The sequence below is a fragment of the Canis lupus genome, chromosome 3, assembly GCF_048164855.1.
Source record: "Canis lupus baileyi chromosome 3, mCanLup2.hap1, whole genome shotgun sequence".
Lineage (NCBI taxonomy): Eukaryota > Metazoa > Chordata > Mammalia > Carnivora > Canidae > Canis > Canis lupus.
Genome location: NC_132840.1, coordinates 78,671,364 through 78,743,452, shown reverse-complemented (window position 1 = coordinate 78,743,452; position 72,089 = coordinate 78,671,364). Strand labels below are relative to the sequence as shown.

Here is a 72,089-nt window from a genome sequence, read left to right as displayed (position 1 = left end):
ATCATGCTGTGGGTCCATCTAGGAATGTTTGATGAACCACCATTAACCTGTTCAATCTAGACTTCTCTCAAATAGTATCTCTCCCATGATGCAGCCTGGAGAAGATGATTTCTCCTCTGTCTACATGCATGCACTTTTACTGACAGGCTTCCTTCAGCATCATGCTTTAGGGGTAGTGAGAAATACAGACCTGGGTTCAATTCTCACACTTACTGCATGATATTGGCCTTATTAAAATTTCCAGGCCTTAGTTTCTTTCCCTTCAGTTCTGAATAATAACACCTCCCTCATGTGGACTTTGGCAGGATTATATAATATTCTAAGCACCCATCATGATCCTGGCTTTTAGAGCTAACAGTTTTTTTTTTTAAAGATTTTTTTTATTTACTGATGAGAGACACACAGAGAGAGGCAGAGACACAGACAGAGGGAGAAGCAGACTCCCTGCAGGGAGCTTGATGTGGGACTCGATCCCGGGATCCTGGGATCACAACCTGAGTCAAATGCAGATGCTCAACCACTGAGCCACCCAGGTGCCACTAGCACAGTAATTTTTAATTCTTTTTTCCCCTTTCATCTCCTTCTCACCTAAGTTGTAAAGATTCCTTGATGCAATTATAAATCTTAAGCGCTTAATACAATGCTTTCACATACGGATGTTCAGTAAATGTTCAGTAACGAAATATGTCAATAAATACATTTATAAACCAGAGTCAATGACCAAACACTTATTAACTATGATATCCAACGAATTAATTTGTGTGCTTTTAGAGATACAAAGTAACTTAAAAATAGCCTCAGAGAAACAAGAATCATGTAAAATGATTATACATGTCATATTATGACACACACCAACTAAATTGTTCTGACAACAGTCACGATTCTTTAATTAAAACTGGTTCTACAAGGAAATCATTAACAGTTTTCAACCCAGAATTGCGTGTTTTATTATTACCAAAGTTTACAATAAGAATCAATTAATATTTTCCTAACAAGAGCTATGACTATACAGAGAAAAAAAAATCTCAAAGTAAGATCAAGACTGAGTAAATTTTCAGGGACTAGGAGAAGGTTTGTTTCTTTCAAAGCAAGATAAGTAGAAACTGGGATACCTATCAAAATCTGGATGAGATGTTTTGTGAGAGACTTTCTGCTGTGTGGATCCTAAAAATGACACTTTCTGGCTACTCTATAATTTGTTAGAGACAGTGTTCTTGTCTCCATCTTTGATACTCCCATGTAATGAGACGAGTTTTGAGGTAGGATAAAATAGGCCTCTTGTCCTTATGTGAAGACTTTTTAATTATTCTTAGAGAAGGGTCTATAATTTTAATGAATTCAGATAAGCACAGAGATGAGAGCAATGCTGGAGTGGAGGCAGGAGCTAATGGGCACAGATCACGCTGGTCCAGAGTGGTCAAAGGAAGAACAGGGAAGAATGTTATATGTTGGTTCTATGAAGATTTATAAGATGAAAACACATGGAAAAAATGAATCCAAGACTCTTCAGTTCCTCTTTAGGAAAAGGCAAGTGAAGATTTCCTGCAATTAGTCACCTTAACTTTAAGATAGACATGGTAAAGAAGAATGGCCTACAGATCCAAAATGTAAATTTACAGTGCCTTGCATGGCTTTTCTATCTCTTATGCCTAAAAATGGTTTCTTCAACAGGATCTTATATATTATATGTTAATAAATTTATATTAAGCAAAACTTTTTTTTCATTGGCATTCTTCTGTTGACTCTTCCCTAAAATACAAAGTCACAGAGTAAAGTCTGAGTTTATCCTACTACAAATAGCTAAGGGTTGGCAACTGTATTTTATTATCCTGCCTTTCTCTTTTTAGTTACATATCCTCTTGGGAAATGTTATATTCTGAGTTAGTGTTTGTTCCTTTGGGCTTCACACCACCCCCTTTACTTGGCCTTGAAAAATGTTTCTAATGTTTGACAAGAGTTTGTGTTCAGTGACTGGCTTGCCTTGCAAGCAGAGACAGGTCATGCACTTTAGGGGTTCTGTGGCCCATCTTTTCTTTTCTCATGTACAGAGATTTTTCTGTCCACAGTGATGCAGTGCCCCCAAATTGCCATCATTGGCTACCCACTGCAATATATGATCCCCAGGAGGCATGAGATATATATGCTACTTGTCACAGGGACCTGGGTAGAAGGCTGGTTATGTGTGAATCTCCTCACTCATCACCTTACTGTTACCCTAATCCAGTGCCAAAGAGATGGGCTGTCATTGCTGGAACATTCTTGAAGCTAATCTGTGACCCATGCAAACAACCCGAGAGGGTACATTTTCCTAATGTTGGTCTCCACCCCCACCCTCCTATTTCCATTATTCTCATATTTGCAATGGAACTGTAATACCAAAAATTCTCTCAGCCGAGGAGACACGCATGATGCTTTCTCAACCCATCAACCTGCAATTCTTTGTGGCCATGGACAAAAGCCCAGAACTAGAGCCTTCCTTTATTCTGTGATTTGGCTACTCAATTTGTGTGACTGCCTCATCGAACTCAGGTTCCAAATAAAATAGTTAAAAGACAAACTTTATTCACAAAAATAAATGAGAAGACTCAAGACTTCTAGAGGAATCTTTAGTTTTTCTTAGCCACATTTAAGGAACTATGCTTTAACCAATACTGTCTTTAACTTCATTCCTAAATCCTATTTTATACTGTGGGTATTTACTGGCATATAGTTCAGTATAAGAATGCCAGATATTCAATGGCTATCCCCCTTTTGCTGTTCCCTCCTCAAAACCAAACAATTTTCTATTCTTTTCTCATTTCTGTGGAGAAAGCACAAGAAGGGAGACTATGTTACTGCAAAACATTCACTAAATTGCATCTCTCCCTTATCTAAGAATGTTGGTTTTCAAATGTTTTTTAGAGGAACATTACTAAAAATTAAATCTTTTCCAATTCCTATATATGAAACAAAAATAGATAAGGTAATTCTTTTTTTTTTATAAAGCCCCCCTTATCTAGAGAAAAGATCACCTCAGTGGGCACAATAGGATAGTATAGCATTATGTTCGTGTGGGTGGGAATTATATTATCTTCTATCCAGTTCTTTTCTATTAAATAGAGAAAAATTCAAGGACTCTTGATTACTTAAAGAAAATGGTATTTTTTCATGCATGCTGACTCTATTACTGAAATAATTTAGCCATTGATGCCTGAGGATTTAATCATATACTTTCAAAGCAGCGCAGTATGAAGCAATTGAAAATTGTATGACTCACCATTAAGGCTGTTGCTTATTTTCATTACAAATAATGAAACAGACTGAAGGGGAGAATGTAGGAAAAAATTGCTAGGTTCTACCTAATAATGCAAAATACTAACTTCATTGTGAAAGAGACAATCTTGCAAACTGTCACAGTTTAAAATATATATTTCTTCCTTCTCTTCGAAATAGACTGCATTAAGCCTGAAAATTAATGTTTTGACAGGGGAGGTTTATCAGGCTCGGATTCAACAGTTAGTTTATAGACATGAAGATAAGCAAAGAGGAATATCTGAAAGATGGGAGACAGGGCTTCGGGAAGGTGGGGGCGATGGAGATTGGGTAGGAATTCGGCTTTTAGACATTTGATGACCAGATGACAGAGTTAGAATTTTCAGAAGGATGGGGATCTGAGGAGAGTGAAACAAGATTGTGAACTGGGAACTTCCACCCAAAAGAAGGGGACTCCTCCACAAAGGGTTTACCTTCTTCAGTGAATTAATCCTGTCCTATGAAAATACTAATATTGAAGTGTGGATTTCTATCTTGTAAATCCTTTAAGTGTCTGGCATAGCCTCACAACTTTGTGGGGGCATGTCATAGAGAATAAGGAAAAGAAATAGGAAGAAGTGTGGCCTGCCCCACTGGAAGGAGAGGGCTTCCCAGCCAGACTATCAAACACCCCTTCCAGGCCCAGAGATGAAAATGGATCACACGACTTATGCAAAGAATTATCATCAACTGATCATAATTTGAGGCATATTTCTAAGGTTGTCTGCTTCTTTGCAGTGTTTCTCAGAGCAACCGGAAACTGGTTATTGAGATTCTCTATTGCAAAATAGAATTGATGTGATCCAGCAGCAGGAAAACTGAGAGCAAGGGTCCATACGATTAACAAGGGAGGCCAACTTCCTTGTGCTAGGGAATGCCATGCCGATACATGTTGCCTCACCTTTTACATACATACATCTCCTGTGCAGTGATGGGGCCTGGAAGCTGTGCCTGGCTATTTTTTGAGTTCTCACTAGGAATGCCGTGCTTCCTCTCCTGCATCAGTGTCTAAAGCCACATGAGCTTGGTCCTGTGAGTTTATCAAACTGTAAAGTCCTTAAAGCTTTACAGGTAGCAATTCATTCACATTGTCTCCTTCAGGAATACCCACGTTGAGAGAGAAACAGTCTCTCTAGGGACTCTGTCTAAGAGTTGCAGGCGTTGAAATGATCAGAGGCCATCACAGAGCTTAGAAGCAGCAGAAGTCCTTGGGGGACAACTTCCAGGAGGAAAACAGAGATAAGATAGGAGGACAAGCCTTCCCCTGCTAGTACGTCCTGAGGAAGACAACCCAACAAGAGAGAGGGAAGCCTGATACATGGATTGGGCTGTGGCCTAAGGATCTCACAGCTACAATATAGTGAAAGAACTTCGAGATTACACTTCCTATGCCCTTACCTATCCCTTTTTTCTCTTCTTTCCACCCAGTCAAAAGACTCAGTAGAATTTCTCAGTGGAAATAAAGTTACCTTCACTAAAAGAAGAGTGAAGATGCTGTCAAAGACAGTTATTGTGTCAACAGTAGCAGATCACCAAAGAACTCTTAATAATTGTAGCAAAATCTAAATAGGAACAAAATAAGCAGAGAGGTGGTCAGAAATGAATATTTACCTAATCATAAGTGACATTAAGGGCAGGAAAGTCGTCAGAGATAAATGATAATCTGATGGAAACTGAAATAATCTTGTCAAATAGTGAATGTTGATTAGACCTGCAGGCCCATTTCCTCTTATCTCTTTAAGACACACACCATTATCTCACAGTGGCATGTTGGAGCAGTTTGTGATGTTTGCCAGTGTATGCTCTTGGGGGTGCACACTGGCCTCCGGCTCATTAGTACTGTCCTGGGCCACTTCTTGATACTGATACTGCTTGCTATGCATCTATTGCTATACATCTACTTTAAATTATTTAAAAGCCCTATAAAATCAACCTGCTGTCCACTTTTATTCCTAACTCTCACTTTTCACTTTTTCCAATCTGGGTTTTATTCTCTTTTGGCAGAAGAGAATGTGAAAAGACACAAATTTCCCAGTGTATTTATGCTCCAGTGAGTCAAACCCTCTTCCACTTAATTCTACCACTACTTCCTCTTCATTCCAAAGGTTTTATCATGGATCATTACAGGGTGGTCAGAAAAGCAGAAGTATAAAAAGCTTATGAAGTTATAAAGTAAAAAATTAAATCTTGGATATCTGGTTCTAGAAGAAAGAGTAAATATATACCGAAACTTTGATCTCTTACTCTAAACACGGAGCATTTATAGAAAACTATAACAAATATATAACTGCAGATGAAAACAGGTAGAAAGAATTCTCTATGAACAAGAAATTGAAAATACTCAGCCAGGACACCCATAGCACCCATCTGAGGCTGGGGACCTGAGCCGCCCTATCCAAATTAGGCTCAGACCAGAGCTGGACAACCCAAGCCAGCTCCAGGCCAGAGCCACACCCATAAAATAATCAGCACACAGTGGAGGACTCACAACTGAGAACTGTTTCAAGAGTTTTCATCAACTATTCAAGGAAACCAGTACTCTGAAAAGACATACAAAAAAAATAAAAAAATAATCAGAAAAAGTCATTGGAAATTTTAAAATGGGGCATCTAAAAGAATTTAAAATATAATAGAGGCAATTAAAGCAATAATCTTATTATAAAACAAAACAATAAATTTTGAGATAAGGACCAGAAAAGTTATGAAAAGAAACTAATAGAAATCTTATAAATAATATTATTTTTTAAAGTTTTTTTTAAAGATTTTATTTATTTATTTACGAGAGACACAGAGAGAGAGAGAGAGAGACAGAGAGGCAGAGACACAGGAAGAGGGAGAAGCAGGCTTCATGCAGGGAGTCCGATGTGGGACTTGATCCCGGGACTCCAGGATCATGCCCTGGCCTGAAGGCGGCGCTAAACCGCAGAGCCACCCGGGCTGCCCTAAATAATATTATTGAATTAAAAAAAAACAATATATGACTGAAGAGCAGCTGAAAGAGAATAAATTGCTGAACCAGAAATTTAACTATGGAAATCATCCAGAATGTAGCACACACACACAAAAAAAAATTTAAATGTAAAATCAATAATTTTTAGCATTTTTCTCTTAGAAGTTAGTTCATGGCTTTTCTGAAATTCTAGAATTAGCTGTGCTAATTATTAGTTCCCCATCCTCGGATTCCTATTTTACATCCTCCCTTGGAAGTCTTCTTTTGGTTTTATCATTTTTCCTTTGGGAGTATGTTGAGAACTTATTGGGCTTCCTTCCCTCTCATCTAGCTTTATATAGTGGGGTCAGTGGATTCCAGTTATGTTAGGTGAGAACAATTACTAGAAGATTTATTGAAGAGGACTATTATTTTTTCCTCTTAAAAACTATGTAATTTTTAAATAATAAGATGCTAATGATGTCATAAGTAAAGAAACACCCAAATAAAAATATTTTTTTATCCCACTACCCATTAACAACCACTGATAAAAAGGGGTGCCTCCGTGGCTCAGTGGTTGAGCATCAGACTCCTGGTTTTGGCTCAGGTTGTGATCTCATGGGTTGTGAGATGCAGGGCGGGGGGGGGGGGGGGAGGTGCTGGGATTCCATGCTCAGCAAGGAGTCGGCTTGAAGATTTTCTCCCTCTGCGCTTCCCCCAACACACACACACACTCACAAGTTCTCTCTCACTCTCAAATAAAGCTTAACACACACACACACAACAAAAACAAAAAAAGAGGGCATCTGGGTGTCTCAGTGGTTGAGCATCTGCCTTTGGCTCAGGTCGTGATCCCGGGGTCCTGGAATTGAGTCCAGCATCAAGCTCCCTGTGGGGAGCCTACTTCTCCCTCTGCCTGTGTCTCTACCTCTCCCTCTCTGTGTCTCTCATGAATGAATAAATAAAATCTTAAAAAAAAAAGAACCACTGATAATAATTTGGTGGACATCTTCCCCCAAGCACATATATGTATGCCCACATATATAAAAATTTACACAAATGAAATAATATTGTAGTTACTATTCTATACTCTAATATTCCTATTCCCTAAACATTTTCCACATCAATGAATATAGATAGATAGCCATCTCAAGTAAAGTAGCTACTAAAAAAAATCCATGTTATGACCTCAGAATGTACTTAACCCACTAATGGAAATACTGTTTCTTAACTGTTCACTATCATAAACCATCATGTTTAATCCTCTTGACTGAGACAACTAACTTTATAAGGGCTATTTCCTCCACACATGTATAACCTTAGTTTCTTCCCTGGTTTAGGAAGACAATGAAAACATAGCTTTAATCTCATATCTTCTCCCAGAATATTTTTTGCATTATCTTAAAAGGGAAATCTTTAATTTTATCACCTCAAAACAAGTGGGGGGGGGAGTTATAAAATTTGGGAGTGAGCATTCTAAAATGGTAAAAAAAAAAAAAAGGAAACTCAAAGTTAAAAACCAAGCAGTTCAAACAGAGGCTATTTAGAGGGACAGCCTGAAAGGAAGAAAATTGTAGCTAGCCTTTCCCACAGGGGTATGAGCTGAGGGTGTGGGGAGGAAAGCAGACTTTCACCGCTCCTTCATTGCTTACACGGTTATTCATGGTCTTCCAAGAGCAAAATGAAAGAGACACAGGTTCCTTAGCCACCCAGTATGACTTGTGTTAACCACAAAGAGCCAAAGGGTTTCAAAGACTTTGCTTAAATAAGAAACACCCTGGGCTAATAGGTTTATATTATACCTTTATGAATACATGGAGAAGAGGTGTTGGAGGAGGTCATCAAGAGGATGTGACCACAGGTTGACCTTGAGCTGAACCTGGCAATCTGAGGCTCCTCCCCCACTCCTGTCCTTGGAATGTGCATCCCACTTGCCTTCCCCACTCCCAGAAGCTGCCCCCAGGTACACAGCCTTGAGAAAGCAATGTGTATGGGGCCCAGTTTCAGATTTTTTAAAAAAAGATTTTATTTATTTATTCATGAGAGACACAGAGAAACAGAGAGAGAGAGAGAGAGAGGCAGAGACAGAAGCAGGCTCCATGCAGGGAGCCCGACATGGGACCCGATCCCGGGGCTCCAGAATCATGCCCTTAGCCAAAGACAGATGCTCAATCACTGAGCCACTCAGGCATCTCTGGATTTGTGATTTTAAATAAGATCCGGCCAGAGGAAAACAATCCTGCCTGATAATGAATTTTTCAAGTAGTGATACTTGAGGAAACCTACAAGCATATTTAGGTACTAAAATCAATGCAACAAATTATCAACCAAAGTCACCAAATAGGAAACCAGAGGTTTTAGGCAGCCAAAGTTTCATTTCAGAGGACATAGAACAATTTCCCCAGTCCAAGTGGGTGTCTTAAACGTTCACATTGTTAAAGCAACACTTACAGGGGCAATTTTATAAAAATCAAAGACAGAAATACAGCACTATACGTTTTCTCAAGACCTGGAGTTTTGTGAATGTTTTCATTGATCATTTTATCAAAAGGGACTTGACAACACCCAACAGTATAGATTGCTACCGTTACTGTCAAGGAATGGTGATAATATCCTGTAGCTAAGAAACTCCATCCTTTCCTTTTGTTGAAACTAAAATTTGGTAACATGTTATCATCACTCAATTTCTAGGCTAAAATCATCCCTGGGGATTCTTGATAAAGGGGATGAAACCTCTTTTTATGATAAAGAAAATATCCAATACTCTTCCTCCTTTAGTAGCCAAGAGGGGGAGAATAATGAAGCTATGGGCTAACACAGGTACAGGTATTAGCATCAGAGTAGTGCTTTTGCAGTTTGCAAAGGCAAGGGCTCCTGTAACCTTTCCCAGCCATATTCCCATCAAGACTTTCTCTCTTCTCACCTAAATTCCTTCTGTGGCACACAGAACAATGCATATAGCGGCACCTGCAGGTAAAAATGACAGTAATTTGAAGCTGTTTCTCCAAAAAGATATTTATTCACGGTGGTATCATCAGAAAACCATAAGCTTCCCAGTCCGCTCTCACGTGGTCGTAATCATCATTTCAACCTTTCTTTATCCTCTCGATTCAGTTCCAGGATCTTTTTAGCTGCCTCTCAAGATGCAGAAATGAATCTAGCTTGTCGATGTCCCAATGGTGCCATCTGCAGACCATGGTGGGGCATTTCACCTTAATTCAGAGGGCAATCTCAATGGCAGGTTTTCAAAATCAAGAGTCTTAATTCCGTTTTTCTGCATGATGCATACTTTACCCTGAACATAACTTAAATCAGTTTATGAGGTGTAAAAGTAGGATCTCAGGAATTAGCACCATATAGGAATCGACTATAGGGAGAATTAAATGGTACCAGAATTATTTTATGCACTGAAATATTTGATAACATTTCTTCTACAAGATTTTCATTAGGAATTCATTTCTCCTTTCTTCTTATTCAAAACCACAAAGATATGTCATCCTGGCACAATGGGGAAATATTTCACCCTTCTTACCTCTTCTCTATATTCTTCTCTATATTCTTACCTCTTCTCTCTTCTCTTCTCTATATACACATAACTATGTCCAATAGGTTATTCTTTGTATTAATTGTCAGGACAGATTTGTGATTTTATTTTTTTTTAAGATTTTATTTATTCATTCATGAGAAACACACAGAGAGAGGCAGAGACACAGGCAGAGGGAGAAGCAGGCTTTCTGTGCGTAACCCAATGTGGGACTCAATCCCAGGACCCCAGGATCATGCCCTGAGCCAAAGACAGATGCTCAATCACTGAGCCACCCAGGCATCTCTGTATTTGTGATTTTAAATAAGATCCAGGGCAGCCCGGGGCAAAGGCGGGGGCGGGGGGGGGGCGGGGGGAAGGGTTGCTCAGCGGTTTAGAGGGCCTTCAGCCCAGGATGTGATCCTGGAGACCCAGATGGAGTCCCTGCATGGAGCCTGCTTTTCCCTCTGCCTGTGTCTCTGCCTCTCTCTCTGTTTCTCATGAATAAACAAATAAAATATTTAAATAAACAAACAAACAAACAAATAAATAAATAAGATCCAGATAGCAGTCTCTGAGTTAGCCTTTACTGATTTCCCATAAAGTATGAAAAATCAAAAATTAAAAAAAAATGCCCAGGAAGACTGAAATATACTAATGACATACAGACTATTTCATTTAGAAGAATATCTCCTAAATATAAAATTTGGAGCTAAATTGTGAATCACAACCCATTGCAGACCAGTGCAATCTTCTAAAGATACTACTCATGTCATCCTAAGAATGGGGATCAGAATGTTATAAGGCCCACAATTATTAAGTGTTAGATTAAAGTTAAAGTAAAAATATCACATATTTTCTGCAACAAGGGCATCATTATGTTCATTATACATTGATTATTAATCCCAAAAGTTTGCATCTTGCAATCTAATTTTGAAATGAAAATTTTTGCCTGGATTAAGAAATTCCTTAGCATAACACATGTATTGGGGAATTTCAGAAGGTGTGAGAGGCTTCTCTTTGCCCAAGCGAACTTTGCCCACATGAAATTGAGCTTGCCTCACTCTAAAACTTGACCTCGAAACCCATTCTCAATATACTGTGGCCCAGCTACTCACTGAAGCTATAGATTGTAACTATGACATAGAGCTGAATGTGTGATTGGGAACAATGAGTGCAGCCCTGGAAACACAACCCTGGAATTGGGAGAATGTAGACAGATAGTTTGGGTTATTCACAATATTGTATGTAAGATCTAAGACCTTGGTCTGTTAACTAAAAGAAATGAGTCAACATGTGTTGTGCAATTATGCTTCTTAAGCAAATTAATTTATTAAGAATAACATTAATACTGATTACTGGACCTGAAAATATGAAAGAAAACAAAAAAATTGGAGCATTATTTAAAGATACAATTAATTCAATTTATTTTAAAAATATATTTAACTCCTTCTATGTTCCTATGTACTGTGATAGGTGCCTGAGATTTAGTCTCTGTCCATGTGCAGTTTACATGCTAGTGGGTATGTGAATGCGGGCTGGAGAGGGTTACATTAACAAATTTCAAATTGCCATTTTAATTCACCAGTAATAATGTATTAGACACAGCGATAGTGCAGAGCAAGGTGAAATCAATGCAGTTAAACTAGATTAGGGTGGGCTTCCCAGAATAGAAGATAATTGAGCTGTGCTGGTAAGAATGGGAATGATAGAAAGTTACACCTTTCTGAAAGCCTACCATGGTCCTGATATTGCATAAGATGTTTTGTACACATTATTTCATTTAATTCTTACAAAAGAATCTTACAGATGTGTGTTTTTACACCATTTTTACAATAATATCCCTGACACAGTGAAGAGGCTAGAACCTGAAGAAGCCACAATCTCTGGTCTCCAAATCTCATACAATTGTTCCAACATATCTATAATGTGGGAGGTTAGGACGGAAAGTGATGGATGTTTATGGAACAATATAGAGACACAAATCATAGCTCGCTTGGGGTTTCAGTAAGGTAAATTGGCTGGGGTGTGGGTGTGTGTGAGCGGTCTCACACACAGTATTGTGTGTGGGAACTGACAGAAAAAAAGGAAGCTGGTCCACTGAGAGGTTCGAACATTTAACCTTACGTCATATTTTTTGTATGTGTGATAAATTTATGAATAGTTAGGGAAGAGCATGCTGGAAAAAGATTAGGCTAAGGGAACTGAGGATGATGGGAATGGGCACCAAGAAACCCATCTGAACACAATAGAAAGAAGACGCATCAGAGTTGTGTGTTAAAAAATTAGTAAAGAAGGAAAAAAATGAGTAAAGAAGGAGGTTAAATGAAGAGAGAACCGTGGGGGAAATTATGGAGAGATTTCAATGAGGTAGAAATTAAAATCTAGTGAGAACGAGGTGACAAACTTGGAAGACAGGAGACTATATTCAGAATGGAGCGTTCAAGTTTGGAAGTTCAGAAGTGGGACAGGTAAGGGAGATGGCAGGTTCCAAGGAATGACTCCAGGTTGGGATTCTAGAATGGAGGGGAAGGCATCTACATGAGAAGTTTGAGGCTGGGGCAATTAATGGTTCATCACTGAAGACCCAGGATTGAGGTAGACTTGTGTTAGAGAAAGTTCGCTTGCTCCCAAAGATTTCAGCAAGTGGTTAGGCATGATTGTGAGAATAACTGATGATAGAGGATGAGACCTATTTGGATTCCTACTGGAGAAAAAGTTTTGCAGAACAGGAGTAACGAACTAAAGTAGTTCAAACCTGACATTGTGAGGAGCCTTTGGATAATAAATTTTTCTATTAAGTTACTTGCACGATTTAAAAATTGGAAAGCTTTACATAAACACCTGCATTTCTAGATGATTTGAAAAATCAGAGGTGCTATCAACACTTAACTTAATTAACAATATGGCAACTAACCCAGTTGGGGTTTTTCTACATATGGAATTTTCAGATAAAACAAATACATATTCTCCGGAAAGAAAGAATCTTCTTTCAGCTGAGATAAGAAGGTTAAGCCACATGTGAAAGTAGGTTTTTACAGAAAGCAATAGGAAGGGCTAAGGAGAGGTCGGAAGTGCATGGAGAAGCACTGTGGAGGAAGTGTAGCACAGATTGAATATGTGAGGATGGCAAAAGGTGCAGAGCTTCTGCGTGGAGCTGAGGGAGGGCTTGCATGTATAGTGATTGGAAATAACTAGGATGAGAGTCATGGGAGGATTAAAGGGACCCAAGGCTTTATGCAGATGCAAAGAGGTGGTATTGGAGGCTTGGTACAACTAGGAGAAAATAGCCTGATCTGTGAAGGACTGAGGTTAATAGAAGCTAAAACCTTGGGGAGCCCTGGGTGGCTTAGTCGGTTAAGCGCGTCTATCTTCAGCTCAGGTCATGATCCCGGGGTCCTGGGATTGAGCCCTGCATTGGACTCCCTGCTCAGTGGGGAGCCTGCTTCTCCCTCTCCCTCTGCCCCTGCCCCCATCTGTGTTCATGCTCACTCACTCTCACACTCTGTCTCTCAATTAAATAAATAAATCATTAAAAGGAAAAAAGCTAGAACCTCTATAGTTTAAAAGTTCAGGTGATTCCCAAAGGTAGAATTTTATTCACAAAAACTATGAGTTTTCAAACACTATTGGCTTAAGAAAACACATTTGTTTTATATTCATTATCTGTTTTTGTTTATGATTATTTTTAAAACGGAGGAAATAGGCATTTTTCTACAATAGCTAAAGAGTGAGAAATGGTTGAGATTTCCTATTCGTTTCACAACAGAAACTTACGAATCGAGAGGGTCGCTAACTTAACTCACATATGTGGCTTCTCCAATGTCATTTCCATCAAAATGGATCAACCCTTTATAATGAGTTTAATTTCATTTTTAGAAAAGCAACCTTAAATATAATGCAAAAATGTAAAAGAAACAGATTAATGAGGTTTTTTTCCCCATTTCCTTTTAGTTTACACACACACATACACACACAGACGATCTAATAACGTGCTTGGGAAGACTACCCTCTAAATATTAATAGAAAATTTTCTATATTCTGAAAAAAATTCTATATTCTGGCATAAACAATTGACAAAACCAAAACCAAAATGCAGTAAGTCCAAAATTATTAAGACAAGAAGTCTAAGTTACAAGTGTAAGTCAACCAATATGGAATAAGTCCAGGAAGCGGACACATTTTATAACACGTTTCCATTTGGGGAGGTTATGAATTGATCTGGTGTCATTCTAGACATATCTCATACAGTATCTCCTAATTGCCCATAAGGATGTTCAAAACTTGTAATCATGCCAGAAACCAATGATATAAAATCTTTTGAAAAAGATATCTCAGAATCTGGGGAAGTTTTCTAATAATAGGTACACAGGTATTCTTTGAAACAAAGGAAAGAGAGAAAAAGAGAGATTGGAAATCATGACCTAACCATGAATTGACCTCTAATAAAAAAAAATTAAATGCAGGTTAAGAAGAAGAAAGAATGGGGAAGAGTAAGTCTTTGTGTCTGGTACCCAATTCCACCACCCTGACTCTGACTATGCCATCTTCCCATACACACTCTTCCCCATCAATGTTCCTGTCTACAGCTCTTTGCAGATAGCAATTTCTAATCTGCAACATTGCTGGAGAGCTGCAGTTAGAAGGAGAAAAGAGACAGTTTCTTGGACGAGTAGGACAAATAAGGAGAAAAATCTGTAACTAATATACTGTAGGTGATAAAAGTGAGAAACACAGGCTCCCTAGTAAGAGGAAAACAGGAGTTAAAGAGACACCAAGTTTAGATGAAGAGGAGCTTACTTAATATAAAAAGTAACAAAAACTCCCAGTTAGAAATTCAGTGGTAAAATTTAAAGGCTTTTCCCTCTCCTCAATTACCGTATGAACATTAATAATTTCTATACCCCAGGTTGCATATTACCATAATTTTGTATGCTAAAGCCATTAAATATTATAGTATCAGGAAATACTAAAACAAAAAGTTGTGAAGTTCAAAAAAAATCTAATGCTTAAATTGATAAAATGTGATTAAATTTAAAAATGTGATAATAACAATCCTGTTTTTGATGTTGGGATATGGACAGTGACAAAACTTGATCATATGTGAGAATATTAAAATATCATTAATCAATTCCAAATTACAAAACATATTTTCTAAATAATGTATAAAATAATAATTTAAGAAGCAAAGTTAAAAAAAAACTATAGCTCTTTATAATTAACCATGTGGGTGAAAATATATATATATATATATACATATATACTTATAATTTTATACAAAGGAAAAGACCCAAGCTAAAAAAAAAAAAAGACAGATATTAATGATATTGGAATGAATGAGTAGCAAAGATACAATCCAACATCTTTCACCTCAAAACCAAATGTCAGGATAACTAACAAATGGATTTAAAAGCTTTTCATTCCAAAAGTAACTGAGTAAAAGACAAACTTTTGACAAATCTATGTAGACAGTGAGAAAGTGCATACAAAAATTACAGTGAAAATGGGAATGTAACAACGGATACAAAGAAAAAAGTTATTGTAGTTATTCTGATAAACTTGAAAGCCCAAATTAATCCCTTGAGTGTGCTTGTTAAAAATACGGATTTCTGGTCCTCTTTTCAGACTATGAATCAGAATCTCTGGAGGATGACACACAGGAACTGCATTTTTTTTTTTTTTTTTAATTTTTATTTATTTATGATAGTCACACAGAGATAGAGAGAGAGAGGCAGAGACATAGGCAGAGGGAGAAGCAGGCTCCATGCACCGGGAGCCCGATGTGGGATTCGATCCCGGGTCTCCAGGATCGCGCCCTGGGCCAAAGGCAGGCGCCAAACCGCTGCGCCACCCAGGGATCCCCCAGGAACTGCATTTTTAAATAACAATCTCTAATCCCACAGACTCAAGGTGATTTACAGTAGCTAAAATAGCAAAGCCACTGACTTGATAAAATGAAATTTTCATTAGCAAAGTATTCATCACAAGAACAACTCAAGAGAAAAATAAGAAATCTGAATAAATTAATGGTTCTGAAGAAAAAAATCATTTTCCAAATATTACTTATAAAAATCACATTACAGCCAAATGACATTATAGACTATTTGAATAAATAGATAATCCTCCTGTGTTCTCTTTTCTAGAGCATACAAAATTTAATCAGTACATTTATCTGATTTATTTTATAAAGGTAACAGATGAGACTAAAAATTAATTTTAAAAACATGCCACTAAATCCATAATTAAGATACATGTGAACCTCTGAATAAAGTTCACACAAATGAAATCCAAGCAAACACTAAAAAGCCCAAAATCAGTGACTATTTAGTTTATTCTAAGCGTTCACAGATAGATTAATATTGGGAATGCATTAAAATATTAAATAATAAGACAATAGATTAGCTATCAAAAAGATAAACAGAAATTAAATTCCCAAATTTTAATTAGGTAAATTCCAAGTATATTAACAAGTTTATTGCTCATTTTTAAAAAAGATATTATTTATTTATATGAGAGAGAGAGCAAGGTAGGGTGAGGGGAGAGAGAGAGAGAGGGAGAAGCAGATTCTCCACCGAGCAGAGAGCCCAACATGGGGCTCAATCCCAGGACTCAGATCATGACCTGAACTGAAGACAGACACTTAACTGATTAAGTCAGCCACCCAGGAGCCCCTCAAGTTTATTTTTAAAAGAAACAGCTATAACTCATTATTAAACATTTATTTAAAAGGATTATAATAATTTCTAAGTTTACACAAAATAAGGAAAAAATAAACAGAAAAATATTGAAAAATTTTATTACATATAAAATAAAGACTTCTGTACATAAAATATGGCAAATGAAAACAAAAGATAAATAATAAGTGAAAATATAACACATATGAAAAGTTAATATTCTCCATTTATAAAGAACACAAAATAATAAGAAAATTCCCCAAACCTATATTAAAAAGTTTATCCAAATAAATATATAAAACTCTACTGCCTCATTTGAAATAACAATGAACACTCCAACAATGAATTATTAACAAGTTTTGTGAGTTTTATGAAGGGAAAATATATATTTGGGGGGTGGTTATAGACATCTCTATAAAGTATTTTGACAGGGTGCATTAAACAAATAATTAAAACAACTTATATTCTTAGACTCAGTAATACCACAACTAAAAACACATATGAAATGTATATGGAAAACTTTAAGCACAAAACTATTCATGTAGGATATTGGCTAATGGGAAAAAGGTCATATTATAAGTTTGGTGTTACATGAATTATTATGATGATTATATTGTTAAAATGAAATATTTTGCAGCCTTTAAAAATGTGCCTATTAACATTTTATTGTGAGGAGGGGTTTTTGGCAGGACAGCGTGAAGAACTGTGAAGCTCTTTTCGGCAAAACTGATAAAAAATTGTAATAAAAAACTATTTAAAGTCTTGGAAAATGGCCCTAAGGATATATGTGGAAAATAATAATAATAATAACTCAAGAAAATGTGCTATAAGTTGGTAATAACAATAACAGAGAATATCTGTGGAATTTGTACAGTCCAGTGAAATAGAGACTGTACTCTAGACTGGTGCAGCCAAGAACCAGTTTTTCTCCTCAGCTCCCAGTCAGATTATCTTCCTGGGAAGAGAAGGATGTCAGCATTTCTCATCTTGTTGCCAACTACCTGTTGCTGAGGCCAGATGTGAAGAATCTCTTATTCTGCTCAGCTCCCATTTATGAAGTGGAGGCTCTACCTTGACTGTGAGAGTTCTGAGAATATAGAAGCCCTGACTGACTTTGCCGATCTCATAAGGTGATGGTTCCATACCCAGAGCCACAAGCTGAGATGATGTGAAGCTATTGTTTATCCCTCAATTTTGCTGTGTGCACAGCTCTTCAAGTGGAGGTATAAAAGAGAAGCACACCACTGTCTCCACTCCCAGCTTCGGAGCTCTGGCTCAGACATTATGTCTGGGGAAATAATTAAGAGACAACCAAAAGAAGCCTGCCTGGGATCAGAACAAATCTTAAACCCTGACCTCATGGAACTAGATCTTACAAGAACCTGAAGTATGATTGGATTTGTCTGTAAGCAATTGAGGTCCCAGGAAATTGTTGAAACCTAATAAAACAATCAGTCAGCAATTAGTGGAGCTCTACAGCCAGGTGTGGTCAAGGAAAGAGACCACCAAGGTGAGCGTTGCCAATGCCAGTCTAGCATGAGGATGACAGCTTCAGGCTGTTCCTCACCCTCAGGAGCAACATCAGAGGTTTCATACTGCAGGCAGAGGAATAGATGTCACCAAAATTAACCAGACTGTTACTAAACAAACAAATAACAATAACATGCTCTGGAGGGAGGCAGGAACTAATACCCAGCATAGATAATAAAATATGTTATCTAAAATGTACAATTTTCAACAAAAACAAAGAAACAGGAAAACATGCCCCATACATCAGAAAAAATCAAAACTAAGCTAAATGAACTGCCTGTGAAAATAATCTAATGTTAGGTTTTAATAAGCAAATACTTCAAATGTGTGAAGAACGTATTGAATCACAGAGGTAATAGAAATTATGAGAAAGAACCACAAAGTAATTTTGAAGTAGAAAAATACAGTAAGTGAAGTGAAAAATTTAGTAGAGAAGCTCAACAGTAGATTTAAACTGGCAGAAGAAAGAATGAGCAAACTTGAAGATAAGGCAATAGAGAGAATGCAAGCCAAAGAAGAGAGAGGGGGGGAAAAAAAAAAAAGAAAGAAAGAAAAATGAAAAGCACCTCAGAGAAATCTGGGAAACTATCAAGTGCACCAACATATGCTTCATAGGAGTTCCAGGAGAAGCAGAGAGAGAAAGGAGCCTTAAAAATAGTCAAAGAAATAATGGATTTTACAAATGCCCAAATTTATAGAAAAGCAATAACCTATACATCCAGAAAGCTCAATAAACAGGATAAGCACAGGCGATCCACAGACTTATAATGATAAAAATAACAAAAGCCAAACAGAGGGAGAAAATATGGAAAGCATTGAGAGAAAAATGACTCATCACTTACAGGAGACCCCAATAAGAAAAATGGTTCAATTTTCATGAGTACTAATGGAGGTCAGAAGGCAGTGGGATAACTAAGTGCTCAAAGGAAAAAGAAGTTAACCAAGATTTTATGTGCCACAAAGCTATCTTTTAAAAATAAAAATGAGGCAGCCCCCCTGGCACAGTGGTTTAGCGCCGCCTACAGCCCAAGGTGTGATCCTGGAGACCTGGGATCGAGTCCCACATCAGGCTCCCTGCATGGAGCCTGCCTGTACCTCTCTCTCTCTCTCTCTCTCTCTCTCTCTGTGTGTGTGTGTCTCTCATGAATAAATAAATAAAAGAAATCTTTAAAAAAAATAAAATAAAAATGAAAAACTTACATTCTCATAAAAACAAAAGTTGAGAGGATTGTTTCCACCAGTTGCCCCTCACCAGAAATACTACATGAAGTTCTTCAGGCTGAAACCACGTAACCCAAGATGGTAATCCAAATCCACATGAAAAAAAGCACTGGTAAAGGAGATTATAAGGCAGTATACACGCTTTTTTTTTTCTTCTGATTTCCATAAACTTATTTTTTAAATGATTTTATAAAAATGATATGTATGTAAAGTATTATTGGCCATACAACATATAGAAATGTACTATGTTTGCCAATAACAGCAAAAGTATAGAGTTAGAGCAAAGCTGTATTGAGGTAAGGAAATGGCTTCAGTTAGTAATTCAAATTCACAGAAACAAATTAAGAGAACAAAAATGACAAGTAAGAAGGTAATTACAACAAAGGCTATAAATATAATATTTGCTTTACTTTCTTCTAGCTTCTTTAAAAGATATGAAATTATATAAAGTAATAATGATAAGGCATTGTTAGATTTGTAACATTCATAAATGTAATATGAATGCTATAATAGTAGCATGAAATGAGGGGAAAGGACTACAACTACATAGAAGTAGTAGTGCTGCTCTGGAATTGTGTATAAATTGTGTATAAATTGAAGCTGATTGTGGCAAATTACCATGTAAGATGGTAAATCCTAGAGCAACCTCTAAGATAACAACTCAAAAAATATAATGAAAAACTCATTAAAGGAATTAAAATGAACATTAGAAATTAATCCAAAAGAAAAAGCAAAGGAGGAATAGAGAAACAAAAACAGACATGACATGAGACCTACAGAAAACTAAAAGTAAAATAGCCCATGTAAATCCAACTGTATCAATGTCAACATTAAAATGTGAATGGATTAAAAATTCAATCAAAAGACAGAAATTGTCAAACTGTGTATGTGTGTGTGTGTGTATCTCCAAATACTCACTATCTATGGGAAACACACTTTAGATTCAAAGATACAAATCAAATGAAAGTAAAGGTGTGGAAAAAGATATTTCACGCAAACAACAACTACAGGAACCTTGAAGTGACTAGACCAACGCACACAAAAAGGACTTTAAAACAAAATGTTGCTAGACATAAAGACATTTTATAATGATAGATGAGTCAATCTATCAAGAAGACATAACAATTACAAGCAAAAGTGTGTCTAATAACAATATCAAAATACATGAAGCAAAAACCGGGGGAATGAAGAGAACAGAAAATTCAATGTCTCACTTTCAATAATGAACAAAATAATTAGGCAGAAGATCAACAAGGAAATAAATGATTTTAGCAACTCTGTATCAACTAGACCCAACAGACATCTATGGAATGCCATCCAACAACGGCAGTTGCTCTCTAGTTCGCATGGAACAGTTTCCAAAATAGACCACATGCTACTCGATAAAATAAAACTCAGTAAATTTAAAAGAATTGAAACATCCAAAATATGTTCTCTAACTGCAATGAAATAAACTTAGAAAACAGCGACAGAAGGAAATTTGGGAAATTCACAAATAGGTGGAAATTAAACAATACACTAAAATAACCAGTATATCAAAGGAAAAAATCAAAATCTAAATTAGAAAATACTTTTGAGATGAATAGGAACAAAAATTCCATATAACAAAACTTATGTGATGCTGCTAAAATAGTACTTAGAGGAAAATTTGTACTTTGAATGCCTATCATAAGACAATTATAAAATCAATAACCTAACTTTTCACCTTAGAATCTGAAAAAGAGCACACTAACTCTAAAAGTAGCGAAATGAAGAAAAATAATACCAATTATGGTGGAAACTGATGAGATAGAGAATAAAAAACAATGAGAAAATCAGTAAAACCAATAGCTGGTTCTTTGAAAGGATCAACAAAATTGACAAACCTTTAGCTGGATTGATTAATTAAATGAAAAGAGAGGACTCAGATTACTAGAATCAGAGCTGAAAGATGGAACATTATTACCAACCTTACAGAAATAGAAAGGATTATAAAAGAATAATAGCAATAACTGTATACCAATAACTTAGATAATTTAGAAGAACAAATTCCTATAAAGATAATAAGCCATCCAAACAGACTCATGAAGAAACTGTATAATCCTATTAAGAAATAAATATTTGAATTAGTAAACAAAAGCCTACCCCAGATAAAAGCCCAGGCTCACATGGCTTCATTACTGAAATCCATGACACATTAAAGGAAGAATTAATTCTAATTCTTCACAAATGCTTCCAAAAATTAGAATAAGGAGAAACTCTTCCTAACTTATTCTGTGAAGCCTGGATGACCCTGATACCAAAACCCAAAGATATCACAAGAAAACAAAACTACAAGACAACATTTCTTATAAATGTGCATATAAAAATCCTCAACAAAATAGTCACCAGCCAAATCCATTAATATACCAAAAGAATTATACAGCGTAACCAAATGGGGATTTATTGCAGGTATGCAAGTGTGCACTGACATCTGAAAACCAATTTGTTTAACACACCGTATTAGAAGAACAAGACAAAAAAACACACACAGAAATCACATAATCATGTCAATAGATGCAGAAAAATCACTTGACAAAAGCAGCACATTTCCATAATAAAAACACTCAACAAGCTAAGAATTGAAGGAAACTTCTCCAATGTGATAAGTGGCATGTATGAAAAACCCACAGCCAACAGTATACTTTATGATAAAATACTAGATACTTCCCCCCCACCCCGTTTGATGAACAAGACAAAGATACTTACTCTTAGCATTTCTATTCAACATTGTACTAGAATTTCTAGCCAGAGAAATTAGGCAAAAAAAAGAACTAAAACGCATCCATATGAGAAAGGAAAAAGTAAGAGTATCTCTATTTGCAGATGACATGATTGTATAGAAAATACAACAGAATCCACTAAAAACCTATTAGAACTAATAAAAAAGTTCAGTGAGATTGCAGGATAGATCAATATCCAAAATCAACTGTATTTCTATATACTGGCAATGAAAATTCTCAAATGGGTATAGAATAAACAATCCTACTTATAATAGCATCCAAAAGAATAAAATACCTTATCATTAATTTAGCCATGGAAGTGAAAGACCTGTATGATGAAAACTAATTGACAAGAAGTTCCTGGAAGAAGTATGTATTTATGCTATAATCCTTTCAATACTGGGCCAGCATTAGCCCAGATTAAGACCATTCCATTCACATCCTAGCTCAGCATAAGTGTCTTAACTTCTCAATGCCTTCATATCCTCTTCAGTCAATGGGGTCATGTTATCTATTCTGAGTGATAATTGTGGTAATTACACATGCCAGTGTTTGGAAAGTGCAAAGAATACTGCTTGACACTTACTAAGCCTCGTAAAACATTTTGTTGAATAATTAATTATTTAAATATATACACACAAATCACACCAGAATCTATCCAACCTCACCTACTTGTGAGGAAAATTTGTACTCTAAATGCCTATCATAAGACATCAAACCCCTACTTGGCAGTCACACCAACTCTAAGGGACTCGTTGTCCCAGATAAAGACAAGGCAATGTTGAAGGGACAGATGATGCCCTAAGAATTTACACCCCACAAGTATGTACTCCTTGGATCAGTGCTTTCCTCAGAGCCAACTTCACATCCTTGTTTCTCAAGGTGTATATCAAAGGATTCAGGGAAGGGGTGACAATATTATTCAACACCTGAACCACAGAATCCAACCAGGGGCTGGAGGCAGGCCGGAGATAAATGAGGACCACCGGTCCATAGAAGAGCAGGATGGAAGTCAGGTGGGCACTGCAGGTTGAAAAAGCTCTTCGCCGGCCTTCTGAGGAGCTAATTTTCAATACAGAGACAACAATGCGAATATAAGAAGTGAGGATAAGAAGAAAACAGATGAGTGCAACAATACCTACATTGGTAAAACTCACTGTCTGAGCTAGAGAGGTGTCTGCACAGGCCAGGGGTAACACCACTGGGATATCACAGAAGAAATTGTCCACCTCATTGGGGCCGCAGAAGGGTAAGTGAAAGATGAGGAATGTGAGTACAGCTGCATGCAGACAGCTCCCCACCCAGGTGCCTAGCGTCATGATGGTGCACACTCTGCGATTCATGATGACTGTGTACTGCAGAGGGTGACAGATGGCCGCAAAGCGGTCATAGGCCATCACGGTGTACAGGAAACACTCAGTGCAGCCCAGGAAGTGGTAAAAGAAGAGCTGACAGGCACAGCCCGGGTAAGAGATGGTCCGGCTTTGCCCCACTAGGGAGAGCATCATTTTGGGGGAGCTCACTGAAGGGAAAAATATATCGAACACAGACAGGTTTCCCAGGAAGAAATACATGGGGGTGTGCAGGTTGGAGGAAGTGAGGATGGCCAGAAGAATGAGCAGGTTCCCCAGAAGAGTGAGAAAGTAGAAGGCCAGAAATAAGACGAAGAGCATGTTTTCCAGCCCTTTTGTGTAAGGGATTCCCATCAGGAGGAACTCGGTTACAGGAGTGTGATTCTTCATCGCCACGTCTAATTCGTCCTGGAAGATCAAAGAATGGCCTTGCTGAGATGAACTTTTCCCAAAATACTGATGTCTTCAGAGAACCCGCTGGAAACTGACAATGCCTCTATAAAGTTCCATAAAGAACTTTATAAAGTTTATAAACTTTTTATAAAGTTTTTTAAAAAATAAAAGTTTTTATAAAGTTTTTATAACTTTTTTATAAGTTCTTTATAAGTTTTTAAAAGTTCTATAAAGAACTCCTGAATAGGAGTCTTTCCAATTTGGTCATTAATTGGTGTGTGACTTTAAGTCATTTGTTTATTTTTCCTCTTTCTTTAGAAAGAAAATAAAGAGATTACACAAGAGGTAGAATGGAATAGAGGGTGGAGCATATAGCTGACAGTTAAGTCTGAGTTTAAATGTCAAATCCACTGCCTGCTCTGTGCCTGTGGATAACTGGAAAAAAAAATTTCTAAATCTCCTGTGTATCTGTATACATAGCATAATGTCTTGCAATTCTTGTGAGGATTCATTCTTTCATATATATAAAATCTCTGTCCTGACCCTACCCACCCTTGTTGAAAAAATTCATTCCAAATAGTAATATTCTGGTTTTAATGAGTCTTTATTCCACATACTCTATCTGTTCAGTTGACTTGCAGAAGTTCTGGGATGACCTTTTGCTGTAAATGATTTACAAAATGCTTTCTCCATCATCAGCCAGACAGCCGAAAACAGAATTGTGTAGTGGGAACACAGTAAAATGGGATGGAAAAGATAACGCTTAATGTAGGGAAAAGTAATAGACTACAAAAAATATTAACAACAACCGTCTTCTTTCAATATGAAATTTAATCTCTGAAAAGCGATTATATCTGCAATATGACAATAATGCAATCACCATTAAGGTTTTAAGGTTGAGCTTCATTAGTCAGGGACTATCTTAAGAAAGTACCATGAAGTCAGCTAAGGCAGTATTAGCCCCAACACCAATAAAGCCAATTCCCACATTCCCACCTTCCTCTGGTGTGTACACCCCAGTAGATGAGAAAAAAAAAAGCACTCTAGAGAGAAAGCACTTACAGACCAGACTGAAGGGAAATAGCCAACTTGAGCTGAAAGCCAGGCCCCACATCCACCCTCTGTTTCGTTGCTTTTAGATGCTGTAGAACATGAGGCCCAGGCTCTGAGGCCAGAAAAGCCAAACTCTCCTCTTTCTCAGCCTTATTCGCTCAGGTGTGAAAATCAAGATGCAATAGCACCTCTGTTCTCTGAGTAAAGGAACAGCATTCACACCCTCCACAGAGAATAAATGTCTCCCATGTTCCTTTGGGACCCTCTTCCCAGTGGGCACTGACTAGAACATCTGTAGGGCAGAGGGAACCATTAAAGTGGGGACTCCTTTCCTCCCTCCCTTTGCTTCTACCTCATTACTTCTTAGATGAGAATGTAATTAGGTAGCGGTGTTTAGTTATATTCTGTTTTTAAATCTCTGATTGGCAGCAGCTCTTGGGTGTATTTTTTCCTCTGGCAGAGAGCCCTCCATTGGGGTCAGAGATTTGAGTTGCCCAGTGACCTTGGGCTTGGAAGATATGAGTTTGAAGAAGGGGCTGTGGGTTAACCAAGGAGCCGCTCAAAGAAAAGAGGCAATAACCCCATTCGGTGTTAAAACAAACACATCCACTGTTTTTTTTCTACATTTAGCTTTTTAATGCCTCATTATTACTTCCTCAACTGCCTGAATTTATAGCTTAACATTTTCTAACAACTCTTCTCTTCATTGTCCTTTAAGACTGCTACCAATGTTAATCTTAGCATACTTTAATTACTGTAGCTTGGTTCAAATAATATATTTTAACCAGGATGTATAAGCTTAATGTAGAACTCCTTAGAATCTTAATTTCCATTAATATTTATTTATTTGTTTGTTTGTTTTAAAATATTTTATTTTTTGTTTGGGAGAGAGAGAGAGAGCATCAGCAGGGGGAGCGGCAAAGGGAGTAGAAGAAGCAGACTCCCCACTGAGAATGGATCTTGACACAGGGCTCCATCCCAGGACCCTGAGATCATGACCTGAACCAAAGGCAGACATTTCACCATCCAGGTGCCCCTCCATGAATTTTTTTTCTTTTCAAAATCTACTTCTCTTGATTTTATTTCTTTTTATTATACATAATAAATATATAATGTATAAATAATTCAATGAATTAATTCTTCAAGGGGTTTATACATCTCATAATTACTATCACTACAACTCATTAAAACAAACACACATAAGGAACATTAGGTTCCTTCTTTTTTTTTTTTTTTTTTAAGTAGTCTCCACATCCAGCATGGATCCCAGTGTGGGCTTCAATACACAACCCTGAGATCAAGACCTGAGCTGATATCAAGAGTTGGACGTGAAACTGACTGAGCCACCCAAACACCCCAAAATATATCCACATTAGGAAAAGATACAACATAATGAGCTTCTGTGTATACCGTCTCATTTTGATTTTGTTTTGACAAAATCTTAAGAGTCATCAAGTAACAAGTAACAAAATAGCCCAAGATTATATCATTCCTTATATTGAAATGTTTTTCCTAAGCTTCCTATATCATTAATTCATTCAACAAGTATCTGTTGCAGAAATTCACTTGTCACCCAGCCAGTCAATGTCATAGGACATTCTCTTTCAAAAGACCACCATACATGTGGCTGATACATGAGTTTATGGATATATGATTTACACATTATATATAAATGTCAATGTATAAATTTACAAGGAGAAATAAAACCCCATGTTTATTGGAAAGTATGTGTTTATGGGTCAGCATATTTGTTTCCAAAGGGTAAAATTTTACATTCAAAACAAAATACTCTCTCAGGAGGATGTTACTAAGTGTAGAGTTAAGTCAGAGTGAACAGGATGATTATAATCAAGTGTTCTGCTAGAGTAATTTGACAAACTTTTATTTACCATATCAGTATGCTCGTCAAGCAGGTGGAAATGTCTCTGTCAGCTGCTTTTTCCTCTCTGCTGGACACAAGAAATATATGATCCATTTGTTCAACATTTACTTCTGCCTTATTTTCAACAGCTTTACCAAGGTTTAATTTATATATTAGAAAATTCAACAGTTTTAAGTGTATGATTTAAATAGTTTTAGTAAATTTATAGAGTTATGCAAATGTCAAAATTTGGAATACTTATATCACCCCCCAAATTTCCCTGGAACCAATGTGCAATCAATTTCTACTCCTATTCCTCTCCCCAGGAAATTAACCACCAATCTGGTTTTTGTTTCTGTAAATTTGTCTTGTTTAGGCCTTTCATATAAATGGAATGAAATAATAGGTAGCCTCTTGAAGTTGGTTGCTTTTATTAGCCTAATATTGTTAAAGTTCATCCATGATGTAACATGTAAAAATAGTTTGTCCTTTTTATTGCCAAATAATATGCCAGAGTATGAAGATACTACATTTTGTTTATCTTTTCACTAGATGATGGGCCTTTAGGATGTTACCAGAGGTCTTGGTTTTTGTTTTTATTTTTGTTTTTGTTTTAGATTCCAGTTAGTTAGCATACAGTGTAATATTAGTTTCAGGTTTACAATATGGTGATTCAACACCTTCCTTACATCACCCAGTACTCATCACAACAGGTGCACTCCTGAATCCCCATCACCTATTTCAACCCTCTCTCCACCCACCTCCCCTCTGGTAATGATCAGTTTGTTCTCTGTAGTTAAGACTTCTGTTAGTCTGTTTCTTGGTTTTCCTCTCTCTTTTATTCCTCTATGATCATTTGTTTTGTTTCTTAAATTCCATATTTGAGTGAAATCATATGGTATTTGTCTTTCTCTGACTGACTTATTTTGCTTAGCTCTATCTATATCATATATATACATATATATGATGTGATATAAGTTGTGTATATATATATACATATATATATGTGTATATGTATATATATGTATGTATATATACATATATATATATACACACTGTGTATATATACACCTTCCTTATCCATTCATCAGTCAATGGACATTTAGGTTCTTTCCATAGTTTGACTATTGTTGATACTGCTGCTAAAAACATCAAGGTGCATATATCCCTATGAATTAGTATTTTTGTATCCTTTGTGTAAATACCCAGTAATGCAATTGCTGGATCGTAGGATTGTTCTATTTTTAACTTTTTGAGGATCCTCCATACTGTTTTTCAGAATGGCTGCACCGGTTTGCATTCCCAGCAACAGCACAAGAGGGTTCCCCTTTCTCTGCATCCTTGCCAACATCTGTTGTTTCCTGTGTTGTTAATGTTTTGAATACTATGAATAATATCCCTATGGCCAATCCCATACAAATCTTTTTGTGTATCCATTCCCTTTTCATCTATCACCAAAGACTTTAAAACATGTTTTGACATTTTGTTAAAATTATCACAATATCTTCGTTCTGATATTAGTGATAATCCTCATAAAATCACACTAAATTATAGAATAATTTTGATAGACACCCAATCTCACACTCATGTGTTTATTCTTACAGCTTCCTGTTTCAAAGAGGTCTCTTTTCCTGATCCTTCGGATCAGCCTTGTGCAGTATGTTATATACATAGGGCACATATTAGGACTGTCTAATATCTTTCAGACATAAGTTATTTCAAAATAGCTTGAAGCCACAACAGTTTTGGAAGTTGAAATACTTCACTTTGAAATGTTAGCTGTCACTGTGTTGAAATTTGGGGTCTTCTTTGCTCTTCTGCTTGTTTCCTCACACCACAGCAGCAGATGGAGAAGGATGCCTCTGTGCCTCCCTTACTAGTTAATGGTTGAGCTATCATGCCACCACATGTCATAGAAACTGATAATCCCGCTAACAGCTACAGAGGGATGCTTTGCCCATGTCAACATGTAAGGAAATGGGAAACATAAACTAAATTCTCTGAGAAAGATTCCTGAGACAGAAAAAAAAGGGAAACCAAATGCATTCACTGGGGAAAAGATTAAGAAACATATTTGGCCACAGATCTGGGCCATATTTCTTTTTTTATTTTAAGATTTATTTATTTGAGAGAGAGAACATGCACACACATGTGCACATGCACATGGTGGGGGGCAGAAGGAGAGGGAGAAGCAGCCTCCCTACTGGGTTGAGAGCCCTAGGCAGGGCTCAATCCCAGGACCCTAGGATCATGACCTGAGCTGAAGGTATATGCTTAACCGACTGAGCCACTCAGATGCCCTGAGCCATGTTTCTTAATTTGGTAATATAACTTAATTATCAGTAATCAGGTTGCTATTTTGATGTAGTTTAACACCTTCGTCTTTTATCTCAATTGTTTCTGGACTTGGAAGGGAAGTTGAGAGTGTTATAAGTTGGTCCCACCACACATTAATAAGTAGATTACATTCCAGGTTGACAATTGCATAAGAAATGGATAAAAAAAAAGAAATGGATTAAATTGTGGGTGGTTCAGGGGGAAAAAAATCAATGAGGGTATAAGATGAATTTATGAAAACTTTTGGGTGGCAGTGAGTTGACTATATTGGGCTGATATAAAAGATCATGATTGAGGTGGCAAAAAATGAATGGAGTCTCTAGTCCAGCAGTTGCAGAGGCACCTGTGACATACTTATCCCTTACGGGTTTAAGTGAGCTGAATTTTCCCAAGGGTAAGGGAAATGGTTTTCTAAACTTTGATTCAGAGATAGTAGCTGCTAGCTTTTTCACTGGTTTGAATAGGGATAGAATTTCTAAAGTCTAAAACAGATTGTAGAAAGTACCTACCATGCAAAGAGCACTGTGCAAGGCACAGTAGAGAGATGGAGAAATATTAGGTATAAATTTTTATCTCAGAAAGGTTGGAGACTAGTTGAAAAGGTAGATCATTCATTTAAACTGTTTATTTTCTTTTTTAAAATAATATTTGTTACAAGGAAGTTCCCTGTCAGTGGAGAGCCTTCTTTTTCCTGGAAAACAGGTGCTCCAAGTTACTGATCACCTTGGTACGTAAGGCATTTTGAAAATATTTTGAACAATATTCATAAGACTTCATTTTTTAAAGTGCCATTCCATTCATTGTAAGGGTGCCATTTCAATTTATTTCACAGTGCCAGCTAGGAAGAGCGATAGTGTTCAAGATAGCTAAGTTCAGCATTACAGAAACAGAAATTGGATAATATATAATAATAAAGTTGATGCTCCTTGTCTCCAGGCAAGTGCTGTGGGTTCCCTTTTTTGTTGAATTTTCTATTTTTCTTTCTTCCTTGGTCCTGGTACTTTCATCAAGACCTGAGTTTTCAGTCTCTTCTATTTTTATTAAGAACATTTATTCCAATCATATATTGAGTATTTGCTCCATGTCTGACTTGCCCAATATGTCTTCTGCTCTGTAAGGAAAGAGATCATACCTATCTTGCTAACTACTCCATCCTCTTTGGATAGCACTACATAAATACATACATAGTAAAAAAAAAAAAATACATACATAGTAAACAGACAATAAATATTTGATGTTACCCTGAGGCCTGTCCTTCTGACTTAATTGTATTCTGGGCTAGTCACTAATTGAAATGTTAAATAATAACTTGTGAATCATGTAACTACCCAAAATGATGATATAAGAACTCTTATAATTTGTATTTCTTAATGACAAGTAAATAATTTCAGCAATAAGTATCAACATCTGGTAAAAAAAAAAAAAATCATTGCAGAATGGGATGTTTGGAAAGAGTATTATGGAAAGGTTAAGGATGAACAAAAATCCAAAAGATACATGGTTCTCCTAAAGGCAGAAAAAATTATAATGGACATTCTAAACCAAGAAAACTATGTAAAGAAATATATAATGCAGGATATGTCTTCAGCATATGAAGTCATTCTAAGTGAAGAATTACAATAGGAAAAAAAAATTTAAATAAGGTGGACATGTATCTGTGATGGGGTAGATCTTTTGACATTCACTTCAAAAGGTGGCACCTGATTTCTTTCACACTAAGGATGGGCTAAATGTAGTAACTCACTTCTAACAGAAAGAAAATAAAAGCAGGAATGATGGTATATGACTTTGGAGGGTTGGTCGCAAAAGGCTTTGCAACTTCCTGTTTAGACTTTCTCTTGAATTGCTCACTTTGGTAGAAGCCAGTTGCCATGTTGTGAAGACGTGTAGGTGACTATATGTATGACTATATGTAAGAGAGGCCCAGGTACTGAATGAGACTGAGCCTTCTGCCAACAGCCATGTAATGAGCCATCTTGGAAGCATGTCCTGCAGCCCCAATCGTGCCTTCAGATGAAGGCAGCCCTGGCCAAGAGCATGCCTACAACCTCATGAGAGATCCCAAGCCAAGACCACAGACCTAAGCTACTCCAGGATTCTTGACCCTCAGAAACTGTGTGAGACAATAAATAATTTTGTTTTAAACTGCTAAGTGTCAGTTTTTTGTTGTACTATAACACAAATGAATACAATACCAGAGATAGTGCCAAGGATCAAAGACCATTCAAATAAGGTAAATAAGGTGGCCCTTGAATGATAAAGTAGTTATATTAGCAACTATTATAGAAAATCAGCTAGTTGTATATAAATGCTTGATTTATATTATAGGCAGGTAGATGTTGCTCTCACAAATATTCCCTCCCTTTTACTTTTTTGTATAGATAATTTAGTGGATATTGTTCTGATCCCATCTGACAGTAGTCAGATAAACAGTTTTAAGTTAGTCTGTGACTAACTGGCTGAATGGATTATGGTAGAGTTGAAAAGAGTTGAAGTTCTTATTTCCCATCATTTATTTCTTCTTTCTTTCTTCCTTTCTTTTAATTTATTTATGACAGACAGGGAGAGAGAGAGAGAGAGAGAGAGAGAGGCAGAGACACATGCAGAGGGAGAAGCAGACTCCATGCAGGGAGCCCGAGGTGGGACTCGATTCCGGATCACACCATGGGCCGAAGGCAGCGCCAAACCGCTGGACCACCGGGGCTGCCCTCCCATCATTTCTTATTTCAACTTATGTCACCGAGAGTGCTCCTGTTGTTACATCCAATGTCTCACTGTTTTCCTATCCTGAAATTATTTAACATAACTTCCTTGTGTCTCCGTTTTCTCACATATAACTGAAGAGAGTAATTGTTTCCACCTAATAGAGATGCTATTTAGATTACGTTAGTTAATAGGTCCAAAATATTCTATGTCAATGTGCAAATTATTAGAACTGTCGGGCAGCCCAGGGGATTCAGTGGCTTAGCACCGCCTTCAGCCCAGGGTGAGGTCCTGGAGACCCTGGATCGAGTCCCACCTCAGGCTCCCTGCGTGGAGCCTTCTTCTCCCTCTGTCTGTGTCTGTGCCTCTCTCTCTGTGTGTGTCTCTCATGAATAAATAAATAAAATCTTAGGGGAAAAAAAAAGAACTGTCAATGATATATTAAAAGCAAGATATAGGGATAGCTATGATAATACAGAATTTGTGATTTTTTAGTTCTTCTTATAAGGCAGTAAAAGTTTAACTCTGGATTCAATTTCCCTCATGTGAATATATCTCTGCCCATAATTCATCTATAAAAGAAGGATATCACAGTATTTACCTCTTAGGATTTTGTGAGTTAATTTAGTCAATACATGCAAAGGGTTAGGATACCATCATACACATAATAAGAAGATTTTAAATGTTAACTATTGTTCTAAGTTGAACTGGATGACTGAGCAGATAGGTGATCAGCCTGAAATTTATTTGACTAAATGTTAAAATGTAAATGTTAAAAGATTACAAAATAAATAGTAAATATTTTTACTGGTTCAATTTCAATTAATTACAGATATATTAGAAACAGAAAATATCTACAGTGTATAGAGAATTCTAGCTCAAAAAGGCTCTCCTCTAAAATTTGCAGGAATCTACTCTCTTGTCTTATAAGAATAGATTAATAGCCAGCTTCTCACTTGAGATATAATGAATAAAGACTAATGCCAGACATCTCTGAAGGCCAAAGGAATAAAGCTCCAAATGGAATTATTCTTTAATAGGAAGATATGATTAAAGCCAAAGTTATAAATTAAGTTTAAACTTAAGCAAACTGTACCACCATCATGCTTTTAAATTTTATAGCGTGTTGACCATGAAAACCAGCTTTGTTAAATGGCCAGAGAGATATTGTAGTAGAATTGAGTAAGGCACACATTTTGGAAGGAAGGAAGGGAAGAAAAGAGGGAGGAGAGAAGGAAGGAAGGAAGAGAAGAACGGGGGGAGAGGAAAGGAAGACAGTCCATGGCTTCTAGAAACTTGAAGCTTTATGGTAATTGGTCAAAACATAGTTCCAACAAGTACAGACTGTGTGAGGCAGAAAAGATACATTGTTTTGGCAAATTAAAAACAGAAAAGGCTGGGTTAATCTGGAAATTTTTCCTGATTAACCCAGTCCTTTCCATGTAGGACTAAATCAGTGGCTCAGCTGACACTTACCACGAGACTATCAGTATTCCTAAGAAACTACTGGTAGTTTGCCCAGCTCACTATTTGGCAACAATCTCATTATAAGAATAGTGGATCTGAAGCAACTCCCCCAAAGAATTTCAGAGAGGAATTGCCCCTATACCTTATACCCCAGAAATGTGGACCATTTGAGTGAATACTTTCCTCAAAGCCAATTTCACATCCTTGTTTCTTAAGGTGTAAATCAAAGGGTTGAGAGAAGGAGTGACAATATTATTCAACACTTGAATAACAGAATCTAGCCAGGGGCTGGAAGCAGGCCTGAGATAGATGAGCATCACCGGCCCATAGAACAAGAAGATTGACATCAGGTGGGCACTGCAGGTTGAAAAAGCTCGGCGCCTGCCTTCCGCAGTGCTGATTTTCAATATAGAAAGGACGATGTGACCATAGGAAGTAAGGATAAGGAAAAAGCATGTAAGCGTCACAACATCCACGTTAGTAAAACTCACTGTCTGAGCTAGAGAGGTGTCTGCACAGGCCAGGGGTAACACCACTGGGATATCACAGAAGAAATTGTCCACCTCATTGGAGCCACAGTAGGGTAACTTAAAGACCAGAAAGGTGAGGATACTTCCATGGAGACAGCCGCCCAGCCAAGTGCCCAATGTCAAGCCAGTGCACACCCTGCGGTTCATGATGACTGTGTATCGCAAAGGGTGACAAATAGCCACAAATCGGTCGTAGGCCATCACGGTGTACAGGAAACACTCAGTGCCACCCAGGAAGTGGTAAAAGAAGAGTTGGCAGGCACAGCCCTGGTATGAGATGGTCCGGCTTTGCCCCATTAGGTAGAGCATCATTTTGGGGGAGCTCACAGAAGGGAAAAATATATCAAACACAGACAGGTTTCCCAAGAAGAAATACATGGGGGTGTGCAGGTTGGAGGAGACCAGAATGGTGAGGAAAATGAGCAGGTTTCCCAACAAGGTGAAGAGATAGAAGGCCAAAAATAAGACAAACAGCATGTTCTCCAGCCCTTCGGTATTGGGAATTCCCAATAGGATGAATTCCATCACAGAAGTGTAGTTCTGCATGTTCATGCATCAGAGGGTCCTGGAGAAGTAAAGCAATAATCATGATATAAGACCACAAATAACTGCAAAAATATCTTCCAAGTCAAATTATTTATGAGGCACTGGCTACAGGCAGAAGGAGACCAAAAAAAGAGAAAGGAGACCAACACTACATCTGGTCCTGGAGCTAAGTCATGTGTCACATTTGGCTTCCTTTTTCATGTGTTAAATTAAGTAGCAGAGGAATGTTATCTTTATAGTTGGCAAACCTCTTGCAGGAATCAACTCTTATTACCAGTTTTATGTAGTTTCTCCCAATATGATTTATTGTCACACAAACTGGCACATTTCAGAATCATCTTCTCCATGGAAGATTTGTCATCAGGTGGCAATCTTATTTTAATATCAGCCAAGTCATAATCAGTCGGTGGTAAATAGGCCAACTACCCACACATATACATATAAAAACGTGAACATAGAAATGATATACACTTAACTACTCATTTTTACTTTCAACAATATTATTTCCATTCTCCAGTGTTTATATTTAACAAATAAGTGTACAATTTATATTTATAACCTACCCACACACATACAGAAATGGGACTGAACCTAGAAGAAGGCACTAGGTGATAGAAGGTAATAGAAATACTATATCCCACTAGAAACATATCTCTCTGCAGATAGATTTTATTTCTATACTATAGAGCTCCAAATCTAAATTCCAATGACATTAATATCATTTAGCTTTATTAATGAACGTTGGTCGATAAACCATAAATAAAACCTCAATTATATTTTCAGAAGGACAATACCTTCTTCTGTTCATTTGTATCCCATTTTATGTTAGCCTTCCATATAAATATTTGTCATCGAATATAACTCTGTGATCAATATTTGTTCATAGGAAATCATCTGATAAATATTTTCATACCAGCTTTAAATGGCTGCTCTGTTACTATTTCCTGCATTATTTCCATTTCACAAGGTTAAAGAACTTTGTTATGGATAAAAATCTCAATAAGTAGAATTTCTAGCAAGAATTAAGAAGTAGAGAAAACAGGAGTTTTCAGACCATTCTTGAAATCAATCCATACATGACGTATCAGATAAAGGGCTAGTTTCCAAGATCTATAAAGAACTTATTAAACTCAACACCAAAGATACAAACAATCCAATCATGAAATGGGCAAAAGACATAAAGAGAAATCTCACAGAGGAAGACACAGACATGGCCAACACGCACATGAGAAAATGCTCCACATTACTTGCCATCAGGGAAATACAAATCAAAACCACAATGAGATACCACCTCACACCAGTGAGAATGGGGAAAATTAACAAGGCAGGAAACCACAAATGTTGGAGAGGATGCGGAGAAAAGGGAACCCTCTTGCACTGTTGGTGGGAATGTGAACTGGTGCAGCCACTCTGGAAAACTGTGTGGAGGTTCCTCAAAGAGTTAAAAATAGACCTGCCCTATGAACCAGCAATTGCACTGTTGGGGATTTACTCCAAAGATACAGATGCAATGAAACGCTGGGATACCTGCACCCCGATGTTTCTAGCAGCAATGTCCACAATAGCCAAACTGTGGAAGGAGCCTTAGTGTCCATCGAAAGATGAATGGATAAAGATGTGCACATGTATACAATGGAATATTACTCAGCCATTAGAAACGACAAATACCCACCATTTGCTTCATCATGGATGGAACTGGAGTGTATTATGCTGAGTGAAATAAGTCAGAGAAGGACAAACATCATATGTTCTCATTCATTTGGGGAATATAAATAATAGTGAAAGGGAATAGAAGGGAAGGGAGAATAAATGGGTAGGAAATATCAGAAAGGGAGACAGAACATGAAGTCTCCTAACTCTGGGAAATGAACTAGGGTGGTAGAAAGGGAGGAGGGCGAGGGGTGGGGGGTGAATTGGTGACGGGCACTGAGGGAGGCACGTGACGGGATGAGCACTGGGTGTTATTCTGTATGTTGGCAAATTGAACACCAATAAAAAATAGATTTATTATAAAAAAAATCATCCATACAACCACACCCCTATATAAAGCTGGCCTTGTTCAAAATGTTTGAATAGACTTTTATCCAAGCAAAGATAGACAGGAAGACAAAAAGACTCTTTTCCAGCCCAAAATATAATTTAAGCATTGAGTTTAGGCCATAGCAAGCAATTTAATCTCACAAACATTTATTTTTTAATCTAACTGATAGAAATATAAAGAAATATAAAGATGAATAAAATGAAATATTCTTTCTGTAAAACCTAGCCCTAGAGTTATATAAAATGGGTTTATAACCCTGGCCCTATCTCTAATGCTGGAGCCATAAGCAATATACTTAATGTCTCTGGGCCTCATCTTCTGGAAAAAGAGTAATGGGTCATAGTACTATCTGCCTCAGAAGGTCTTTGTGAGGTTTGAGTGAGATAATCAACATGAAATGTTTAGCTCAGTGCTTGGCACTTAGTAGTAAATGTTCAATATTAATTTAGCAACTAAATATAAGACTGTGATAGTGTAGGTGATAACGTAGTAACAACAAAAGAGATGTGATGGAGTTATAATTAGAAATGGATTTGAAAAAGATCTGTGAGATTTGAAAAAGCAGAGAAAGCATAAATATGATCAAATGATCTTTGAAAAAAGAGCAAAGGCAATACAATGGAGAAAAGATGGTCTTCTTAACAAATGTGTTTGAAAAAACAGTACACCCATATGAAAACGAAAAAATCTAGACACAAACTTTACACCCTTCACAAAAATTAACTCAGAATGAATCATGGACATAAATGTGAAATGCAAAAGTATAAAATTCTTAGAAGGTATCATAGGAGAAAAGCTAGATGACCTTAAGTATGTCAATGACCTCTTAGATACAACACCACAGGCACCATCCAGAAAGAAAAAGTTGATAAGCTGAACTTCATTATAATTTTTAAAAATTCTGCTTTGCAAAAGATAGTCAAGAGAATTAGAAGACAAGGCATAGAGTGGGAGAAAATACTTTATAAAAGAATACCAGATAAAGTACCATTATAACTCTTGAAACTCAATAATAAGAAATCAAACAACCCAATTAAAAATTGGGCCAAAGACCTTAACAGACACCTCACCAAAGGAGATGTGCAGATGTCAAATAAGCATATGAAAAGATGTTTTCCATGATTTGCCATCAGGGAAATGCAAAGTAAAACAATGAAATATGCTACAAACCTATCAGGATTGGCTAGAATCCAGAGCACTGGCAACACCAAATACTGGTGAGAATGTGAAGCAATGGGAACTCTCATTCATTTCTGGTGGAGTCACTTTGGAAGACAGTTTGGCGGTTTCTTAAAAATTAAACATATTCTTACCATATGATCCAGCAATCATGCTCTTGGTATTTCCTCAAAGGAGTTGAAAACTTACATCTCTACATAAGACCCTGCACATGGAAGTTTATAGAAGCTTTAGTCATAATTGCCAAAACTTGGAAAGAACTAAGATATCCTTCAGTACATGTATGAGTAAATAAGCTATGGTATATCCAGAAATAGAATATTATTTACCACTAGCAAGAAATGAGCTATCAAGCCATGCAAAGATATGGAGGAAACTTAAATGTGTGTTACTAAGTGAAGGAATCCAATCTGAAAAGGCTACATATATAATTCCAAGTATATGACATTCTGGAGACAGTAAAAAAAAAAAAATAGTGGTTGCTAGGGTTTGAGGGCAGGGGCAGGATGAATAAGTAGAGCATGGATTTTTAGGGCAGTGAAAATACTCTGTGTGATACTATACTGGTGGATATATGTCATTATATATTTTCCAAACCCATAGAATGTGCAACACTGAGGGTGGACCCTAATATAAACTATGGACTTTGAGTAATTATGATATGTCAATAGAGATTCATCATTTAACAAAGAACCACCTGGTTGGGGGGAATGTTTAATAATGGGGCAGGCCGTACATGTGCAGGCAACTGTGATATAAGGGAAATCTCTATACTCTTTGTTCAATTGTGCTGTGAACTTAAAATTTTTCTTAAAAAAAAATAAAGTCTTTCCTTAAGAAAGAAGAGAGAAAAATACTCAGGTTAGGAAAATGTTATTTTCATTAGACCCACAAGAAAGTATTAGGAAAGTATTAGGTAAATATACCAGCAGAATTAAAAGATCTCTGCATAAACTCTCCCGTTAATCTGAACCTTTCTGTTTCTAGCTCAGCAACCAAATTCACAAAGGTGTCTGGTCCAAGCTTTGCCCTAGGCAAAAGTGTAAATTTCACAAATTACCTTAGATCCAATTTCAAAATATTTCTCAGTCCTCCCCTGCAGTCTGCATTCAATGACTCATCTCCATCCAAACCTATTCTCAAGAAAGAATGTGACATCAGTCCAAAAAAAAAAAAAAAAAAAGTTTTTCTAAGAACAGATGTTGCATAATCACAAAGTTATTTGGAAAAGTACTGAATTTCCATCGCAGAAGATTTTCAAGCAGAATCTATAGGCTCATGTCTTGGGGAAATGAATGAAGGAATTATCCTCCTGCAAAGGAAGGTAGATGAGATGTTTTCCTCGAACTGGAAATTCTAAAATTTTATATTATTAGCTTTTTATAAATTTTGTGTTTCACTATCACCCCATTCACTAAAATTTGCATTTTAAAGCCTTAGTCTTCAATGAAGGAATGAAAACATGCCTGTAAAAGGAAATTCTCATATTGATAAGAGTGGATTGATACTGATAAGATGTTAAGAGCAGAGATAATTTCTAAATTTTATACCATCCGCAAGACAGAATTCATAAATAAAGACTATCCCCTTCAGTTTCACCATCTTCCCCCTACCAGCCACTCTCCTGCTACACAAGCACACTTTAATCCCCTTCATTTCTTTCTGGGTGGAGACTTACTATGGGTCGCTGAACTCAGCCACATATAAGAATTTTCTAAAGTTCCGGGATTTTCCTTCTTCAGTCAGTTGAGCAGGGAAAATGACCAGGACAAATACAAAGAAGAAATAGGGTAGTGAGAGAGGAAGGAGTCATATAAGCAGAACAAAAGTTAAAGAGAAGCAGACAAAGTTTTAGATGGATACCAGCTAATGGAAAACACATCTAACATGAGAGATTTTTCTAGTTTCTAGGCAAGAAGAATGTGTTCTTAAAAATAAAATCTTATTTTGGTGTAAGATGCCATACATAGAGCCAAGGTTTTGCACCATCTGCTCTTAAACCCAAGACACTTAGATTCTACACTCAGCTCTGCTGTGTAGTCTGATCCTGAAATTCAGGATTTATGTTTTCGAATTGGAGAGTTTCTTTTGAGACAATATCCCCAGTGGCCTAATACTCAGACTTATGGATCATGAATGAACAAAGGGAATAATTAAAGGACTTCCTCTCTTCCCTCATACCCCTCTTCCATTATATATCTCATTATTTCATAACAACATATATTCATTAAAAAGTAGCATTGCAACTTTATATGCTATTTGGTAAATTTCCCAAAGGCAAGAAAATATACAGTTGTTCTTCTACCTTAACATTACCAATGTTAACAGTATAGTAGTTTCTTTCCAATCACTGAGCAACATGGTTATGGTATATTTTTAACAACTTACAATCATACCACATATGTAATTTTGTATGTTTGTCTTTTAATTTCAATTTTTAAGTTAACAGTTATCTTTATATCCTTATCTTTCCCAAAATAAATAAAGTAGATAGGTAGGTAGATAGATAGGTATATACATAAAGCACACTGTGATAAACCTCTTAACTCATACAGTTATCCATACTTGAGACCTTATTAAAAATAAGCTAACCTATGGGGTGCCTGCATGGCTCAGTCAGTTAAATGACTGACTATTGGTTTCAGCTCAGGTCACGGTCCCAGGGTTGTAGGATTAAGATCCACACTCAGCTCAGAGTCTGCTTGGGATGGGATTTCTCTTTCTCCTTCTCCCTCTGCCCGGACCCCTGTTTGCACACACTCTCTCTCTCTCTCTGAATAAATAGATAAATTCTCTAGAAAAAAAAGCTAACCTAAATAGAAATGTCATTTATGAATACTTTGGGGTTTTTTTTTAATACTTTGTTTTTAAGATTATTATCAAATTATTTTATTTTGTTGGGAGTAATGCTTAGGAGAGCCAGTTTCACCAGCATTTTGCAATAACATTTAGAAGTTGCAAAAGATGTATCATAAGCAATTGACAACCCACTGTTTATTAATATTCATTTTTGGTAACTCCTAACACTCAAGGGTAACAAATTAAGAATGTAGATTGGTCAGTAAATACTTTTTATGCACATTTTTAAAATTTAAATTAAATTAATTAACGTATAACATATTATTGGTTTCCGAGGTAGAGCTCAGTGATTCATCAGGCTTATGTAATACCCAGTGCTCATTACATCATGTGCCCTCCTTAATGACCTTCAACCAGTTACCTCATCTCTCCACCACTTCCCCTCCAATGACCCTCAGTTTCCTTCCTGTGATTAAGAGTCTCTTACGGTTTGTCTCCCTCTCTGATTTCATCTTGTTTTATTTTTTCCTCTCTTCCCCTATGATTCTCTCTTTTGTTTCCTAAATTCCACATTTGAGTGAGATCATATGATAATGGCCGTTCTCTGATCAACTTATTTCACTTGGCATAATATCCTCTAGTTCCATCCATGTTATGGCAAATGGCAAGATTTCATTTTTTGTAATGGCTGAGCAGAATTCCATTGTATGTATATAATACAGTTTCTGTTTTCATTCCTCTGTTGATGGATATCTAGACTCTTTCCATGGTCTGGCTATTGTGGACATTGCTCCTATAAACATTGGGGTGCAGATGTCCCTTTGGATCACTACATTTGTATCTTTGGGGTAAATACCCAGTAGTGCAATTGCTGGGTTATAAGGTAGCTCTATCTTCAGTTTTTTGAGGAACCACCATACTATTTTCCAAAGTGGCTGCACCAGCTTGCATTCTTGCCAACAGTGATGAGGGTTCTCCTTTCTCCACATCCTTGTCAACATCTGTTGTTTCCTGACTTGTTCATTTTTAGCCATTCTGACTGGTGTGAGATGATTTCTCACTGCCATTTTGATTTGTATTTCCCTAATGTCAAATGATGTTGAGCATATTTTCATGTGTCCGTTGGCCATTTGTATGTCTTCTTTGGAGAAATGTCTGTTCATGTCTTCAGTCCATTTCTTTTTTTTTTTTTAATTTATTTTTTATTGGTGTTCAATTTACTAACATACAGAATAACCCCCAGTGCCCGTCATTATTTGTTATTTGGGTGTTGAGTTTGATAAGTTCTTTACAGATTTTGGATGCTAACCCTTTATCTGATGTGTCATTTGCAAATATCTTCTCCCATTCTGTCGGTTGCCTTTTGGTTTTGTTGCCTGTTTGGCTATGCAAAAGCTTTTTATCTTGATGAAGTCCCAACAGTTCATTTTTGCCTTTGTTTCCCTTGCCTTTGGAGATGTGTCTAGCAAGAAATTGCTGCTGTTGAGGTCACAGAGGTTGCTGCCTGTGTTCTCCTCTAGGATTCTGATGGATTCCTGTCTCACATTTAGGTCTTTCATCCATTCTGAGTCTATTTTTTGTGTCTGATGTGAGGAAATTGTCCAATTTTATTCTTCTGCATGTGACTGTTCGATTTTCCCAACACCATTTATTGAAGAGATTGTCTTTTTTTCCATTGGATACTTTTTCCTGGTTTGTCAAAGATTAGGTGGCCATAGTAAGTATATTTTAAAAACAAGAAATCCAACTTTAAAACAGGTAAATGACTTGACCAGTCTTCACTAAAGAAGAAATACAAATAACCAATAAACAACAAAATATCTGCTCCATCACCTGAAGAAATAGGAAATGAAAATTAAAATTGTAATAAAATTTGCTTAAACTAGATGCCCAAATCATCAAGTACTAGAACTTTCACATTGCTAAAGGGAGTATAAATTTATAAAACCACTTTAGAAAATAGTTATCATTTTTGTATAAAGTGGAAGATATTTTACCTATAATACAGAAATTTCTCTGTAGAAACCCAAGCACATGTGGATCAAAATAATGCATGAGTAATCAAGGCAGAATTTTTGCTATAGCTAAAATTTAAACACACAAATATCTACCAAGAGTATGTTTTACAATGGAATAATACACATTAATATAAAGAATGAATTTACAGCTATGCATATCAAAATGTACATTTCATTCAAACACAATTTTAAATAATAGAAACTAGAAATTAAGTAGTAGTACATGATCCCATGAATATGAATTTTAAAAAGACAAAGTTATGCAACTGTCTAGTTGTAACTTCAAAATTAATAAGAAATTAGAATTCCTGTAAAAATCATGATAGTTGAATGGAGTGGATTGGCTTCAAGGAAGGGATATGTGAGGGCTTCTAGGTTGCGACCAACAGTTAATTTCTTAATTTGGGTTGTGGTGACATAGTGTTTGCTTTACAATAAATTCTAACTGTACATTTATGCCTATGTGCCTTTATATATGTAAGTCATATTTCACAACACTAGCAAATGACTAAATTAGAAATTAAATAAAATTTTTTAATTTTATAAAATTTTAAATAAATTAAAAATAAAAACTGTTGAACTAGGATTTTCTATTCTGGCCTATGATAAGATAATAGGGGCTGTATTTATTCTTCAGCAATAAATATAAAGCTAAATCAAAAAATATGAAAACAGGTATTTTCACCTATTAGACAACAGTCAATAAGACTGTAACTCCTGACAGAGGAAAAACAAATGCAATGAGCACTTCTGCTAGGAGACACCTACCGGACCACGATACATGAAGGGGATACTCACATTGAATGCCAATTGTCTTTCAGAAAATTGATTAAGTGACAAACTTTCCGACACATCCTATGATTCCAGCATTACCTTGATACAAAAACTAGTCAAAGACATTGCAAGAGGGCAGCCTGGGTGGCTCAGCGGTTTAGCGCCTGCCTTCGGCCCAGGGCGAGATCCTGGAGACCCGCGATCAAGTCCCACATCAGGCTCCCTGCGTGGGGCCTGCTTCTCTCTCTGCCTGTGTCTCTGCCTCTCTCATTCTCTCTTTCTCTCTCTGTCTGTGTGTCTCTCATGAATAAATAAATAAAATCTTAAAAAAAAAGACATTGCAAGAATAAAGGTACTAATTAATATCCTTTATAAGCATAGATACAAAAATTCTTTTTTTTTAAAGATTTTATTTATTTATTCATGAGAAACACACACACAGAGAGGCAGAGACATAGGCAGAGGGAGAAGCAGGCTCCCTGCAAGGAGCCCAACTTGGAACTCCATCTTGGGCTGAGCCACCCAGCCGTTCCTAGATACAAAAATTCTTAACAAAATTTTATCAAATTAAGTCCTTTATATATGAAAAACAACCATACATCATGATCAAGTAGGGTTGATTCCAGGAACATAGGCTTGGTTTTACATTTAAAACTCAAGCAATATAATTCACCATATTAACTTGTGATCATCACAATAGTTGCAGAAAATACATTTGACAAATTCTAAAATACATCCTTGATTTAAAAAAAAAAAACCTGTAGCTAATTAAGAATAGAAGGTATCATTTTCAACTTATTAAAGAGAAAAAACTGAAAAACTACATAAACTCACACCTTCCATCATACTCCATGTTTAAAAAAACAACATTTTATGCTTAAGATCAGGAGCAAGACAAGGACGTTCACACTCACCATTTCTATTCAACATTATATTAGAGTTTCTAGATGGAACAATTAGGCAAGAAAGAGAAATAAATGTCATCCAGATTATAAAGGAGAAGTAAACAGTCTTACATGTGTAGACAACAGGATCATCTATATACTAAACCTGATGGAATATCTGAAAAAGGTACAAGAACAAATAAATGAGTTCAGACAAGTTGTAGGATATAAATATTATACAAAATCAACTGTATTTTTATTTGTTAGCAATGAATAATTAGACATTGGAAGTGTTAAAACCATTGAAAATAGCATCAAAATAGAATATAGTGATAAGTCTGACAAAAGATGTACTAGGCCCAGAACAGGAAGGTGATATGACACTATTGAGAGAAAGGGAAGAGATACCCAGTATTCATGGTCAGATACTGCTAAGATGTCAATTCTCTCAAATTGATCTATAGATTCAATGCAATTCAAATGAAAATGTCAGTGGGCTTTATATGTACACATTGATAAGATTATTCTAAAATTTATACAGACATACAAAAGACCTTGAACAGCAAAGACATTTTTTTAGAAATAATGATGTTGGAGAAGTAGTTCATTGGCAGCACAGGCCCAGTGAAGAAGAGGGGTGGCAAACACAAGTGCATGGGGCTCCGCCTTTTCCTAGTCTTTGTTAAAATATTAACAGAAGTCCCAAGAATGTGTGGGTGGTCTCAGCTGTGAATTTTCCTGTGTGCAAAAGACTATCAGTGCAGAATTTTCAATGACATTGGAAGTTCTGGCTCATTTATCACCTAGAACACTATTGGGTTTCAGTGAAATATAATCCAGAAAGGTAGATCACTCCTTTCTCATTCCTGAAGAAGGTAAAAGTCAACAAATGTCATTACTTCCTGAAGGAATAGGGACTGAACAAATTGTACAGTTACACATCTAGTTTAGCACATCTAGCTAAGTAATACCTGAGCAATAAAAGCTGGGCAACAATAGTGGTTTTGACCAATGCAGTAAGATAGAAAAAAATTAATGGGTGTCTACTTTTGGAAAGGAAAAGAAAATTCATATTTTATAAAAATATGATTGTATGTCCATATAGCTAAAGAGAATCAAATAGAAATTAATAGCTTTCATAAAAACATATAAAAGAAATTGATGAGTTTAAAGTAATAAAATTATTGGTATGTATTTTATAAGGTGACTGTAGAATATATTAACTGGAGCTAAATTGCAAATAATTCTTGAAGTAGCCATTCAAGATAGCATTGTGACTTCACGGTGATTATATATGCCTCATACAAAGTGATTAATCAATATGAGAAAATTGTGTAATGTGATAGGCTACCTGATAGAAATATTAATTTGGAGGACTTCAATTCTTCAAAATCCATCCTACGAAGGGTGATATCCTCCACACATGGGTGAGCTATTCTAGCAACAAAAGGCTAGTAAAGCTACAACTTTCTTTCTCCAAAACCAGCAGTGCTTTGGGCTTCTGCTGCATTAGATCAGGTTTTCTTTGTTTCATAAAGCCCTTTTCCTGCGAGGACATACATTAATTGTAGAAGAAAAGTGTATTTCCCCCTCTTCAGTTATATTGATTCAAGTTTAAAAACATCAACTTTCACAGAGAATCTAAACAGGTTCTAAGAAGGAACAAAGGCAGGAGTCCCTGAAAAAAGAAAATCTCTGAATCAGACAAGATGAAGTGGCATATATTCCTGATTAGAAACTTGCACTGTCTCAAGGCCTGGAGGGAGAAAGTTTAATTAGTAAAATGTTTATCTAGGAGGAGTAATACTCTGATCATCCCTGGAGCAAAAAAGCTCCAGAGCTCTGGTTCATACTGGCCACAATCACCAGAAAGTAAAGATTCATCAAGGAGACTATGAACCTCATTAGAGAATTGTCCCTTTGGGGATGAAGGCCCATATTTTCTACCTTGAATTTAAAGAAGAAATGTTCTTCCTTAAATGTTCTTCTGTTCTTTACTCTGAAAGAAAAACAACAACAACAACAAAAAACCGTAATTGTATCATCATCAGGATAAGGCATTTTGGTTAGAAAATGTGTCAGGGTCACAGAGTGTCAGGGTTTTTTATTTAGGAATTAATTTTTGGCTAAATAAAATGTTTTCTGGAATGGTGGCCCATCATATATAAAATCAAGTTAAACAAAGGCATTTGGAAAAAATTCTGAGTATTTATCATGATAGGGAAGCATTATCCTCATCCATGAAGACTCAGGGGTCAAGGCAGTATCTTCTGAAACATTAAATCAATTTTAAGCTCTGTTATTTAAAATGTTTGTCTCTATTGATTATTCTTCCTGCGGTTTTATCTATGCAAGAAAAAGAAGCATCCTACTCATCAAAGACTGAGAGTTGCTTTAAATTTTGAATTTTGGCTTATGATCCAAAACTTAGTTGTACAATTGGTATGTAGCAAAAATTGCTAACCTTAAACCAAAAATTTGCTAACCCTCAGCACTTTTTATTGTTGAGAATTTTGTGGTGATTGTGATGCATTTATATTCATAATTTTGCTCTTAAAAACTTTTTGCTTTTCTTCTTCTGTTTTGGCTTATATTGCTTGGTTGTGGTGGCAGGACCAGGTTTGCAGTTTAATAAAACACGCAAAATTCTCTAAAATCATGGTCAATACAGTGCCTTCTCTATAAAACAGCATTACATCTGTGAAAAAGTTGTAATTACAACATTACAACAGGAAAAGTCTGTTTTTATCAGATGCACCAGAATGGAGACATGTTTCTGACTTGACTTTGTATGGCAGAAGCACCTTAAAAATTAGTAAACAAATGCTCTTTTGGGATGTCTGAGTGGCTCAGTGGTTGAGTGTCTGCCTTCGGCTCAGGGCGTGATCCTGGAGTCTTGGGATCAAGTCCCACATCGGGCTCCCTGCAGGAAGCAAGGAAAAAATCCCTCTGCCTGTGTCTCTGTCTCTGTCTCTCTCTGTCTGTGTGTGTGTGTGTGTGTGTGTGTGTGTCTCATGAATAAATAAATAAAATCTTTAAAAAAGTGCTCTTTTGCTATCAGAGAGTTCCAAGTGTGGAATCAGATTTCTCTTCACTTCTTCATCCCTCTTTGTTTTCTCTTTGGACATATAATTTCAAGGACTTTCAGATCACTCAAAAGAAAGAAACTATGGAAGAAACAAAGGAAGGAAGGAAGGAAGGAAGGAAGGAAGGAAGGAAGGAAGGAAGGAAGGAAGGAAGGGAGGGAGGGAGGAAAACTGCAGTCTGAGCTGTGGAATAACACTACATACTTTTCCTTTATTTTTGAAAGAACATTGGTGTCTGTCTTACAGTAAACATAAATATTTGGTCTTGGAATTCAAAACTCAAATATGCGGTTTGGTCCTCTTTACTAATTAAGCAGACCTAATGCTTCATGGACACCTCAAAATATACTCTGAGAAGATCTGATGACACTCCAGAAGGAGGATGATTGATTGCTTAAAGCTCTGGAGAGAGAAATAATAAAAATTTATAAATAGAAATAAACATAGGATAAGAGGAGGTGGGGAAGGTGATGGTACTCTGACCGCTACTGCATCAAGTAGGGGTCAGACTTCACAACTGATTAGGGGGTTATGATCATGGCTCAGCGTAGGACTGATGAACCTGTGATGCTAAAACCTTGCTAGGGTCCTGCCCTGACACATCTGCTGCTGACCAGAGAGCTTTAGGAGGGAAGTTTTCTCAGCCACTATGGATGAAGCTTTCTTTAGAAATCTGTACTTATAGTGGAAATTATCTGATGAGAAGAGATTAAATCTGTATATATGCCAGTGTGTGTACATGTTCACGTGTGTATTTATGTGTATTTTCTAGCGGGGGGTGTGATGGTTAGAGAGGAAAAGAGAGAGAGAGAGACACCTGGATAAAGACTTATCCATGAAAGAGCATGCCAACTCTGGAAAGTTGTTGGTTTGGGTATAGCTTTTCTAATTCTACAGAAAACAGAAAACACAATTTACCTCTCTTTTCTATTTGGCTGATTTGGGTACTGTAATAAGGAAGTGACCAAATCTCCTCAAAGCCCCATGTAAAGTAAAAATGCCATATAACACATAAATGACAATTACATCTTGTGTTTTTCCATCAGCAAAAATGTAGTTGCCATAAAATATGATCTCAGTAAATGTTGAATTTGCTTTCCTTCCAATAGGGACAGAACTCCATATGTGAGAAGAAATGACAAACATGAGTGTAGTGACAATGTTCATCCTCATTGGCCTTCCCCATGCACCAGCCCTGGACATCCCCCTCTTCACAATCTTCTTAGTGATTTATGTACTCACCGTGATGGGGAACCTCCTCATCCTGCTGGTGATCAGGGTGGATTCTCACCTCCACACCCCCATGTACTACTTCCTGACCAACCTGTCCTTCATTGACATGTGGTTCTCCACAGTCACTGTGCCCAAAATGCTGATGACCTTGGGGTCTCCAGGAGGCAGGATGATCTCCTTTCACAGCTGCATGGCCCAGCTCTACTCCTTCCACTTCCTGGGCAGCACCGAGTGTTTCCTCTACACAGTCATGTCCTATGACCGCTACCTGGCCATCAGTCACCCACTCAGGTACGCCAGCATGATGAGGGGGAGAACATGTGCCCTCCTGGCCACCAGCACGTGGCTCAGTGGCTCTCTGCACTCTGCTGTCCAGACCACACTGACGTTCCGTTTGCCCTACTGTGGGCCCAGCCAGATCCAGCATTACTTCTGTGATGCCCCTCCCATCCTCAGGCTGGTCTGTGCAGACACCTCTGTGAACGAGATGGTGATCTTTGTCAACATTGGGGTGGTGGCCTCGGGCTGCTTCCTCCTCATAGTGTTGTCCTACGTGTCCATCATCTGTTCCATCCTGAAATCCGCACCTCAGAGGAGAGGCATAGAGCCTCTCAGACCTGTGCCTCCCACTGCATTGTGGTCCTTTGTTTCTTTGGCCCTGGTCTTTTCATTTACCTGAGGCCAGGCTCCAGGGATGCTGTGGATGGGGTCGTGGCAGTCTTCTACACGGTGCTGACACCCCTTCTCAACCCTGTGGTGTACACCCTGAGGAACAAGGAAGTGAAGAAAGCTGTGCTCAAGGTGGGCAGAAAGTCAGTGTTGGATCAATGTAAATAAAGAAGAAAGGCCAGATATGACTAGCTTCTCTTTTATTTATTTGGAATTAAATTGAACCACCAACCTGAACATTATACTTGTAAGGAACATTTCAAATTATCCAATCTTAATTTTTTAATTAAAATTTAATCCATGTTTAATTTTTACTTCTGCATTGCTTGCCAGAACTCCAGTAGAAGCTGCCATTTATGGTGATAGGTAAAGACTCTGAACAGTTCCAAGACTGTAAGGATGTCTGATGTGAGGATGTTTAGCTAATATACATATTGGCCACTCAATAAAGCTATCAAATATTAGTAGTTTAATTGATAGAGGGTTGGATAAAACAACTTTGGATTTGTTTTATCCAGACCACTAACATTTTTTATGTTCTTTTTTTCTCTCTCCTGCTGAAATCCACCTACTTATCCATTCAACATATAAATATGTGTTAAGTCCTACACACCACAGATACAAAGATTACAGAGACAAAGACATCCCTTCAAGGAGCTTATAGCCCCAATATAAAAGATGCATAGGGGCATAAGAAAAGGAGTCGGAAAAATTAGACAATAAGAAAAGGACTTTCATCTTGCACATTCTGGAAAGTTATTAAAATACACAAATGTGACAGCAATATGATGGCATTTCCATTTAGAGACATAATGGCAACAAGGAAGATAGTTTAGAGGAAGGCAAGCTTTAGGGGAGAAACATCGAGAGAGCCTTTCCAGCTGCATCTCAGAAAAGAAGAAACACACACTCTTGATGATCCAGGTGAGGCAGTAGCAGACATTGAGAGTGGTGCAGCAGGTGGCATGTGGTAGCCAAGTGTGTGAGGAGGTCGAGTTTGATGGAGAAGTTAGTATGCTCTGACAGCTGTGACATAACTCGAGAGTAGAGAAAGTAACAAAGGTGAGTTCTGGGGGTAGAATGAAAGTCTCATTTTGGAACTGTTTGGGCTAAGTACCTGAAGGGGCTTCAGGTGAAATTATCTGGTTGACAGTGTAACTTAGGAGACAAGGCAGGTAAAGCCCATGAGGTTAAGTAAGCAAGAGGACTGGTCACTACATTCTCTGGTCTGTTCTGGCCTTAAACATCTGTTTCCTCCTCCCATTCAATGAGTGGCATAAGGAGGGTCCGTATAAGGAAAGGGTAACCTCCAGCTTTCTTACTTTTCCAAGTAAGCCCAAGAAGCACAGTCTTTGGGAGATTTGCTCAAATCTGTTGCTGAACCTTACAGAACTGTTTGTCACAATAACACCCAAAGACTTTTATAGAGACTGTAAATTTAAAGATCCCCAGAGATAGTGCTTCTAAGAGCATCTACGTCTTGATAACATGGCCCTGGGAGATACCAAGGGACGGAAGGCCCAAACTTCAACCCCAAAAGGTGTAAAGATATCCCACAAGTCAATAACCAAAAACAAATGACTCATGAGAAACAGGCATAAAACTTGGCCACACACTTCACAAAGAAAATATGTGAGTGGCCAACAGGAAGATGAATAAATACTCAACGTTATTAATAAACAGTGAAATCTAAAGTAAACCATAGTAAGATACTACCACACATAATCAAAGGGCTAAAATTTAAAAATTGACAACATCAAATATGCATAAAATGCAGAGCAGTTGGAACTCTTGTCTTGCCAGTGGAGATATAGAAGGTACAATCAATTTGCAGAACAATCAGATAGTTTCTTAAGGAATTAAACATGCATTTGTAACTTGACTTATCATTTCACTTAGCAGTTCCACCATCTGATATTTACTCAAGAGAATTGAAAACATATGTCCACACAAATTTTGCAAATGATTCTACATAACATCTTTATAAATAATATGCCCAGACTGGAAACAAGACAAATGTTAAGCAATGGGTGATAAATTGTGACATATTGACACCATAGACCACATTCAATGAGAAATGAATTATTGATAGGCACAAACACAGATGAGGGAGAAGAAGATGGATGAGTGAAAGAAGCTGGTCACAGAAGTGTAAGTACTCTCTGATTCTATTGTTGGAAACTCCAAAAACACAGGTGTCATCTGCAGTGAGAGAAAGTAGATCAGTCTGCATCTCAGACTGGTGAAGAACAACAGAAAGGACACAGGGATTCCATTGGGATGATGGAAAGATTTTTATCTTGATTGTGGAAGTAACCAACATTTGTTAAAGCATCAAAGTGGGCACCTACAATGGGTACTTTCAGCATATGCAAATTATACCTTTGTAAGGTTGCTTTTTCAAAGCAGGCAAGCAAATAAGTCAAATTCTAAATTAAAAAGCCATACCTGGGTGGCTCATACCTGGGTGGAACCTGCCTCTGGCTCAGGTCATGATCTAGGGGTCCTGTGATGGAGTCCCACATCGGGCTCCCTGCAAGGAGCCTGCTTCAACCTCTGCCTCTCTCTCTGTTTCTCATGAATAAATAAATAAAATCTTAAAAAAAAATCCAAATTAAAAACAAAAAGAAAGCCATTATTTTTATACAAGCGTAACAAAGTAGCTGTCAGATATAACCTACCTCTGAAAAAGAATGAACTGCATAATAAAATATAAAAATTACTAAAAGAAATTCCAAAATTGAATAAAATGATCCTAGATCAGGGTACAAGAAGGAATAAATAGGATCAGAAGGGAAATTATAGGTAAATATAAAAACACTATTAGGTATTTAAAGCACATTAATAATAAAAAAGAATTATATAATAAAGCACCAATAATAATGTCCTTTGAGGTTTATAAGATAATTAGAAATAAAATACAGGACAAAATATAAAAATATTTAAGATATTACATGGCTTTAAATGATTGTAAGAGTCTTGGATTATTTAGGATTTGATGAAAGTACTAGTGTAAGTAAGTTATAATATTAAAAATTATATTGAATATCATAAAAAGATAATGGAATAATGAGAATAGTTAAATAACAACAAAATAAAATGATGAACTCTTGTTTAATACATTAAATACTTTATTAATACAAGGCAAACAGAAAAAGCACAGGAATAAAGAAAGAGAATTTTTAATGTATTTTTTTTATTGGAGTTCAATTTGCCAACATATAGCATAACACCCAGTGCTCATTCCATCAAGTGCCCCCCTCAATGACCCGTCACCCAGTCACCCCCACCCCCCGCCCACCCTCATTTCCACCACCCCTTGTTCATTTCCCAGAGTTAGGAGTCTCTCATGTTCTGTCTCCCTTTCTGATATTTCCCACTCATTTAAGAAAAAAGAATTTAAGGTAGAATGAAACAAGTAGCAAAATATTCAATTTAAATCTAACTGTATCAGCAATTACAGATACAGTAATCACCTCAAATAAAATAAAAGTATTACAGACAGACTTAAAAATTCCTAATTATCTATCGCTTCTCGGCCTTTTGCTAAGATCAAGTGTAAAATTCTTAATTATCTACTTTAAAAGAAACTGTATCAGATACAAAGAATGGAAACTTGGAAACTTAAAAATGGAAACTAACAGTAGAAAACATATGTCACAAAAACACCAGTAGAAAACCCAAGTCTATATACATCAAATAAAGTGATTTTTAAGGTTGGAAGTAAGAAGCATAAAGTTATTTTTTTATTTTTATTGAAGTCTAATTGACCTACAATATTATATTGGTTATAGTAATGTGACAATAGTCTGCATTAGGAAATGTAGGATAGGTGTAGTCACCATCTGTCACTACAGAAAATTATGTATTTGCTGTATTTTAATCCCCATGACTTATTATTTGAATACAGGAAGTTTTTATCTCCTTATTTCTTTCACCTACTTTGCTCATCCTCTTTTGACACCATTAGTTAGTTTTCTATTTAAGCCAATTTGCTCTTTGTAGAGCCTGCTTCTGTTTTATTATTTGCTTGTTTGTTCTTTTGTTGTTTAGATTCCACATGTAAGTGAAATCATATAGTATTTGTCTTCCTCTGTCTGACTTATATCACTTAGCATAATGCCCTCTAGGTCCATCTATGTTGTTACAAATGCAAAATTTCCTTTGTTTTGTGGCTGAGTATAAGGGGCATTTTATAAAGATAAAAGAGTCAACTTAAGAGGAAGATATTAAACTCCCAAACTCTACCGTATTAGCAGAACAGCTTCAAAATATATGACTTGTGAAAATTGCTATTAGTAAGTTATTCTTCAGTGAAATATTTTAACAGCTGACAGAGCCTCAGCAATGATACAAATTGACAAATATTGACATAAAGTGCAAAGAGTGTGAGAAGATAAATGTCAATCAAGAATGTTCTGCTAATAAATACAGAGAACAAACTGGAGTCTGCCAGAGGGGCAGGGCTGGGAAGGGGGTGAAGTGAGCAAAGGGGACCCGGAGGTTCAGGCTTCCAGGTATGGAATGAATGAGCCATGGGAGGAAAGGCACAGCATAGGAGGTAGAGTTGGTGATATTGTAACAGGGTTGTAGGCGACAGAGGAAGCTACACTTGTGGTGAGCAGAGCATAATGCATAGACTTGTGGAATAATATATGTTGTACATCTGAAATTATTATACATTGTGTGTCAACTATACTTCAATAAACATAAATACAATTCAATGTTGAGCAACTATCAAATATGAGTGAAATAATGATATTTGGAGACGTTAAAAAATGGAAAGATTTTACCACTACTACAACCATATCTAGTAACTTAAATATATATAACATAATAATAAAATTAATCCTGAAAGGAGTATTTGAGCTATAGGAAGGATCAGAAAGTTTAAAAACTCAGACATATAAACAAATCTGCATAAATATTATATCATTAAAAATGTTCAGTTGTTGAGCTTAAGAGTTATGATTTGTGACTTCTAGTTTCATCTCCAGTATTAGAAAAGGCTTGGAAGCTGTCCCTTGCCTTCTTAAAACAAGACAAATTGGGACATATTGAACATCAAGGCTTTCCTTGGACCCAGCAGAAAGCTGAGGTCACAGGGCAAATTGGCCCATGTCAGTGATGGATTAATTAACGTGGCAGGCTGCCCATTGTACATTACTCTTCTGTGTTGATTTTACAGTTTGTTCACCTATGAATGGTTGGTCACATTTCATTAATGATTTTAAATACTTTCATATCACATCGACACATGTGTGAATATACAGTCTGCAGGCAGCTTTTAGAGGACATAACTAGAAATTCTTGCATGTCTTACCTACTAAATATCTCACTCCACAGGAGCCCTTGCCATCTACTTGTATCTAATGATCATTAGTGCTATCATTAGGGCATCTGACTCCCTGAGACTCGCTGCACAAATTTCCATATTTTCAAAATTCTACTATGGCTTTCCACAGCCCCTGCTCTGACTATGGGTGGACTGGAGGAATAGAGTGGTACTGAATCAGTAGAGTTTCACCAATGTCTTTTCTAATCTAATATGTACATCCCCCAGTCACTTCGATAGTATGAGTATCCAAATATGAGAACAAGGTCTTTGAAAATACTTGATAGTGACAACTTTTGAATAAGGATATGACCCTCCCATTCCACCAAGGAGGATAAGATATGCATTTGTCTTAATTTTACCCACAGTGAGAAGAATAGGATCAGACTGCAAATATTTGAATTAGACCTTAGTCTTGCTTAGTGAAGCCCACCTAACACATCCTTGTCTCTACCACAGGGACATGGCAGGATTATACATTCTGGCCTTCCTGTGGTTGAGAGCGGGCAGGTCGTGGTCAATACATGAGCATGGTCTGGATGTAAAGATTGTCAGGCAATAAAAATAAATGTGAAATGCCTTGGGTTTAATCTCTTGGGTCCCAATTCTCTACTTGTTAGAACTAAAAGAGTCAACATGCATTATGACTTGGCCTGGAAAACAGAAGCTCTGTGAATGTGGAGCAGACTCCAAAACACATAGACTGAAATCATTTTTGTATTACTCATACTCTGTATGGACTAATTATTATGAGTTATGTGGTTGAAGTAAGCATTAGTTATCTGTAAATATTATTTTCTTTATTTTCAGGGAGTAATTCACTGTACTACCTCATCTCTGTTAGATGTCATGATGTTTTCTGTAGCACCCCATATATACTCTAGGACGCTAGTAGATTCTTTTGTCTATTTATGTGTCTCCAATTGGGATCTGGAGGTCTGGAGCACAGATAATATCCTGACGCCCTGTGTTCCTTGTATATTAAATAGGGGTCACCTAATTTAAATTGTTGAAAGGATTATTGCATTGATGATTATTTCGGATAGCATGAGTGAATGAACAAGTATCAGCATTGGGATCATTATAAATTTCCCTTTGTCATTCTGGTTTTGAGCCTGATTTTTCCCATATTAGTCATCTACTTCTTAAAATTCAGCCACTACCATTTTCAACCACTAGTGAACTCAGAAGATAAAGCTTCAAGAAATCAATCAGACACATCATGCTATTACCAAACAATATTTTAAAAGTTCAGGTTAAAGTGGAATAGCACCACTAATAACGAGCCTCAGGGGACAAGTTCAATACTCCAGGTCTGCTATTTTGAGGAGAAACCCAGGAGAATACATCAAAATGTGGCACAATGTGATGAGACATTTGCTCAGATTTCACCGTTCCTTACGTGGGATGCAAACATCAGTTCTCCACTATTTTATTTCTTTTTATTTTCCTCTTCTGAAAAACTTCTAATGGCTCTGGAAGCATACCAACAACACAATGGAGTATTTACAAAATAAGCTTTTCCCAACCATTATTTGATAGTGTAAAACATTCATTATTGAAGAATTAAAATTATCCAACATTTTTCTTTATTTTCTGGAATTTCTTCATGCCATCTTGCCTCTGTCCTCTTTCCCTATTTCTTCTCTTAACCCTTTTTAATTGCACAAAGAAGAAATATGTGAGCTGAGACTATAGGAAGACCTTCGGAGTTTCAGAGTAAATTTTGTCAGGCCAATCATATCCCTAGAGAGACAAATGTGGAAGAAGAAGGAAAAAAAGTTTTGGTTTAGACGAAGTTTGATGTGATAGCTTTATCTTCAAATGGAAATATCAAAAGAACTCAAGTCATCAGGGACTTGAACAAAGAAGATAAGAGCAGCATGGAGAAAAAAAAAAGATGGCCTCTGTGTAGGAATGATATCTAATAGATATCTAATATTATTGAGTGTGGATTAGAAGTTGAGTCCCTCAAAAAGTAAATATTTGGAAATATAAAAGGTCTGTAGCAGGGAGAACATTCTAAATACATCAGACCAATATAAATGTAGTGGATTAGTACAGCCCTATGACAGTATTTTTCCCAGAGGAACCACAGTTTAATGTGGAACACATAAGTAAACAGATGGGATGATACTGTGTGATGACACATTTGCAATATCAGTTAGTGGAGGTAGAGAAGGCACTTTTCATAATCTATGGGGAGAATATGTAGTTTCTAAAAAAATCCTACATTTTGTTTATAAAATACACATAACTATTCAAAAACCTATGTTTTTGTTACTGCAATAGTTAGTGATATCCATTGATACTGCTCTGCTTCCTCCAAAATGAAACTTTCTTGAAATTAGTGATGATAATGTACAGTAGGTTTTAAAACCATGGGCTTTGGTGTCACATAGCCTGAAATTAAACCTTGATCATATTCCTTACTCTTGCATAAATTTTTCAAGTTATCTAACCTGCCTTCATTTTCTAATTTTTTTTATAACAACAGAAACTATCTTATAGGGTTCTTGCAATGATTAAATTATAAATTGCCTAGCATATCCCAAGCTTAATAATGTAACTTTTTGTCTCATAATTAATCTATAATAATTTAATTCATAATAATTTTAATGTTCCAGGTATTTTCTTATAGTTAAATTCCTTGAAAGCTAGGAAATACAAGGGTAGCAAATATATTAAAATATTTAATGAATCAGGATGATTTCAATGTCCATAATAAACTAGAGTGATTTATTATCTATAATTTAAGGTGATTTTTTTTAAAAAAGCACACATTCATGCATCTTCAAAAATGCAGTTCAGTTGCTGGGAATCATTGACATAATGTGCGAAGGGAATGATTCGGAGAATCAGGCTAATGACTGGTGGCCCCAGGATTGAACTTTAAAACTTAATTAAGAATTTATTATAGGGACACCGAGGTGGCTCAGTGGTTGAGTGCCTGTCTTGCGCTCAGAACATGATCTCGGGGTCTGGGGATCCAGTCCCACATCGGAATCCCTCCAGGGAGCCTGCTTCTCCCTCTACCTATGTATCTGCTTCTCCTTCTCTGTCTCTCATGAATAAATAAATAAAATATTTTTAAAAAAGAATTCATTGTGATTCAAACCACTTGTATACATCCTTTTGATCCTCATAACAGTATTTTGAGAGAGGGTAATTTTTTGAGATGGAAAATTGAGGTACTGAGTATAAAATTATTATCAAAGGATTTGAGCCAATATTTGTTTTGTTTGGATGCAAGTATAGCATTTCATCCATTACATGTGGGTGCCCACAAGTATGAGCAAGGTAGTCATTACATAGGTATTTTCAGGGTGTTTTGTCCTGGCTAGGGTTTTTTTCTGATTTGCAAAAGAAATATGTGGAAATCTCATGTTGACACATTACTTAAATATCTTTTCAATTTTTATCTTTCACGTAGGAAACATCATTGGTCCCAGCCTGCAATGTGGGGTGCTCTTGTCCCAGAGCAGGTTGTAGTTTGGGGCAGCTGAATTTCTAAGACCCTAAGATGGTGGGAGCAGGGGGACCTGGCCAGATGACCAGCCACCACCAGCTGTGGCACAGCATCCAGCATGGAAAGGTTTGGTACCAACCGGGGACATCTGTCAGGTAGCACAGGAGACCCAGGTCAGAATATGTGATAGAGACTAGTGGTTTCTGCCCTTACCTTCCTGCTGCTCCACCTCACCCAACCTGGGAACCTGCAGGGCTCTGGCAAGATGGCGGATGTTGGCAGTTCCTGAGAGGAACGTGTCAGCACCACAGCCTGTCTTGGCTGACCCCCCAGAGCAATAAGGAGCTGCTCACAGCTTAGAACTCATTCAGTGTGGGAGCAATGAACATGATCAGGATGTGCCATGAAGACGAGTGGTCACACGGGGACACACACACACACACACACACACAAAGCCATACACTGCCATTGATAAACTGAGAAGGTAGTCACACAGTTACAATCATGAGTAAGTGACACTGATATTTGCTGTTGTCCTTGGACACTGTGACTAGGAGTGTAAATTCCCAAGTTGTGTACATAAGCTTTAAGAAAAACTTAGGTATTAAAACTTAGGTATATGAAAAATACAACCCTTGTGTCAGAGATCCAACCAGAATACTTATTTTTAAGAAGGCAAAACAATGGTATATGTCAATTGTAGCTCCATAAGGTGGAAAAAATTAAAATAAAACTTTCACAAAGAAATAATTTATAGATCAAAATATAAGCAAGCTCAACATCAATAAAACTTTACTTCTGGTGTAAAAATTCCTAAGACCAATATGTGAAACAAATATTCATGAGTGGATGATTGTGGACAACATTACCACGGAGAACTACACATGTAATATATTGCATGTTGATGACTGAATATATCACTTTTTTTAATGAGCACATCTACTTTCCAGTGTTTATTTGCTCTGAGACTGTGTTATTTTGTCTTTAAGCTTCAACAGAGCTTTCTTCACTTCCTTGTTCCTCAGGGTATACACCACAGGGTTTAGAAGGGGTGTCAGCACCGTGTAGAAGACTGCCACGACCCCATCCACAGCATCCCTGGAGCCTGGCCTCAGGTAGATGAAAACACAGGGAACAAAGAAACAAAGGACCACAATGCAGTGGGAGGCACAGGTCTGAAAGGCTCTGTGCCTCCCCTCTGAGGTGCGGATCTTCAGGATGGAATAGACAATGGACACATAGGACAACACTATGAGGAGGAAGCAGCCCGAGGCCACCACCCCAATGTTGACAAAGATCACTATCTCATTCACGGAGGTGTCTGCACAGGCCAGCCTGAGGATGGGAGGGGCATCACAGAAGTAATGCTGGATCTGGCTGGGCCCACAGTAGGGCAAACGGAACGTCAGCGTGGTCTGGACAGCAGAGTGCAGAGAGCCACTGAGCCACGTGCCGGTGGCCAGGAGGGCACACATTCTCCCCCTCATCATGCTGGCGTACCTGAGTGGGTGACTGATGGCCAGGTAGCGGTCATAGGACATGACTGTGTAGAGGAAACACTCGGTGCTGCCCAGGAAGTGGAAGCAGTAGAGCTGGGCCATGCAGCTGTGAAAGGAGATCATTCTGCCTCCTGGAGACCCCAAGGTCATCAGCATTTTGGGCACAGTGACTGTGGAGAACCACATGTCAATGAAGGACAGGTTGGTCAGGAAGTAGTACATGGGGGTGTGGAGGTGAGAATCTACCATGATCACCAGCAGGATGAGGAGGTTCACCATCACGGTGAGTACATAAATCACTAAGAAGATTGTGAAGAGGGGGATGTCCAGGGCTGGTGCATGGGGAAGGCCTATGAGGATGAATGTTGTTACGAGGCTCCTGTTTGTCATTTTCCACAGCTTTGGTGTCTCTCCCTATGGGAATAGAGAGGGTACTCAGCATTTAACTGAAAACTTAACTGAAAACCATTTTCATGTGGCAAGTACATCATCCATGGTAGATAATTCTAGAATTTAACTCAATTGTCTTCATCATCATCCTCTCTCTCTCTTCCTCTCTCTCTTTTTCTCTCTTTGCACACAGAGAAACACAGGCACACACAAATATATGCACACACAGCTACATGTAGAAGAAAGTTTGAAATCCATTATATTAATCTCTGGTATATATCATGAATGAACACAAGCTTAGCAGCATAAAACAACACAAATTTCCATTCTTACAGTGTTGAGTCAGGTAAACTGGGTGTTCTGCTCAAGGTTCAAATCAAGATGTCAACTGTGTCTGGAATCTCATCTGAGGTCTGGAATCTTCTTCTAAGTCTCTGGATATCATTAGCAGAATTCAGTTCCTTGCAACTTAGGACAGAGGTGTCTGACTGTCTTGCTGGCTCGTAGCAGGGTTCATTAGTCAGCTTTAGAGCCCACCTTCAAGTCCTAACCATCTGGCCACCCGATTAAGTGGCAGTAAGCTCCTTCAAAACCAGTAGGAGAACCTCTCTCCAGTTTGCTGTGACAAATTGTGATGTAAGAGAATACATCAAGAGTGTTATGCCAGGACAGTCTCAAGGGGAGACGATTCAGCCAGGAGTGTACACTAAGGGGCAGCAATGGGGTGGGGGTGGGGGGCTTTTGCAATCATCTTTTCTTTCCAGTTCATGGGGAAATTAAAAAAAAAATCAAGAATTTAATGGTTGATAGCACTGCACATTTCAAAAGTCTACAGTACTCCTGAATAATGTTCTCGGGTCCTCATATGCAATTCAGCAGTAGTAATGCCAGCTGAGATATAAGTTAAATAAGACAGTAGTTGTAAAATCCTTAATAAAGTCTGGTACTTGAGAGATACTCAAGAAATGATAATGAATCATACAAAATTGTTGCCTTGTGATACAGATCTACCTGCCTATCTATATCTACCAATCTGTCTATCTACCAATCTATCAGACTGGGAATGGATGGGAGAATAAATTTTCTTTGTGCTGTAGAGGCTTCTCAGTTTCAAAGCTAGATGTTTGAGGAGCCCTTCATCACTGTATTGGGACCGGTATCACACTACAATCACTAATTGGTTAAAAAGGAACTTCTATCAAAAGAGGTTGAGAAACTCAACTCCATGACATGATCCTTGTAATCTTTCATATGATCCAGAAAATTCCAAGCCTTGTACATTGCTGGCTCCATGCTTCTCTTACACTAGGCTATCCTTTCTGAGGCTCCAGGAACATAAAATTCATATGTGTCCTCCCAAACACAATCCACTGGCAGTTTTCTACTTATATCCTTCCATCCTAAATATCTGGATATTTTCTAATTTGCCATACCTTGAGATAATATCCGTCTATCCACCGTCCACTCCTCATATTCATAAATTCAGGCAATGCCCTTCTTTTTTTTTTTTTTTTTTTTTAAATAATAGTCTTTTTTTTTTTTAAGTTTATTTATTTATTTATTTATGATAGTCACAGAGAGAGAGAGAGAGAGAGAGAGAGAGGCAGAGACACAGGCAGAGGGAGAAGCAGGCTCCATGCACCGGGAGCCTGATGTGGGATTCGATCCCGGGTCTCCAGGATCGCGCCCTGGGCCAAAGGCAGGCGCCAAACCGCTGCGCCACCCAGGGATCCCCAGGCAATGCCCTTCTAAAAGAAGACCTCTCCATCAAGTGTATGGCTCTTATTTATAACCTACTACCTGAGACAAGAAAAACAGAACCAACTCCAGAGGAAAGGATGCATGTCAGCTTGATGTCAAGAAATGTTGGGACTCTGTACAATGAAAGGTCAGACAATATTGATATTTTTATTTAATCCAAATTTGTCTTGAGTGCAGGATTCTTATTATTATTGCTGTTATTGTTATTATTTTTTGAAGGAAGACTATGTAACTGGCTCCACAATATGAGAGAAGCCATGATCTCTGTTTTCAGCAAAGCTTAGGCAAAATATATCCTGTGTTTAGACAATGTGGCTTAAGCTAATCAAAGCTACAATTTTCATGGGTGAAAAAGAGTGGGAGATTCAGGCTTCCAGGTGTGGAATGAAGAAGTCATGGGAATAAAAGGCACAGCATAGAAAGTACAGTTGATGGTATTGCAACAGCGTTGTATGGTAACCCATGATAGTTATGTTTGTGGTGAGCATAGCATAAAGTACAGAGAAGTTGAATCACTATCTTGTATACCTAAGAATAGTGTAATATGGTGTCAGTTATACACATGAAAACACTTTGAAACCAGATATTTCAAATCAGAGAATAACAGAGCCAGAATTATCATAATCACCCATATGGATATCAGAATTCAAAAAATGGTACAAATGTATCTGAAATTTCTTCTTTACCAGTGGGATCCCCTACTCAGGATAACTTCACAATCAGATTAGATGAAATAGGAACCTTTTCATTGGGTAAATTGCAAAGTAGCCTAAAACTTAACACAGACTTTCAATCACATGTGTCAATGTGCGTGTGTGTGTGTGTGTGTGTGTGTGTATGAAGAGAGAGAGGGAAACACACAGAGAAAGGGAAAGAGAAACTTGGTAACCCACTGTGGAAGGAGGTCTAACAATGCCCAAGCATCTTATCTCTCAGTGGAAGTTCAGAAGGGAAAGTAGGAAGACTAAGAGAAATCTACTATTTTAAGAACTCACCTTACAGTATATGATTCATTTCTGTATAAAACTCATCTGTGTTTTTTCTTTCTTTCAATTTTTCACTGTCAAGGCAGTAGGTCACAAGTTATTACTCAAAGAACCAGTACACCTATGATTCTTTGGTGAGAAAGAATGGCTCATATCTATTCAAGATTCAGCTAGTAGAAGTGCAAGGAATGGAAACTAAGATGGCTAGATAGGCGGGAACTTAACTTGATTTAGTGTCTAAGGGAATGGATTCCTCTTGGGTCTTCAGATTCCCTTGATGAGCAGAAAAACAACAAGAAGAGACTAATGAAAGGTTTCTGATAATCATGAATATTTTACCCACTGTGTTTGCTTTTTGAACCCTCCTGAGAAGAGTTCATTTCTTTCTGAAACTGATATTTATACCTAAGTAGAGGGAAGGAGGACCTTTTCCCCCAACAGGGATACAGATAAACACATAAGTGGTGTCTCTCAACTTAATATTGTCCAGAATCCATAAATGGTCATCATCTGTTCCCAAGCTCCATTTCAATGCAACTCTCTCTTCCACCATCTTTTTAAGGTGTGATAAAACATCTAAATTTCCAAACTTGTTTTTTGTTGTTTAGAGTTTTAGAGTGTCTTCACTGAAGGAAATACCTAAGGACACATAACTATTTCCCAGTTGTATAAGTAATAGAGTGCATTGATGTCTCAACTTTTATGTTCTTATAAGCATGTGTAAACACTTGATATATTAAAGTAGTTCTTAATTTGTAAGTAAGCTTTTTATGAACTTTATTGATTTCTTTGTTTTGAGGCAACAGTCTTTTTCTTATCGGTTTGTCAGAACTTTTACAAAAAAGATAACTAATTTAAGTTACTAATATCAACGCTGTTGCTGGCTTGGATACAGTGAAAAGCTTCATCCTACTAATATTGGTACAAATCTATACAGTTACAGAGCCTTCTTTAGGAAAGCAATATGACAGTAGTTATTGATGTTTAGAATTCATATGCTCTTAATTCCAATAATTCAACTTTAGGAATCTATTCATTGGTAAAAAAAAAAAACAAAACACTAATCAGAAGTGGCCTATTTCAAACAATTGTGTTGGATATCCTTGCTGGCTCAGTCAGAAAAGCCTCGGACTCAACCTGGGGTCATGAGTTCAAGCCCCACTTTGGATGTAGAGATTACTTAAAAAAATAAAAAATTTAAAAGTGTGTGTTCATACATGATTTCTAGTGATGAAACAACTGAAAACCAAGTGAATATCCTTAAAGAGAAATTGCTGAATAAAGTGTGGTACTGCTACATCATAAATATTAAGCAGTACCTGAAAGATTATAACTACACCAGTTAACTCTGTGTGGCTTTCATGAGATATTTTCAATAATGCACAGTAGTGTTGTTAGCACTGTACCATCTTTTTAAGGAAAACAATGACAATTTGTATATCGTAGGAGATAGATAAAGGAGCAGAAGGATAAAAATGAGATTATTGATCTGCAGTTAAGAGGTGATGTTGAAAAAAAAAGACAAAAGGATTTTAAAGATGGGAGCAATAATATATCATATATGATACAATCTAATTAATTTAAATTAGGTACATTGTTATGTGCCTAAAGACACCAGAAAATTAAAGATTTGGAAATTGATCAGTTGACTTGCAGTGATGGTCACAATATATATTTTAAGTGTAAAAAGTAAGCTAAACTAAAATTTATACTTCACTTGAAATACATTCTTTCCCTCTCCCCACGACCCACACACACTCATGTAACAAACCCCTAGAAAAGCCAAGTTTGATTAAACTTGGAAAAGGAACAGGAAACAGGAAAACCAGGAAGAATTATTTCAGAATTGTGCCTAATAAGTTTGTGGTGATGGTCCACTGACATTTCCATGGAGAGTTACTGTCCACGGGGGCTTATACCCCCACCACAAGCATGAACATGCTGCAGGATGTTGTCACCCTGCCTTTCAAATCTCTATGCTGCTAATCCTGTCATGGTCATCACCCAAATCATCCTCTCTTGCATGTGCCTTTAATTGCCCTTACTTCTGACCCAAAATCTAGGTTGATATATCTTATTGGTCAGTCCAGATCCCATGACCATGTTCCATATTTACTAGAGGGAATGGGAAAGTATCTGGTATTGCTGTTTCTGTAGCAAAATGCAGGCCCACTTACTGCAAGAGTGTTTAAATGATACATAGCCAAAGTGTATGAACAAATAAGTGTGCCAGTAAAGATCCATGCCTGACCATGGCACTGACTGCACATCATCTGTATACATCCTCTCCTGCCTACTTACATGCACACAATGTCAGCACCTGCTACAAAGCAGTTGTATTCCTAACATCATTCCCTTCACATAGGGAGCCATTCTGATACATCACCATTTATTCCATCCAGATCCAGATCTGAGTGATGTCAATTCCATCTCTAGTCTGAAACAACTCTAACTCAACACGGTGTGCCTTATGGACAAACTAGTAAAATTTCTGTGAACACATCTTAGATAAAATAATGGACTGCATAGAGAAGAGGAATGAAGCTCTGTAAACACATACATGCCAAAGTAATGTAGAAATATATGTAGAAGTACAAGACTTATTTTGCAACTGGTTATGAGGAAATAGCTAACATTAAGGACATCTGTCTTCTTCAACACATCCTCTTATAAGGAAACTCAGCATGTCAATGTTGCCGATGGGGTGAATCATGCCATTGTTTCTGCAAGACACAACCATGTTTTGATCTTGCCAATTTATGCTGCAGTCATTTATGATTAACTTTTACGTCTGGATGTAGTTGTATGCAGGGGCTTCCCATGGAATTACCTAGCTTCACTGCCCGCGTCAGGAAGAAAGCAAAGTAGACAAATTACTGCCTTACATGTTTGCCCAAATACTTTTTCAGCCGGGGGATAAATGCCAGCAATTCTACATTTTATGTCAGATGACAGGGCAGATATTTTTCATCATGTAATGGGCCAAGAAAATGAAACCTTGGAGATCCCCGCCATGTGGAAATAGGAATAGCAAGGGAAGTCGTGTCCTTCATCCTATGTCAGTACATCACATAGATCCTTGAAACTACGTATTTGGTATTTCAGGAGTAAAATGAAATAGAAGAAACTGGAGCATAGTACAAGCTGACATTGCTGAACATTATCAAACTGGACCGGATATTGTGGACTAGCCTAACTCATCCCAAGACAACTAGATGACCCCAACTGTCATTGAGGTGGCAGTTTGTTTCTGTAGGTTTTACTCCCACAAATCAGTACAGATATGAATTTGCAGGTCATCTTGGTTATCTTCTATTTCCTGCACACCAGCTCCTATTAGTGTTATGTCACCAGTATAGTTAACTGACATAATATTCTGTGTGTCCATAAGTGCATGAGTCACTACAGCTAAATCTTTACCCAACATAACCAAAACTGTACCTGTCATATATGTGATAAAATCCATTCTCCAGTCAACGGACATTTGGGCCCTTTCCATAATTTGGCTATTGTTGATAGTTCTTCTATAAACATGGGGTACATGTGTCCCTTTGAACTAGTATTGTTGAATCCCTTGGGTAAATACCTAGTAGAGTGATTGCTGGAACGTAAGGTGGTGAGTATTCAGGTGTGCACTTTTGATGAGCCCCAAGTGTTGTATTTAATGCTGAATCACTAAATTGTACACTTGAAACTAATATTACACTGTATGTTAACTAACTGGAATTTAGATAACAACTTTTAAAAAGACACACAAAAAGTTAAGTAGGAATTCTTAATTTTGATAAGGATGAATTATCAAAAACATTCTAAAGATAGAGCAAGGGGTAAGTTACACCTTGAGAGAACATGCTTACTACACATAAACTAAAGAGAAAAGAAAAAGTATTAGTGGTAATATAGAAAAATATTTAAATCAAGAAGTAAAAGAAAAACAAATATAATAGGCAAAAGTCACATATAGACTTTACAGAGAAATGGGAAATAAGAAAGGTTGAAAAAGCAAAGAAATCATGCTCAACTTCCTTAGTAATCATATAAATGCATATTAAAACTACAATAATAGAGTCACCTCGGTGGCACAGTCAGTTAAGCATCCAACTCTTGGTTTTGACTCAGGTCATGATCTCAGGGTCATGAGATCAAGGCCCTCATCAAGCCCCATGCTCATTGTGGAGTCTGCTTGAGTTTCTATCCCTCCCTCTGCTCTGGTCCTCCTCTCCACCCTCTCTCTTTCTCAAATAAGTAAATAAATCTTTTTAAAAACCTACAACAATATGTAAATCTATGCTTTTAAGATTGGTGGAAAAAAATGTGTCATCTGCGAATATACCAAGTACTAGCAAGAATGTGGACCACAAGAGCTTATATATATATATATACATATATCTATATATATGTATATATATGAATATTGCTCAGCAATTAAAAAAAGAATGAAATCTTGCTGTTTGCTATGATGTGAATGCAACTAGAGGGTATTATGCTAAGTGAAATAAGTCAGTCAGAGAAAAATAAATACCATATGATTTCACTCTTATGTAGAATTTAAGAAACTAACAAAAGCAAAGGGGAAAAAGAGGGAGAGAGAGAGAGAGAAACCAAGAAACAGATGCTTAACTGTAGAGAACAAACTGATGGTTACTAGAGGAGAGGTCAGTAAGGGGATGAGTTAAATGGGTGATGGGAATGAAGGGGTGCACTTGTTGTGATGAGCATGGTGTGATGAATAGAATTGCTGAATCACTATATTGTACATCTGACACTAATATTCCAGTTAACTAACTGGAATTTAAATAAAAATCTTTAAAAAAATAGTCCCTCCTTACCCCAGCATCAGGAAGCCTATCTGGAGATTCTCTCAGTTGCTGAGAACACCAATTCCACCCTCACACTTGTGAACAAGGAAATAATTGCAGGGTAATTTCACATTCTGCTAAGGTGGACTTGATTCAGATCAATGTTTTTATATATTATAATGTCCCTCACATTACTTGTAGATACGTATCCTTGATATTTCAACCAATTCAGTTTAGATCTCTCTTCACATCTAGTGAAAAATTTTTTTTTTTAAAGAACAAGCAGTAACAGGTGTTATCAGATGTAGAGAAACTTAAATCTCTTTACATTGCTTCTAAAAAAGCAAAAACGTATAGCCACTTTGGAAAAAAATTTGGCACTGTCTCAAATAATTTCACTTGAATTTACCATATGATCTAGTATTTCCATTTTTACAAATCTTCACAAGAGAAATGAAAATTTATGTCCATAGAAACATGAATTCATAGCAGAATTATTCATAATAGCCAAAGCATGGAAACAATTAAGTCTGTTATTCATTGACTGGTAAATGGATTAAAAAAGAGAGCATATTCAAACCTTGAAATAGCATTCAGCAATAAAAAAGAAAAAAAAAACACTAATGCAGTTTATAAAATGGATGGAACTCAAAAACAGTGTGCTAAGTGAAAGAAGCAGACAGAAGCCAGACACAAAAAGTCACATATTGTATGCTTCCTTTATGATGACAATCTATAAAGAGAAAATGTAGATTACTGGGTGCCTGGGACCCAGCTAAGACAGGAAATGACTACAAATGGTCAAACAGTTCTTCCTGAAGTGATGGAAATGTTCTAAAATTCAACTGTGGTAATAGTTGCACAACTTTGTAAATTCACTAAGCATCATTGAATTGTATACTTAAACAAGCAAATTTTATGGTATGCAATATATACTTTAATAAGCTGCTGAAAAGAAAGAAATCTAAAGAAGGAAAGTCAACGGAGTGACAAAAAACAGCATTTAAGTAAATGGAAAGATAATGTTTGCTCAAGAATGAGTATAATAAAACATTTAAATTTCTCCTGAGTTTTACAAATTTTTATTTTGAAATGTTAAATTTACAAGAAAGTTTTAAAAATACATGTCATGAAAATAAAAGGCACAGCATAGGGAATATAGTCAGTGGTACTGTAATAGTGTTTATGGTGACAGATGGTAGGTATACTTGTGAGCATAGCATCACGGGTAAACTTGTAGAATCACTATGGTGTACACATGAAACTAATGTAACATATTATGTCCACTATATTCAAATAAAATTTTTCAAAAAGAGTAGAATCACATATAGTTGGAGCCACCTTCCTCTAATGTTAACAATTTATAAGCCAGAATAAAAGTACAAAAATCAGGAAATTGACAGTATCATATTATAAACTCAACTACACACCATGTTGAAACATTACGAGTTTTCCCCCAATATTCTTCTTCTACTCCAGAGTCAAGCACAGGATCTTAGTCATTTCCAATCTGTGACAGTCCTCATTCATCCATTGTAGTTAATGAGCTTTACCATTGTTTCTTTTGTTTTGTTTTGTTTTGTTTTGTTTATAGCTTTACCATTTTGATGAGTACGGGTCAATTATTTTATACAACGTCTCTCATGTTGGGTATGCATGATGCTTTTTCCTGGGTAGATTGAGCCTATGCATTTGGGGCAATAATACCACAGAAATAATTTTATATCCCTTCTAGGGCATCATTTCAGGGCATACATGATGTCAATATGTCGTATTATTGGTTATGTGAAATGTCTTGGGGTGAGATACTTTGAGGCTATGCTTAAATTCCATGTCCTGCCAAACTATCACTCACTGATTTTAGAATTCATTCCTGTATTTTGCCTAAAAATATTATTACTTTGTTGATTTGTCTAGTGGTGACTTTAAAGAAATTTTCATTTGATCTTCTACATTATTAATTGGAATTTTTGTATGGAATAACTGGTTCTTGTTCCCCAGTTATTTATTCAATTATTTATATAGGTAAGGATTCATGCATATTTGATTCTGAGATTAAATAAAATCCAATATGATAATTATTTATGTTGTTATTCAATTGTACTCACTTTGGTTATTTGGAGATCCTCAGTTTGTCACCTCTATCTTCTTGACATGTTCCATTTTTTTCAAAGACTTCCTTATTTCCTAACACAACAAGATATTCCAGGATCCTCTTGTAATAAAAAAAATATATATATATTGGACATCTGGGTGGCTTAATTGGTTAAGCATCCAACTCTTGATTTTGGCTCAGATCATGATCTCGGGTCATGAGATCAAGCTCTACATTGGGCAATGTGCTGGCATGGAGCCTGCTTGAGATTCTCCCTCCCGCTGCCCCACTTCCTCCCCTGAATGCTGTCACTCCCTCATTCTCTTTTTTTTTTAAAAAAAAAAAAAAACTACAAATATTGGAAAAAATGGTGGAGAAAATGGAGCTTTCATAGATTGTGGGTGTAACTGTAAAATGGTGCAGATACTTGGGAAAACAGTTTGGAATCTCTCCAACAAGTTACCATAAGGCCATTAAGGAGGGCACTTGAAGTAATGAGCACTGAGTGTTGTATGCAATTGATGAAATACTGAATTCCACCTCTGAAAGTAATATACAGTATATGTTAATTAAATTTAAATTTTAAAAAAATTAAATTACCATATGACATGGCAATTCCTCTCCTAGTTAGATACCAGTATTCTCATGAAACATGTTCCAGGGCAGCCCCGGTGGCGCAGCGGTTGAGTGCCGCCTGCAGCCCAGAGCGTGATCCTGGAGACTCTGGATCGAGTCCCACATCAGGCTCTCTGCATGGAGCCTGCTCCTCCCTCTGCCTGTTTCTCTGCCTCTCTCTCTCTGTCTGTCTCTATGAATAAATAAATAAAATCTTTAAAAAAGTTCCATTGAAACGTATCTATGATGGGACGCCTGGGTGGCTCAGTGGTTTAGCCTCTGCCTGTAGCTCAGGGCATGATCCGGAGATCCTAGGATTGAGTCCCACATCAGGCGCCCCGCAGGGAGTTAGCTGGACTTGGGTTTACAACCTATCATCATCATCATGGTAGCCTTTACTCTATGACATGTGACATAGCACAATACCCTCACTTTTTCTGAACTGGTTCCCCAACCCAACAATTTCTCCATGACCCTTTCCATATGAGATATTACTACTTCAGAGAAAAACCTATTACACAACTGGACAGTTCATATATATTAGAATATTCTTTACATGCAGTTTAAATCAAGATACCTCATTTCCATCATTTGGTTCTATCATGGCCCTTTGCATATCAAACTATGCAATAAATGCAAACAGAAACAAATTTTTTATAAAATTGTCCATAGTATATTTTATCACTTCTGGCATATGAAGAAATCTGGCTAGTAACTGTCAATCTCTCATATTTCTATGTGATTCCTCTTTTCCTATCTCTTGTCAAGGAACATTGCCTGCATATGCCAATTTTCATGAGCAATTAATAGAAGCCTGGGAATAGAGGAATGATAGACCTTTCGAATATCAAAATAAAGAATAGCATAGAGATCGTGTTGCTTAACTTTATTTTACAGGTAATAAAAATGAGCTCTAGAGAGATTAAGTGAAAGAGGGGTAAAGTGAAATGTTCTCTAGGAACTTAGAAGTAAGGATAATCAATTTCTTGCTGAATATTAAAATTAAGAAATCATGGGGATCCCTGGGTGGCTCAGTGGTTTAGCTTCTGTCTTTGGCCCAGGTCATGATCCTGGAGTCCCGGGATGGAGTCCCACGTCAGGCTCCCTGCATGGAGCCTGCTTCTCCCTCTGCCTACGTCTCTGCCTCTCTTTCTCTCTCTCTCTCTCTTTCTCTCTCTGTTTCTCATGAATAAATAAATAAATCTTTTTAAAAAATTTAAAAATTACTACATAAGTGATAAACAGAAATATAGAAACATAACTTAGTTAAAATGACTATTAGGTCATGACAGCAAAACATATAAGTCAATGCATTTACAATAACATAATATACACTATAAAACACAAGATATAAATAACATATTTAATAATACAGAATATTTGTATATCCACTGAAATAAATCTGAGAAAATGCTGGAAGTATTCTAAGCATGAATAGAAAACAGTTCTACTAGATATTTAAAAGTATTTTTTAAATGCAGCTATTTAGGGATCCCTGGGTGGCGCAGCGGTTTGGCGCCTGCCTTAAGCCCAGGGTGCGATCCTGGAGACCCGGATCGAGTCCCGCGTCGGGCCCCTGGTGCATGGAGCCTGCTTCTCCCTCTGCCTGTGTCTCTGCCCCTCTCTCTCTCTCTCTCTCTCTCTGTGACTATCATAAATAAATAAAAATTTAAAAAATAAATAAACGCAGCTATTTAAAAGTTTGTGCTAACAGACATATATTAATGAAATTTGTATTTATTCGTACCTATATATAAAGGATATGCATATATAGTACATATTATATAAAGGATATCTGAAATAAGATTAGATACATGTATGAATTTAGTACCTTTGGAAGGTAGCATATTCAGCAAGCATACGTGTGTGTGACAAGTATTTAATAAGGGAATGTGACAATTAGTCATTTGGGATAAAAGTTAAATTCCCAATCTGCTTCGTTCTCTAATATAAAATTCTAATTGGATCAATTATTTAAATTTTAAAATATGAAGCCAGAGAGTTACTTGAATTTTAAAATATGAAGTCAAAGGTAGAAGGAAGCCAAAGCCTAATGAATATTCAAACTCTAAGCAGTGGTATGTTCTGAGTTTCCATTTTTAACGCTGGAGAAACATTCAGGCTGGTACTTTCCCTCCACTTTATTTATTCCCACTCCCAAGCCTAGATAACCTCAAAACAAACTTGAAAACAAAACACCCTCCCAAGAGGTGAAGTTCCATAGGAAACATTACTCCCCGTGGTTCCTTCTAGTGAAGAGTTCAAACTCTAGACTCAGACTTAGGTTCACCCATCAGCTCTGCTGC

General features: G+C 37.0%; 3 protein-coding genes and 1 pseudogene across 3 annotated transcripts; 1 reads left to right on the top strand and 3 right to left on the bottom strand.

Annotated features, from left to right (window-relative positions):
* Positions 1 to 22,718: 22,718 nt before the first annotated feature.
* Positions 22,719 to 23,651, bottom strand: LOC140626036 (putative olfactory receptor 10D4). Its single transcript, XM_072813677.1, has one exon. It carries the CDS (start codon positions 23,649 to 23,651, stop codon positions 22,719 to 22,721), a length of 933 nt encoding a protein of 310 aa, XP_072669778.1.
* A 9,567-nt stretch (positions 23,652 to 33,218) lies between these two features.
* Positions 33,219 to 34,157, bottom strand: LOC140626028 (olfactory receptor 10D3-like). Its single transcript, XM_072813669.1, has one exon. The coding sequence runs from the start codon at positions 34,155 to 34,157 to the stop codon at positions 33,219 to 33,221; it is 939 nt and encodes a 312-aa protein (XP_072669770.1).
* Positions 34,158 to 48,067: 13,910 nt separating this feature from the next.
* On the top strand, positions 48,068 to 49,002 carry LOC140625393 (olfactory receptor 10G7-like; annotated as a pseudogene).
* Positions 49,003 to 58,591: 9,589 nt separating this feature from the next.
* LOC140625386 (olfactory receptor 10G9-like) lies at positions 58,592 to 59,527 on the bottom strand. Its single transcript, XM_072812661.1, has one exon. It carries the CDS (start codon positions 59,525 to 59,527, stop codon positions 58,592 to 58,594), a length of 936 nt encoding a protein of 311 aa, XP_072668762.1.
* Between the last annotated feature and the right edge of the window lie 12,562 nt (positions 59,528 to 72,089).

Bases quoted from the DNA above. Each gene is read 5' to 3' on its own strand.
- LOC140626028 (XM_072813669.1), bottom strand. From the start codon at position 34,157: ATGAACATGCAGAACTACACTTCTGTGATGGAATTCATCCTATTGGGA.
- LOC140625386 (XM_072812661.1), bottom strand. From the start codon at position 59,527: ATGACAAACAGGAGCCTCGTAACAACATTCATCCTCATAGGCCTTCCC.
- LOC140626036 (XM_072813677.1), bottom strand. From the start codon at position 23,651: ATGAAGAATCACACTCCTGTAACCGAGTTCCTCCTGATGGGAATCCCT.